A 72,089-nucleotide genomic window follows, 5' to 3' on the forward strand; every position below is an offset into this window, starting at 1 on the left:
AGGACAACTTCCACATTCCAGAGCTATCATAATCTAACAGATTGAAAAGCCAGTTTTGATTTGAACCTCACTATCAAAAAAACCCATCAGTTATTGTAGCAGCATACTACAGCAATAAACACCATGTTGCAGCTGCTTTGCAGCATATTATCCCACAGGAAAGGTTTTCAATCTCACCAACAAATGTGTCTAACTGTGATGAACTTTTTTTTTAAACAGAACATCATCTTTCTTTGAAATACTTACAACAGGAAGAGTGGGGCAGAGTGATGGACAAAGGGACTCACTCACTGAATGACTTCCACTCACCCATCGCTTTTTTGTAGTGAGGGGTCAAATCCTGCTCATGAATTGAATCTTGAAGTACCTCTGTCTGCAGTACTGACAGTAGTGTAGAAATGCACTTGGGGTAGGTCATGTGCAGGGCATAGTAATATGCCATGACGTAGAGAAGTCCCTCATTAAGTCTGTCTATGGTGAAGGTGGTCACAGGTGTTTTTCCGATGGCGATCATACAGTTGTCCTCAGAAACGAGCAGAACCGGAGAAGACAGGGGTCGCTGCTGCATGAAACCATTAGGATCCTCAGAAGTCTAGATGACACAAATAAATCAAGAAGATTAGAAAAAACATTGCAAGTAACATAAAGTTAAGACCTGGACTAGGACATTAGTGAAATCATATTGTACTTTAAAACAAACAGTCACAGTAACCCCTCAGTATTAAGCCCACTGCAAATGCTGAATGCACAGCTAGTTCCAATGATGTTAGTACTACATTAAGTACACTATGGAAAACACTTCCCCTTTGGAGCTTTTGAAATGATAAAAGTTTATCTCAAAGTAACTAAACCTAATATAAAATGTATGCCTGAAAAACTGTAACATATATTATGAAATGTTTCAGTAAGTCTGTAAATCTCACCGCTAGGACATGGAAAAGAGCCTCGCTGCTTGAGCCCAGTTTCTTCGGTGGCAAAGTGCTGGACGGAAAGAGCAGTGGCATGGCTCTGAAGACAGCTGTGATATGCTCCACTGGTTTAATGGAAAAGGGACAATACAAGGTGGTACCATAAATAACTTTAACATAACAAATAATTACGAGACATTATTATTAGGGATAGACTGATTATCGGTGCCGATATTCGGCATTTTGACGCATATCGGCATCGGCCTTTTTTTTAATCCGACGGCCGATAAGAGATCAATTTAAAACTGGGTTATTTTGGCTCTGATGCAGCCGCACCTCTCTGTCTGCTGTCGCTACTCTGTCTCCAGCATTGTCCCACCCACAGCACCATCTGATTGGTTACAAGCTCTGGTTACACGCACAGGTAACAGCCAATCAGCAGTGAAAGCTGTGCATGCACAGTGCTCACGTGAGTTGTAGAGTTTCGCTACAGTCTGCTGAGCGTGTAGAGCCAAGCGGACCGGTGGGCTAACGTTACGCTAATGCTAATCAGCCTTCACCTCAACGTGCTTCCCTGCAACAAAACTGGACTGAATTGAGTTCATTAGGTTTTTACTCTCTCTCTCTCACACACACAGACTTCTACTATCACGGACTATTTCCATATCGATATTATCAGCAACCTTGTTTCGAGTGATTAACACGCACGTCTGGAGGGACTGCGAGCGAGCAGAGCTGCCGCTTATGTTTATATAACGTTAATGGGCTCACAGTCATGTTACTAGTTGAGTGTAGAGGACTGGGATGTTAATTACAATTTCAGGAGAGTCTGCTGCCTTAACTTACCTTCGAAACCGAGCCCCCAGGAACAGCGCCGGTTCCGTTCGGCAAAACTTTTTCTCCTCTCCGCTCGCAGTCCCTCCAGACGTGCTTGTTAATCACTCGAAACAAGGTTGCTGATAATATCGATATGGAAATAGTCCGTGATAGTAACGTAGCCCGCCGGTAGCCCCGCCGGTAGCCCCACCGGTCCGCTTTCTCCTCCTGGCTCTGGACGCTCAGCAGACTGTAGCGAAACTCTACAACTCACGACGTTACTCTGAGGCCCAATACGTTAGCGGCAGCTGTCTGTTCCTATGATAAACACTGATTATTAAAGAGAAGATGCTGCAGGCTATTTAGTGTTTTTAACGGTTTAATCACTTGAAACAAGGATGCTGATAATATTGATAGGGAAATAGTCAGTGATCAAAGTAAGAAGTGTGTGTGTGTGAGTAAAATTCAGTTAGTTTACTGCAGGGAAGCACGTTGAGGGGATGGCTAGAGAATTAAGAAAACTAAAGTTAAAAGTTAATTAATAAAGAAGTGTGTGTGTGTGTGTGTGTGTGTGTGTGTGTGTGTGTGTGTGTGTGCCACATGAGAAGCTGCAGAAACTGACAGCAAAGCACCGTCTGTCTGAGAGAAAACTGTAGGGCAATAATGGCTGTTTAACTACCAAGTTATTTTACTCTACCTTTTTTTTGTGTTGATTGAGATCCCAAGCAGCAGAAAATGACATATTGTTAGATGAAGTGTGTCCTGAAGCTGTCTTTGACAGTTTCTTGTAGAGAGGAGCAGGATATTGCTGTTCAAGACTTAAGACATAATATAACTGCATCAAGGCCAATATTTTCCCTTTTACTGCAAATGAATATCGGCTCCAAATATCGGTTATCGGCCTCCTTGACTACTAATAATCGGTATCGGTATCGGCCCTGAAAAAAACCGGTATCGGTCTATCTCTAATTATTATATAAAATGAACAAGTCAATGTATTGTGACTTCACCTCCATTCAAAGTTTTAGGAGGCTTCATGGCCTTCTTCATAACTCCATAAAACTGGACCTTTGAATAGAAGGTTTTCCATCTGTTCTGCATCTCTGATATGTACTGGGAGTTGGTCGGTTGGATGATTCGCTGCAGCTCATCCAGCACCTGAAAAATAGATTCAGATAAAGAAAAAAAAACTGAAAAAAAGTACATTCTGATGACTTCTTCAAAAAAAAAAAACCCAACAACATTACTTACATGATCCAGTTCTCTGAAACAAGGGTAAGCCTCTAGAATCTTTGTTGCTCTGTCTTGCTCCTTTAAACATCAGAGGTGATGAAGCGTCTTCGAGACTCAAATTCCATGTTCAGCAAATGAGTTACCGCAGCTTTGTTTGGCTTTTTGGACTTGTACATTTCTTGGAGGGTCTTGTAGTGTCTTGCTTGGATTTTCTGGCTGTCCATGATGTCAACTGAACAAGCTGAAGACATTAAAGGAACGTTATGGTGGAAAGGGGACATGAGATTTCCAAACTAACAAGTAAAACTGACAAATTAAATGTAATAAGATACATACATTCTTCATCACTGCTGTTCCGGTTCTGCGCTGGGGTGCTGGTTCTAGGTGACAGATCTACTGGGATGCCCATGGGACTAACAGGTGACCGTTCCAGAATAATGGTGGATGTACTGGAATCTCCATCATAGTCAGTAGTTGCAACGTCTGAACTGACTTCTTGTCGTGGTTTCTTGGAAGGAGGACCTTTGGCCTTCTTTGGACTTCTGACATTTGAGAGTCTCTTCATGAGCTTTTTGGCAACATGCTCCTGCGAGGCATATATAGTTAACATTAAAAAAAATGACAATAGGCTCAAACTTTCTTATATTCTAATTATATCTTTCGGCAATGTCTTGCTCCATTTGAACTTTATGTCACGATTTAGCACTGTATGAACAGAAATCTCAGTATTAACATCATACCAGCAACAAGCAAAAGTGACAAAATCTACTCACCCACTCATTGTTTGATGACCTGTCTTTTATCATTGGATAGTAATCCACCAGTCGCTTTGCCATGTCATTCACCTCATGTTTGGTGGGGTATCTGGAGTCCTCTGTGGCTCTTGCGATGGAGATCATGTTAGTCATAGTGTTTCTTATGAGTCGGCAGAAGAGCTCCTTGGATAGGGTCACATTGTGCTCGGTCCCCAGCCGTTTCTGTTCAAAGTAGGAGCGTCGCACCTGTTCAAGCTCACTGTCTGTGAAGACTATGTATTCTGGGTTTGACATAGTCACAAATTTAGAAGTATTGGCCTCCTCTTTTGAAAGGTCACTGCCTCCAGTGGGGGGTGATTGCTGAATTTCGGGAACAGTATCCACCTAAAACACATTGACACAAACATTTATTGAGTAACTTTGTCATAGTATGTTCTTACTTGTTAGTTCAAGCATTATCATTTTGGGGATTAAAAAAGCACTTTTTTATTTTATATCCACTGTTGAAATGGACTCAAAGCAGAAATGTCTAAACAAATGACATATTTATGTATATGAACCAGATTTAAACTGTGATATTGGAAAAATGTTGTACTGTTAAACAGTTCTGTTGTACTGTGAAAGACAAACCTGACCTTTTCATCTTTATTTACAACAAGCCATATAGCCCGCCGCCTCAAGAAATTTTCAGGACCAGGAAAGAGGTCTTTGATGTCGGGAGAGGGGGAGGGGGTTGCCAAGGTAACAAACACCGAGTCAGTGGCAAGACTTGAACCGGGGTCCTGTGCGCGCAAAAGAGCTCCAACGGCTCCGGCTCCTGCCTGGGCATGTGCACTGCTTAATCAATTAACCCTTAACATTTTACAACCAGGCATTTTTCAGCATTTACAGCCCCTAATATTAACAACATGGACCCAAAGCTTAATTAGACTTAACCTATTTCTAGATGGGAATCATAATGCAACACCAGCCGGTTTTTTGATGTAGATAAGCTGCTAAACTTTAGCCCATTAGCAAATCCACAAATCGTTAAGATAGGTAAACAACGCCAGCACAACATAAAAGTAACCCCTGTAGCATACCTCTGAGTGTGGCAATTGCAACCTCGTCCAGTTTGTCCATCTTTTGACTCTGATATCCATCCACAATCGATGTTTGAGAATAATACATTTCGAGCAGCAGCAGGTGACCTCCGGAATAGCTGCTGTGTAGGCCTAATTCAAATTGCAACAGACTCCAAGCGGAGAAAAAGGGTGGATTGTACCATCTTCCAAGAGGGAGCGGGGGTGGGCACTCAGCCTAAATGAGTTTATTTTGCATTTATACAAATTATATTCATCTAAATAAGTTTATATTACTTTATAATTATTAAAATCGAGGCACACTCATGTGATAATTGATAAATGGCAAGTCGTTTCTGCCGTCATAAGACACTGAATTATGGTGTGAGCAATAACCAGGACGTATCACCAGGTCATGGTTCAGACGGTTCAGACAGAGCAGGGGCAAACGCAGGTCGGACTCCAGCTAGTTAACTCAGGCTAAAAACGGGGGAAATGATTTCTTGAAGGCATTGCTCCATTGGAAATAAAGTGTGTGTTAAAACAGTTAGTTCTTTTAGGTCAACTAGACTTGGATGTTCTCAATACTGCATTAACTGGATTTCCCTACTCTCCACTTGATGTCAAAGACAAACCAAGCCCTATAGCTTACAGCACATTAGCTTCATGTGATAATAAATTGAAGCAATCCTCAGGCCAAATGATTGTTCTACTAAAGATATTGCCATTTCTTATTGATACAGCTAAAGATACTGAATACTACAAAATAATTCTTGAACTCATAGAAATTGTTAAAATTTTGTTTGCTCCTGTCATTGATCTACAGACAATTAGCAAGTTTAAAAGACTAATTGAACAGCATTTAAAACATATGAAAAGTATTTTCCCTGATAACAACATTACCCCAAAAATGCATGATTTGATTCATGCTCCATCGCAGATAAAACTCCTGGGACCAATGGTCCGTCACATGTGCATGAGATTTGAATCAAAACATTGTTTTTTCAAACACTGGGCCTCAAAACAAAATTTTCGAAACGTTTGCAAGTCTTTAATAAGGCATAATCAAATGTATGAATGTTGTCAAAATGTAAGTTATTCTGAACACCCAATTTTTTTTAACGAGTGTGCGTTGGGACCAACTTCAGAAATACGCAACATGTCGTATTTGAAAGAAAAAACAAGGGCTTTCCTTGGAACTGATGACATAGACAATGCAGTGTCTGTTAAATGGATTAATCTAAATGGTAATAAATATATACGGGAGAAGACATTACTTGTAACTGCTGTTAATTCCAATGATTTACCTGAGTTTGGACTTGTGAGCAATATCTATGTAATTAACTCATCATTATATTGTTTTGAGTTGCAGCAGCATACTACTGTTCGCTATGATGGAAATTACATGGCATATACAATAGAGATTCCAAACCAAGGATGTGACATATGTCCCTACAAAATATTATCTGGGAGATGTGCTTGGGCTACACAGAGCCTCATCTGATGGACTGTAAAAGGCGCACTGTTTAATGTGTTTGCCACAAACTGTGCTTCTTGACCGTCAATTTTGTTGTTTCATGATTCTTTCTTCTTCAGATGAACAATCAATTAGCAGTCAGATGCCGATGCTGCAGGATACTGCATGTTCTTTTGTGATTCAGGATGCAATTGAGTCAAGGGTCATATCATTTTGGCCATTTTTTCATTTTGTTTTGTTTATGGGCCATGCAGTTTTCATTCAGCATGGTTATTTGTATTATGTTGTGTGTTGTATAGACCAGTCTGCTGTCATCTTAATATGTTAGATATGAAGCAGCAGGTTCTGCCCTGCAATGAAAATAATAATAATAATAATAAACCTTTAATTGTCCTTGTTTCATGGCATTCTTAAATTGAGAAGTTGTGCAAATGGTCTTACTCTTAAAATAAGGCAAATAATCTTGTCACTGCACTGGGTTTTATTGTAAAACATTTTTATACTCTGTTTCTGGTTCATTCTAGCTCAAAATTAGCTGGTATATCTTAACAAGAAAAAGTAAGGCATACTTTCTTAAAATGAGATAATTTTTCTAATCAAAACATGCTTGACAAGATTAATATTCTTTTTGGGCAAAAAAATAAGACTTATTTTCTTGATACAAGGCTTTTTTTACTTTCTTGAAATTCCTTTTTTGCAGTGCAAGCAGTTGATGTGGTCAGAGACTTGACAGCACTGTGTGAGAGTGGAGGATTTCATCTTACAAAATGGATGAGTAATAGCAGGACTGTTCTAGCCTCCATTCCTGAGTCAGAAAGAGCAAAAGAGGTTAAAGATTTGGACCTTGATCATGATGCATTACCTGACGGAAGAGTCCTCGGAGTGAACTGGTGTACAGAGTCAGATGTTTTCAAGGACAGAATTAATGCAAAGAATACACCATAAACTAGACGTGGCATCCTGTCATTTGTAAGTGCTGTATATGACCCGTTAGGGTTTTTGTCACCTGTCATCCTTCCAGCTAAAATGATCCTGCAGGAGCTGTGTGGCAGGAAAGTCTCCTGGGATTAAGATATCCCTGCTGACCTGGCTCAAAAGTCACAAAAGTGGATTTTGGATCTTGCAAAACTTCATGGTTTCACATTGGACAGATGTCTAAAACCAGCTGGTTTTGGAAAAGTCACATCTGCACAAATGCACCACTTTGCGGACGCAGGTGAGAAAGGTTATGGAGTTGTCACCTACCTTCTCATTAAAAACAAAAAGGGTTCAGTTCACTGTTCATTCATCATTGGGAAGTCCAGAGTGTCTCCATTAAAACAAACAACAATTCCGAGACTGGAATTGACAGCTGCTGCTGTCGCTGTAAAAATGGACAGGCTTATGACAAAAGAGCTGCAAATGCCACTGGAAGAATCCATGTTTTGGTCTGACAGTACCACTGTGTTGAGATATATTGCTAGTGTGAATGTTAGATTTAAAACCTTTGTAGCAAACAGAGTGTCACTTATCACAGACAACACTAAGCCAAGTCAGTGGATGTATGTGAACTCTGAGCTGAATCCAGCCGACCATGCATCCAGAGGCATGAATGCAGACACATTCATAAAGTGTCAGGACTGGACTGGTGGGCCAGATTTTTTGAAGAAAGATGAGAAACACTGGCCAGTTTCACCTGATATCAAAGAGATACAGAAAGATGTTGTTGAAGTTAAAGCTGCAGTGAGTGCGAATGCTACAAATGCATATGAGAATACACTTAACAAGCTCATTTGTCATTATTCAGAATGGCACAGATTAACAAGAGCAGTTTCCTGGATGATGAAGTTGAAACAACTGCTCCACAAACTGAGTGTACATCGCAAATTACTCACATTACAAGCAAGTGGGAGACTGAGTCATGAAAGGAAAACTGAGATTGTTGCAAACCAGATGCAAAAGTTCAAAACAACTATCAGTGGATCTTTGCTCACTACTGAAGATATTGCACTGGGAGAGATTGAAATTGTCAAACTGTATCAAATGCAAGGCTTATGTGATGAACTGATGACTCTTTAGAAAGGTGACAAGCTGAAGAGAAGTCACATCATCAAGCTTGATCCTGTCGTGCAGGATCAAGAAAGATATCAGCAAAACCTGGTGAACAGAGAATGGGCTGTATAGCAGTGATGTTAGGGACTCAGCAGTTGCTAGCTGCTCCAGGGTAGAGCCAGACCTGGTACCTGACCAGCAGCCCCCCTCCTCACCCGCACTGGACACTGGAAATGAAAGCAGCAGGTCTCCTCATGCTACAGGTGACACGCAGACCGTGGATGATGAAAACCCTCCTCTGGAGTGTTTTCTGACTGATCGGGCCAATTTTGCTGAAAACATCCAGGACGCCAACATTAAAAGATATATCCTTAAGATGGGCCCATACAGACCCAAAGGTCCATTTCCCACTGATAACGACAATCGGTGTTTTTCGGAAAGTTATTACACCTCTACCACTAAAGTTGGGATGAAACTTCCCCGCAGCTGGATGTACTATTCCCCCAAATTAGACTGCTGTTACTGTGAGCCTTGCTGTCTTTTTGCCAACCGAAATGCCCCGTATTACAACAATGCATGGGTAAACGGAATAAGAGATTGGAAACATCTTTCTGCCAAAGTTGAGAAGCATGAATCCACGCAAATACATCTTGCTGCATGCATAGTCTACGAGCAGTGGAAACTCAACAACACAATAGACGAAATGGAGAGGAATGTACGTAATGCAGCCTTGTTTTGGAGACAGGTCGTGGAGTGCATTCTAAATGTAACTCTTACTCTGGCTTCATGCAACCTGGCATTCAGGGGGCACAGGGAAGTTCTAGGTCAGGGAAATGCTGGCAACTTTTTGTCAATAATCGAGTTATTAGCTCGCTACGACCCTGTTTTGAAAGAGCTAATCAACCGACCAGAAGGGTCAGCGAAATACCTAAGTCACCAGATTCAAGATGAGATTATTTACATATTATCTCAACGCGTGAAAGCTGACATAATTAACGAAATAAATGAAGCCCCGTTTTAGTCGATTATCATGGACACAACGCAAGATGTGTCAAAGATAGACCAGCTGAGCCAGGTGTACAGTTACGTAACTGTTGTTAAGAATGACATGGATATTGCAACAGATATACAGATCAATGAAGTGTTTCTGGGTTTTGAGGCGACTGTGGGCTCATCAGCATCAGAACTTGAAAACCAAATCCTGGGCTCTATAGAGAAAAACGGAATAGATCTGACAAAATGCCGCGGACAGGGCTATGATGGGGCCATGAATATGAGTGGTGCATATTCAGGAGTACAGGCAAGAATAACAGAGAAGGAGCCCCTTGCCTGTTATGTTCATTGCGCTGCTCATAATCTCAACCTAGCTCTCAACGACTCTGTTAAAAACATCCCTGGAGTGAAGCAGTTCCATGACACTGTAGAGATCCTGTACAACTTTTTTGGTCACAGTATCAAACGATGAGCACTCCTCAGTGAGTTAATGAAGCCAGAGAGCAGAACTGTCACATTAAAACGCCTCTGTCCCACTCGCTGGACATCTCGACATGATGCGCTTTTTGCGTTAAGGCACAGATATGGAGACATTATAAAAGCCCTCGTCAAAATATCCCTGACCAGTGACAAAAAAGATGAGAGTGGTGAAGCAAGTGCGCTCAAGAATGCCATAAGCAAATTTTCTTTCATATTTTTAGTCAACATGCAAACCAAGATTCTTGAATGTATAAACGCTGCCTCACAGTTACTGCAAGCTAAGGACGCGGATATTCTGAAAGCATCTACTCTTCTGCAAAACGCCATCAGTGTTTTGATGGAGTTTAGGAAGCAATTTGATGAGGCTAAGTCTGCCACTCTTGCTCTAGCTACAAAATGGGGAAGTCAAACGCAGTTTGAAGCAACCAGGGCCAGAAAAGTTAGGCGTCACTTTGATGAACTTTCTGAAGACAGTCGCCTCACTGACGCAGAGAGCAACTTTCGGGTGAATGTTTTCAATGCTTGTCTTGATATTATCATCAAGCAACTGCCCCAAAGATTGACCAGCTTAAATAGAACTGTGAATATGTTTGAGGCAATTCACCCCAACACACTGCTGCAAGCAGGAGATGAGGAGTTACACCAAGCTGCCCAGCGGCTTAGTGAGCACTACAGTCGGGACATCGGCCCCAGCTTCCCTGGCCAGCTGCTTTGTTTTAGAACCTCTTTCAGGGACCAGATACCAAAGCAAAAGTCTGTTGCGGATCTTGCAAAAATACTCCTTGTCAACCACTCAGCAGTAACTTCTACATTCAGTGAGGTTTGCACCGCCCTCCTTTTATTTTTGACTCTTCCCGTCACCGTTGCAGCCTCTGAGCGCTCATTCTCCAAGTTAAAACTTATTAAAAACCACTTAAGGAGCACAGTGGGACAGAAGAGACTGAGTGGACTTGCCATGTTGTCCATAGAGAATGAGAGAGCAAAGAAAATGGACATACAGAGCATCGTGGACGAGTTCGAGGAGTGCAAGGCTCGTAATATGCCATTCCAATAGTGGTGAGTAGGCCTATAGTACTTCATATTGAAATTGTGTTTGTACGTGAACATGTGGGCCACTGAGCCAGTTTTACTAAACTTTATAGCTACTGATATAGGCTAGTAGCCTACTGTGCTCTCATTAGTTGAAATACTTAAAGTGGGTGTCAAAATGATGTGGTCGCTATCCGTGGTGTTGAACTGCTTTGAATTTGTGTTGTTTTATTATTAGGGGCCATGTAGCCTAATGTTTTTGTTGTTCTCTTGGTTTGTTATACTTCATGTCCGTTTGATGGACTTCAAAATGACATAGTTGCTCTCCGTGGTGCTGAAGCTTGTAAGCCCCGCTGTTGCGGGCATGTGTATGTTGTAAAATGATGTTATGATGAGCTTTATTATTTGGGTTTAAAGGGCCCGGTCATGTGCCCTGCCCCCGGCCCGGCTCTGATTTGTTCCGCTGGTGCTTACCCCAACTTATGATTATTTACTATATATTACTTTATTGTATTTTATTGTTATTGTACATTGTATTCTTACATTTGATCACTAAATCTATGTGACATTTTTAATTTTAGACCAAAATCCATCATGCCACACAAATACAAACGGAAGACAGACAGGGTTTCTGGTTACTCCTCTTGAGGAGTTGGAAAGAGCAGTGAAAGAGGTGCAACAGAGGAAGACCATACGTCAGGTTGGAAAGGAGATGAACATCTGTAGGATGAAAATAAAAAGATATATGGATAAGAAAAAAAAATAGGAGAAGTAACTAAGCCAGGCTATGAAAGAACAGCAGTCGCCAAACAAGTCTTCAATGAGAACATGGAGAAAGAGCTAGCTGACCATGTCTTCTGATGTCGTAAACTATCTTTAAGTAAACCACCCACACCACAAAACTTGGTGGTACAGCCAGAAGGGAGCAGAAGTTCATATTTCCCTGCAGTATTGACAAGTAGGATGTTAAGTTGTAAGGCTAGTAGGCTGGATCTGTGAAGAGTAAGAGTCAATTAAGTGTTCATGTGATGGTATAGGCCTTATAGAAAAGTGGCCTTTGATGTTGTTAAAACTATAACTAAATGTTAAATAAGTAATTTTGTATTGAATTTGTCTTGCTTTTATATAGAATTATCGTTTGTGAGATTAAAATGATCTGTTTTACTTCAATTATCAATGGCACAATTTACCCCAGTGTAAAGGGGGCAAGTTGTGCCACAAAAACACTTTTTTTTCTAAAGCTATATTTCTCAAACAGTTTATTTAAGATCCAAAGTGACTGTTCCCAGGGATGCACAACATCCTAAACTATATGTACATATTTTAGTTGGAGGCATTACTGTAATCCCCTTGATTTAAAGGCACTTTAAGTAAAAATTGGCACTACTTACCCCACTCTCCCCTACAGGCCATGGAACATGCCAACACCAACTCATTCAAGGATTAGTTGTCTATAAACACACTCTGTGGCATCACAACTGGGCACTATGAAGTTGAGCTGCTAATAGAAGTCACTACTGAAGCTAACAATGCTAACGTGATTAATGCTAATGACGCTAATATAGCTAGCGCGATAGTCGCGGCGCTAATGCTAATGTTGCTAAGCTAGCGGGAAAGCCGCGTAGCTAATTTTTTTTTTTTTTTTTACACACACAAACCGAAATCACACACTAGCATCTCAGTCAACTCACCAAGAATTTTTCTTCGGCTAATGGCAGCAGAATTGTGACCACCACAGGTCTTTTGGATGAGTAATGGATCGGTTATCTGGCTTTTACTAGCACGTAGCTGATGCCTTCACTGTCCAGACACACGTCCGTCTCTTTAGCTGCCCAGGTAGGAAAAGGACGTGAGGACATAATGAAAATTTCTTACCATACATTGGGAAAGTTCAAGTGTTTGACTTTATTGACGTTACCCACGTCTATCAAAGTCAAATCTCAAGCTATATTATCACATTCCCAAAGTCTCAAATATGTATATATATATATATATAGAGAGAAATAAATGGATATATATGTTTTCTGTTCATAGTGTCAACAATAACCAGAGGTTATATTGTTTATCCATCAGTAGACCCTATCTTCTCATATTGGTCACCCATTTGGCTTTAACAGGATTTTAGTAACCGGGGGTTACACACATCACACAGTAGAAATACACAGTACATACTAGAAATACACAGTAGAAGTACACAGAAAACAGTAGAAATACACTGTAGAAATACACAGCACAGAATAGAAATACACAGTAGGCTACATAGTAGAAATACACATTAGAACTACACCTCACACAGTAGAAATACACAGCACACAGTAGAAATACATTGTAGAAATACACATCACAGAGTAGAAATACAGAAATATACAGCACACAGTATAAATACGAATCACACAGGAGAAATACACATCAAAGTAGAAATACACAGTAGAAATACACAGTACATAGTACAATACACTGTAGAAACACACATCACACAGGAGAAATACATTAGAAATACACATCACACAGTAGAAATAGACTTAGAAATACAGAGCACACATTAGAAATACACATCTCACTGTAGAAATACACAGTACATAGTAGAAAAACACTGTAGAGATACACAAAGCAGAGTAGAAATACACATCGCACATTAGAAATACACAGTACAGTACATATACACTTGAAATATAGAGCACACAGTAGAAATACACATCACACAGCAGAAATACACAGTAGAAATACACATCACACAGCAGAAATACACAGTTGAAATGAACAGTAGAAAACAGCACACAGTCGAAATACACAGTAGAAATACAAAGCACACAGTAGAAATACACAGTAGAAATGAACAGCACACAGTGGAAAAACACATTAGAAATACACAGTAAATATACAAAGTAGAAATGAACACAAAGTAGAAATACACAGTAGAAACACAACACATCGTAGAAATACACAGTAGAAACACACGGCACACTGTAGAAACACACAGTAGAAATACACAGCACACAGTAGAAGTACAAATTAGAAACACGCAGCACACCGTAGAAATACACAGTAGAAATACACAGCACACAGCAGAAATACACATCAGAAATAGACATTAGAAATACACAACACACAGTAGAAATACACAGTTGAAATGAACAGTAGAAACGCACAGCACACAGTTGAAATACACAGCAAAAATACAGTGGAAAACAAACAACACAAAGTAGAAATACACAACACACAGTAGAAATACACAGCAGAAATACACATCAGAAACACAGTAGAAATACACATTAGAAATACACAGCACACAGCAGAAATACACAGCAGAAACATACGTCAGAAACACAGTAAAAATACACATTAGAAATACACAACACACAGTAGAAATACACAGTAGAAATAAACAGAACACAGTAGATATACACAACACACAGTAGAAACGTACAGCACACAGTCAAAATACACAGTAGAAATAAACAGGACACAGTAGAAACACACAGTTGAAATACACAGTAGAAATACACAGTACACAGCAAAATCGTGTGTTAATTCAACTCACACAGTGTTAAATTTAACATTTTGAAATAAAGGAATAGCTGAATGTGGCTATCCTCTCTTGACTGTTGCCGGTTTGGGGAAACGAACCCACCATAGATGATCGTTCAGAATCATGAGGAGTCAGTAGTTCAGGTTTAATTAAAGTTCTTTATTGATGCTTGTGATTGAAAGCATAATAGGTGTGTGGTTTCTATAAAGGATATAAACAAATAATGATTACCAAAAATTCAGGCTGGAAACTTCGACAGAAACTTCATAATTGTAAAAATATATTTCTCACTATAAACAAAGTGCTCGTTAGAAAACCACCGTGCAGGACCGGTTTTTGCTATGGGCAATGTGGGCGGCGCCCTCAAAAAAAAAAAGACAAAACAAAACTCGCCAGTTTTCTAGACTACCGCTCATTTCCATGTCAAGTTAGTGGAGTGGGCGTTGGGGCGCCCTCATTGTCACATCAACTTGCTGCTGAGAGTCACACAGGTTGTGTGTGTCAGCAGAGGCGAGGGGGAGGGGGGCGGGGGATAGACTGATGATCCCAGGCCACATAACACAAACTGCTTCCAAATAAATTGTATTTCATTCCTAAAATTAATATAGACCCATATACCTACATGTAATTAATTGGGTTATGTGAAAAATGTAAAAATAATAATAATAATTAAAAAAATCTGTGCATGCATCTACGTGAATTTGTTTACATCACGTGACTCCGGTTGTTTGACGGGCGAACAGACGGTGTTGGCAAAAGGTAATGATGTCGAGTCTTCATCTTCATCATGGATCAGAGTAAAAGACTAAAGAAGCCATCAGGTACCCAGTTCAGAAAAAGAAGAAAAGAAGAAGAGAAACGGGCAAAAGATAAAGGTATGCAGATTTCTATGAGTGACGTGAGTGACAGTAGCCTATAGGCTATTTATTAGCCTCTTGCTAATATGTTGCTACTTAGCCACAGAAGGTTTTTAGTTTTGCTGAACTAGCAACTATTAGAATTGAGGCATCATGTCATGCAACTAATTTCACCCATAGGCAAACTAGGCTAGTTTGTGTTTGCAACACAAGTGCAAATTCACACAGACGTCCTGACTGTGGAGTTTTTAATGCTATACGCTATATGCTAACTTAAATAACTTCTAATATACATTGACATGACATTTTGTAAGCTACATGTGATATAGCTTTTTGAATAATTTGTAGTGTGTTATGCTTAGTTAATAGGATGTTAACAAATGTTAATAAAATGTGCATTATGGTCATTTTAATTGGGTAACTGATGCATGTGTGATGTAAGTGTGATCTAACTTACATATTGTATCTTAATTGTAAATTCAGGGGCACTTCTGAAATATTTTGGAGCTGGAGCACCCACTGGCCAAAATGAGGAGTCAGATACTTCCACAGCAGCCACAGACATGGTCCTGGAGTCTGATGAGGAGCCATCTACCTCCTCAGCCACATGTAATGTTCCTTGCAGGACTCCTCAGGTGTGTGTGTGTGTGTGTGCATGAGTGTGTGTGTGGGGGGGTGTATGTGTGTGTTTTTGCATAATCTTTTACTTTTGTAAACGCTATAAATGCTGTGAATAATGAATAATGTATACTAATGACAATACAATATTTTTTTTAGCTTTCTTCAGGGATTTTTCAAGCATGGTTATTAGATCCTGTGATGAAGGATTTGTGCAATTACATTGGTGTTTATATACTGTATTTAAAAAATAAATAATACAAATAATATTTTTTTTTTGGGGGGGGGGGGGGGGGGGGGGGGGGGGGGCAAGGGATTGTTCGCCCAGGGCGTAAATCTAGCAAGGACTGCCCCTGCCACCGTGAATGCATCATAAGTGACAGTCAAACATAAATCATCAAACCCGTAGAGCACCCAGTGAACCAACATCCCAACATATGTGATCAAACAAACCCAACACCAGCTCCCATAATGTGTACAAACCTATAGCAAATATCACATCAAGAACACCAATTCATGACATTACTCACATAGATAAGTACGCACACCGTGCTGAGGGACAAAAGGACTGGCTGTGTGGGAAAGTGACTATGACTATATAGGGGATGACAGGTGTGCTAATTAGGTGCACTGCAGGTTTCACTGGCCCATCCCCCGGAATGTACCATTGCTGTGGGGGAGTGTGATTATCTTTTGTACACACTTTTTCCGAGTTTATATAATTCTCACGGATTCTGAGTCAAAATTACACTTTGAACAGTGTTAATATTTTAACTCTATTAGTGTTAAATATTTGACACCCTTGGTGTTGTTTTATGACATCACATAAGTGCACTTTCAACTAGAAATTGTGTTATTCCCTTTCACTGTGAGTGTTAACTTTTAACATGCAGTGTTATTTGATGGCACATTAAAGTGTATTTTTATCCCCTAAAATCGTGTTATTTCCTTTCACTAGTGTGTTAATTAACATTCATTGTTTTGTTTTACGATACATTAAAAGTGTAATTGTGTGTTTACTAGCCTAACATACACCAAATCTGAAAATTCTTGTAGTCACCTGCAAGGCTACAGAAAGTTAACATACAAAACACACACTCTTTACTGTTACATCATTAGTTCAAATGTGTTGACCAGCAACAGTGATCAAGTAATAAAATCATTCAAACAAACATTTTATCTTTATCTCTTTATTTTTATTCAAAAAATTACTTACTTTCCAGCACCATAGGAATTAGCACAATAATAAGATCAGGCGCAACTTAAGCATTTACAAAGAAAATAATGGCACAATATATGGATCTCATCTCCACCATAAGCACTCTGTAAGTCGAAGGGCTTATAAATCACAAGACTGTCTGCTTTAACAACATCTTTGTCATTACTTTCAAATACTTTGTAAGCATGAAAATGTTCATTGAAATGGTCAACCACAAGCTTGTTCACAAGAAAGCAGATAACTGTGTCAACAACATTATTTTTTCTATTCTGCAAAACACAGGCATTTCATGTTCAATCTCACTGCAAATTATTAAAGGGGAATTGCCGTTTTTTACAACCTGGACCTTATTTCTAGCATAAAATACGATCATTTACTCACTCAGATAACTTTGGTGTCATTTGGAGTCGTTCGGACGAAATTAGATCCAGTGGAGCACCGCGTATATCCATATAATGTGAGTGACTCAGAGGGGAACGGCAATTCCCCTTTAATCCTGCCCTGTACTCTGTCCCACTGATTGTAACCCAGTTAGTTGCATGGATGTCTTGCGATACAGACTCAACATACAATGCTTGAGCCAACACATCACTATAGTCCTCATTGTCCACATTAATAGATTTCATAGGTCCATACTTAATACATTTTGAATGTGATGTCTCCCAATGACATGCAATAGACATTTGATGTTTTTTTGCAAGAGATTTGGTGATGTTTTTGAAGTTTTTAAGAGCGTTTTTGAAAATCCTGTGTTTTGCCTCAAATCTCATTCTCCACATATGTATTAGTGGTCCAATTTTTCGGATACAAGATGGATAGTGTATCATCAAGTGATGTTTCAGGATCAGGTTTCTATCGGGATACAGCTCTTTGAACAACTCATGATGTTCCATTATCAAATGCTTAAGAAGTACAGTCATGCCAAGTGTAACAGATGGAGAAAATATAATGTTAATTATCTGCAGTAAAAGCAGCAGCAAAAACCAGTTTCGGTTTCCTTCTGGCACAATGTCATCAAAAAGCAGAGCAATGTTTCTTACGAGACAAAGAGTCTAAATGGAATTGAGCCCTATATTATTGCCACTACTGTCCAAGTTAATCCTTGTAGGTCGATTTTTGCGCTCCACATACCCATAGTCAAAGGCATAAATTCTAGACAACAGATCAGGTTTCGATAAAACATTTTCCAAGAGATATTCCAACAGTAACTTCAGCTCATATTGAGCCACCCCTTCAAGAATGTCATGCATAATGTCCAAAGAAAAATTATGACATATAACATGAAAGAACTGTAGGCTGTTAAGAGTCGAGTTCTTTTTTAAACCAAACACAGATAACTTCTGTGGGTCTGACAGCAACTCATTGCAGTGCATTTCAAAAAGTTCCTTTCCACGCAAGATTATCTTGGGGTCATCCTCATTGTAAACATTCTGGGCATCATCTTTTTCTATCAAACATAAACGACAAAAATAACGTCCACTGAAAGATTCTGTAAATCCCAGAATTGCGTGCATCCTAGAACAACTGGATTTGTAAAGAATTCTGGTGTTTAGAGAACAATGGATGTGTCTTAGAATAACTTCCATCACAAAAGTCTTCGTATCTGTCAGGTCTTGATTTACAAGTTTCCCCAAGCAGTTTACAAATATCAGCATTTCAGCACATTAATTTTATCATTTCTAAAATTGGTATGTAAACAAATGTATTGTTCACTGGGACTTGATCATAAGTACCTGTTTGTTTATTTTGCCTTCTATCAAATCGAATTCCTAGAATTTTTTCTACTGGCTCCACAACACCCCATTTCTTGTTGAAATAATTCAATCTTTTACTTTCAGTATTGAAGTTAACAAATGGGTTTTCAAAAGTCTCCAGAACTTTTTCCAATGTAGCTCTTACAGAATTATCTTTAGGCACAGCAGACAGTACTTGCTGCTTAACCTGAGTGTGCAGTCCACTAGCAAGTTCTTCCAAATCACCAACAACTGATGAAACAACACTATTTGCTATGCCACTTCCTTGTAGTTTAGCAATAATTGAAGCACAAATATTTTCTGTATTTTCTTTGTTCCTTTGACCTGATCCATTGTCCTCAAAACACTTGGACTCTGGGTTCTGCATGGCACTTGTTCCAGCAACTTCTGAGGTATCTTGGGGCATGTGGAAATTAGTTTGAAATGACTCTGGCCTTGCTGCATCTCCACTTTGACGAGAATCCTTCTCATGAGAACAAATTAAATGTTTTTTTGAAATCTGAATATGTTGAAAACTGACGCCTACAATGATCTTGTGCACAAACTAACTTAAACCTGGTGCTAGGATAAAAACTGTGATCAAGTCTTAGATGAGAGATCAAGGACTGACAGGGAACATGCACAGCTTGACAAATGAAACACTTAAACATTTAAGTACTTTAGTTGAAGACTTTAGCACGAAACTCACAAACTCTGGGAGACTCATTTGTTGTTATTACATCAATATTGAAAACTGTTGTTTGCACGAAGGTGAAGAGCTGGCCCAGGTACTCATTCGTACAACAGGTTGAACACGTAGTGGGAATTAAACAGTTCGTCAAATGCACCCAACGAGCTAGTGGCTTGGCAGGGGTTGAGCTGTTTGTCCACAACAATGTAGAAAGTGTCAATCCTGTTCCTGGTTCGACCAACAGCAAGGATGTATGGTTGTCTACCATCTCTCCTCCGAAGGTGTTCATCCAAGCTGCAGCATGACTAAAAACAGAACGGTAACATCAACACATTACACTATCAAGTTTTCAACTGCTCACTTGGGTCTGTACACCAGAAAAGTTGAGTTGTTGACCATGCCATGACAAACTCTGTGTGTGTGTGTCTATGGAGAGAATTTTGTTCCTTTATTATTCAATCAAATAGAATAGATTTGAAACCAAAAAAGAGATTTGAGAGCAAAAGAGAGTAAGTGGCAATCAAATTTTTTTTTTTTTGAGATCGAAACAGAACAGGTTGCAATTGAAAAAAAAATATGAGAGAGCATATTTCTTCAACTTCAATCAAAACTAGTGTTTGTAAGTAAAAACATACGACCATTTTGCTTATAAATCAGTCCTATTTGCTTTCAAGTTAAAAACCTTTGCTTGCAAATCAGTCCTCTTTGCTTGCGAGCTATAAAGTTTTGTTTGCAAATCAGTCCTCTTCCCTTGCAAGTTCTAAAGTTTTGCTTGCGAATTCAACTGCACTTGATGGCGGGGCCTACGCTGGTAGATGAGAGAAGAGTTTCTATTGGTTGGTTTGACCTGGCTCCAGCGCCAGCTATGCCTTCCGCATCACCCCCACTTCTCCCTTGTGCTGTGCTGCTTGGAAGTAAGTTGATAGCCTGTTGCTCTTGAAACGTTTCCCATAAGTAATGAATTGCGCTATATATTGTTGGCTACAGCCTGCCGTACGTTCACAACAACAACAACACAAGTAATGAATTATAACGCCCTGCTGCTGCAAGCACAGTGATTAGCAGCAACATGGTTGTCTCTGCTAGTCACGGCCTGAGCAGAGTAACCTAATCAGTGAGTGAATTACAGGGAGGCGTATACAACATAGGGCTGTGATTTAAACATTTAGTGTTGCATGGTACTCGCGGTGCCAAAACGTCACGGTTCCTACACAACAGTACTACCGTGGATTACTAAACTACCGCTGAACGCGGTGCCAGTTTCCACTGTGTAGCGGGCTGCCGCTACTCCTCCCGGCTCCCATTCTCACTACAGCTGTTCTAATTTTAACAAACACACGTGGCGAATAATTTAACAAATTCACGCACATATTTCTAACCAGCCAGCATTACTGGTCTATACAGGAGCAGCTGCGTGTCATAAATGACACTGAATGATGCTTTTGACCTCCGAGATGTAGAATGTGTAGGCTATAGAAGAGAAACGCAAATTTCATCACCACTGATCTGTATAATCAGACCAAAAGACATGTCCTGTGATTTTAAGCCTCCTTTCATAATTAATAGAGGCCGTTATAATGTAGGCCTAATATATTTATTTATGTTATGTTATGATACAAAAAATACAGATATTATGACCCCTCAATGATCATGCTTTACTTTATTTTCATGACAGAATGGATAACCAAACTGCAAGATCACAAGTCCAGGTAGGCTATGCATGCACATATGTATTGTCATTGTGGTGGGAATAGCTGTATTGTACAGCTTTTGCAGGACCGGAATTAACTGTTAAGACCTTATATATCGATTTCGAGTATCTGCATTTGGTGTGCACCCAGGAGTTGCAATTCATTCGAGCTGGGGCAGCTTATCTTGACGTCCCTGAGTCTGTGTTGGACCATGTACAACAGCTGTCTGAAGTTGTCAGGAATCATCTATCACACAGTATGGTAGGGCTGAATGATTTATCGTTTTCTGATCGAAATTGCGATTTCAGACAACGCGATCATGTGATCGCCAAAGCTGCGGTTTTTGCAGCGCTCCTGACTGACCCAGGATCTGTTGTGTCAACTATTTTACACATACATGCCATCTCTTTACCATCCTGCCAAGCTCATCGATCAGAAGCGGCATGCTACTCGTGGACAGGTCACGCTAACCAATCAGTATTAACCTGCTCCTTAACATGTTCTGAAATGGCTCCAGCTGGACCAGAAGCGGAGTTAGGGGATTTAATCCCCAAGAAAAACAGCACGTTGGTCATTTGGGAGTATTTCGGGTTTGAGGCTGCAGACGTGCACCAGGTACTGTGCAAAACCTGTCACGCTAAAGTTGCAACATCCAGCGGAAACACAACCAATTTATACTGGCACTTGAAAAATCACCACAGGCATTTGCATGACGAGTGCATGATGAAAAAGTCCGGTGAAAAGTCCGGTGAAAATGATACTCAGGCCCACTGTAGCAAACAGACTACAATTACAGCATCTTTTGCCAACTTGGGAACTTGGGGCAGGATCAAGAAATAAGACTCAATAGTGACACGACGGCCGTTGCGGCCGTTAGGGTAACTGCAGCCATCAGCCGTGCATGCTTCTTGTTAATAAATACATTTGGGGGACTTCCGGTCGGTAGGGCAGATGGAGTAGACGTGTAGGCGAGAGCTCCCGTGAATGCTGAACTTTTCAAACAACCCAGCCCTCAAACTTAATTGTTAGGAAGAATTATTTTCTGTCTTTTTTAATCTCCCGTCCTGTTTTGCCCGGAAAAAACAAGTTTTCTCTCTGAAATGGCTTCGAAAAGCGGAAAATCGAACAAAAAAGAAGCTAACGCTAGCTTAACGCTGGAAGCCATCACTGCGCTGCTCGAACAGCATCGTGACTCTCTAGCCACCGAGTTCAAGACAACATTCAGCCAGCTCGACTCGAAGCTCGACCAAACGCGGCTCGCAGTAGAGGACCACGGCCAGCGTGTCTCGTCCTTTGAACTCGCTGCAGAGGACATCAGTCAAAGAGTTTCGGACCTTGAGAACATCTGCTCGACTCTGAGAGACGACAATGCTAAGCTCAAGGCTAAAGTCTCCGACCTGGAGAGCCGAAACAGACGTCAAAACGTGCGCATTTTGGGCCTGCCGGAGTCTACCGAAAGCGGACGTCCCACCGACTTTTTTTCGAAGCTGCTGCGTGAGGTATTTGGGAGCGAGTTACTGCCATCTCCACCAGAAATCGACAGAGCTCATCGCTCTCTGGCATCGAAACCGGCCTCCGGACAGCGACCGCGACCAGTCCTCCTCCGCTTACACCGCTACCAGACGAAGGATCTCCTCATCAGAGAGGCTCGGCGACGGAAGCTCGAGTATTGCGGCCAGCCAATTCGGATCGTAGAGGACTACAGCCCTGAAGTTGTCACCCAGCGAGCGGAGTATAGAGACGTAATGACTGAACTTTATAAACTGGGTCTGTAGCCTGCTCTGCTCTTTCCCGCCCGGCTCCGTCTGACGGTGCCCAGTGGAGCCAGAGAGTGGATCAGCTCTGCGGACGAGGCGCGCGAATACATCAGGAGTCTCCCCAAATCCTCGAAAACTTCGTAACGGGACTGTTTAACGACTAACCCAGCAGAGGAAAGGTGGCTCCACTTTGGGTCCTGCCTTTCTGCATGGCTAGTTACAAGATGGACGGCGTGATTTGTTTATACTGGTGAATATGTTCAGTCCAGTGGTTCATACGTGAGTATTTTAACGCTGTTCCTTTTGACAGCTTCCACAGGCTATTACTAATATTACAAGCAAATCTCACGGTGTTTGGTCACTTTGCATAAATAATGTATCTAAAACTGAATTTACTTATTCTCTCTGTTCTCATATGAGGCCCGGTCCTGCTATGAGTGTTATTAATATAGAGTCTAGTTCTGCATTACGACCCTTAAAAACACTATGACAATGTGCTTTTCCACCTGTCTCCGTTTGGAGACAATTTTAACTCTAAGTCACCTGCAACTAGACGCTTTATGTTATCTGTAATCATATCTTAGAGCTCACATTCGTTTATTTTTTATTCTTTCTATTTTGTTTGTAAAGACCTCCAAGATTAGGTCTACACATGTTTCTTTTTTTTTTAGGAGGTGCTGACTCCCTTTTTGTGTATGACACGGGAGCAATAGTTAGATGTGTGTGAGACAGGAAGAGGTGTTGTTGAATGATGTTTGTTTTGAAGAGCTTGCTGCTTTTTTTTCTAGCAGCCGTCTTGGTTGGGGAGGGTGGGTTGGGGTTAGATGTCACTGCCAGTAATTTTGTAATAATCTTTTCGAATCCAGCACAATGCTTTAGTCACACCTTATCTCTTAATATTTTGCTTAGGTCACTGCGCTCATGTTCTAACTTTATTTATCAAGCGCTATGAACAGACATCTAGGTCTACTGAGTTGGAATGTTAAGGGTCTGAACCATCCTGTAAAAAGAAGAAAGGTCTTCTCACATTTGAAACAACTTAAAGCAGAAATAGCTTTCCTACAAGAAACCCATATTCGCAGTTCAGATAACGTCCATCTGTTGTCACGATGGTTGGGGCAGGGATTTCACTCCTCTTTCCAAGCCAAAGCCCGGGGAGTTTCAATTCTCATCAGTCAAGATATTCCCTTTGTGCAACATAATGTGATCTCTGATAGGTTCGGTCGGTATGTGATTGTCTCAGGTAAACTATGTAACACGCTTGTAGTATTCGTAAACATTTATGCTCCCAATGTGGATGACGTAGGTTTTTTTAAACGACTGTTTTCATTGCTCCCAGATCTTAATACATACTCTCTTATCCTCGGAGGTGATTTTAACTGTTGGTTAGACCCGGTTTTGGACCGATCTTCTACTAACCCCAGCGCAGCGAGTAGGTCAGCCCGCTCTATTCAAGATTTTCTCTCTAACTATGGTGCTTGTGATATATGGCGTTCTTTGCATCCATATGACAGAGAATACTCTTTTTTTTCACACGTCCATCACACGTACTCAAGGATCGATTATTTCTTTATCGATAACGAACTTATTCCACTGGTTCATTCGTGCGCTTATCAAAGTATTGTCATCTCGGATCACGCCCCTATTGTTCTGACGATGTCTTTCCCTGGCCTCCCTCAGAGGAACAGACAGTGGCGATTCAATTCAACTTTGCTGTCGGATGATAATTTCGTCAAATTCATGCAGGAGGAAATAGCCTTTTTTCTTACTACAAATATGTCTCCAGACATTTCTTGTTTAATTGTGTGGGATGCTCTTAAGGCCTACCTTCGGGGGCAGATTATAGCCTACACCGCACAAGTGAAGCGAAAATCTCACCAAGAACAATCAGACCTTGTCCACCAAATCAGAGAGATTGACAAACAATACGCCCAGACTAAGTGTCCAGATTTGTATAAAAAACGGTTGGAACTTAAGACCAGATTTGATCTGCTCACCGCCTACTCAATTGAACAATCACTTTTAAAGAGTAAAACCATGTTTTACATATATGGAGACAAATCTGACAAATTATTAGCCAATCAACTCAAAGGTCATAAAGCAAAACAAAATATTTCTAAGATCCAGTTACCAAATGGCCTTATAACTGCAGATCACCTACAGATTAATGAAGCATTCAGGGACTTTTACACCCAACTTTATACCTCAGATTGTCAGAGTGATTCTAATGCAATTTCTGACTTTCTAAGTGGTCTTAACATCCCTAGTCTTTCATCAGATATAACGAAGAGATTGGAAGAACCTATATCCCAGACAGAAATAGCTTCAGCCATCTCTACAATGCAGTCAGGCAAGTGCCCAGGCCCCGATGGCTTCCCGGCAGAATTTTTTAAGAAATTCACTCTGCTGCTTTCCCCACTGTTATGCTCAGTCCTCTCTGAATCTTGCAGGCAAGGTTCACTTCCTCCATCATTTACTGAGGCCTGTATTACCCTTATTGCAAAGAAGGGTAAAGATCCGACTGAATGTGCCTCCTACAGGCCTATTTCCCTCCTTAACACAGATGCTAAAATTGTAGCCAAGGTCCTAGCCCATAGATTGGAGACTGCCCTCCCTACAATCATATCTAAAGACCAAACTGGCTTTGTTAAAGGCAGGCAATCCTTTTTCAATATTAGACGACTGCTTGACATTATCTACTCTCCTTCTGAAGATATCCCAGAATGCGTTGTCTCTCTCGATGCAGAGAAGGCATTCGACCGGGTTGAGTGGGGGTACTTATTTGCTGTGCTGGACAAATTTGGCTTTGGCCCAAAATTTACTTCATGGGTTAAGTTACTTTATTCACACCCCACAGCCACAATTCGCACGAACTCACAGCGGTCAAGACCGTTCAATTTGCATCGCGGAACCCGCCAGGGATGCCCCCTGAGTCCCATGCTTTTCGATATGGCCATTGAGCCGCTTGCTACAGCACTCCGTACTTGCAAGGACATATCTGGCATCTGGAGAGGTAGCACGGAGCATAGAGTTTCGCTATATGCTGACGATCTTTTGCTTTTTATTTCTTATCCGACCGCCTCACTACCTCCCGCTCTTTCGCTGCTCAGTCAGTTTGGTAAATTTTCAGGCTATAAGTTAAACCTCAACAAAAGCGAGCTATTTCCTATCAACAACAACGCACAAGCTTTAGACCTTGCCAATTTGCCTTTTAAAATTGAGAATAAGAAGTTTTCCTATCTAGGTATCTCAGTTACAAGAAAGCACAAAGATCTATTCCAAGAGAACTTTACCATGTTATTGAATCAAACTAAACAAATATTAGCACAGTGGTCACCCTTGTCATTATCTCTTGTCGGACGTATTAACTCTCAAAATGACCATTTTACCAAAATTTCTGTACCTCTTCCAGGCCCTACCTCTCTTTATCCCTGGATCCTTTTTTCAACTTCTTGATTCAGTTATTTCTTCATATTTATGGCAAGGTAAACGACCACGTTTGAACAAGAACCACCTGCAGAAAACCAAGGCTACTGGTGGTCTTGCTCTCCCAAATTTTCGCTTCTATTATTGGGCTGCTAACTTGCGCTGTCTTGCGTTTTGGTCTTTTTATTACAGCCAACCTGACTGCCCCGACTGGGTAGAGATGGAACTACAGTCGGATGATAATATGTCAATTCTTGCACTTCTCGGATCCCCACTCCCACTTCCCTCACTCAGATTCATTAAAAATCTGGTGGTTAAACATTCTTTAAAAATTTGGGCACAATTTAGGAAATATTTTGGATTTCACAGCTTCTCTCTTCTGAGCCCCATCGCATCAAACCATCTTTTTAAACCGTCCTGCCAGGATTCTGTTTTCTGTGAATGGCACAGGAAGGGTATCATGCGCTTTAAAGACTTGTTCATAGGCAACAGCCTGGCATCTTTTGAGCAGCTAAGTGAAAAATTCAGTCTTCCTAAGTCAAATTTTTTCAGATATCTTCAAGCAAGGCATTTTGTTCTTTCTCATTTACCTGGCTCTTTAATATCAACAGATTTGACCACTGTTGATAGAGTCCTCTCTGTCAATCCACTTAAAAAAAGGTTAATTTCAGCTCTGTATAACATGGTGTTGGATCTTGGGCGTGCCTCCACAGATAGGCTTAGAACAGCATGGGAGGAAGACTTGGGTCTCTCTCTATCAGAAGACACTTGGACTTCAATACTTAAACTGGTTAACTCGACCTCCCTCTGTGCACGTCACAGTTTAATTCAGTTCAAAGTGGTGCACAGGGCTCATATCTCAAAAGCAAAACTAGCCTCTATGTACCCTGATATTAGCCCACATTGTATCAAATGTGGTTTTGCTGAAGCTTCACTCATCCACATGTACTGGTCCTGTTCGAGCCTTACCAACTACTGGAGGGAAATTTTCCATACACTCTCCCGGGTGTTAGGCATCAGATTGGAACCAAGCCCGTTGATTGCTCTTTTTGGGCTCATGGAGGCGGAGGTCGAGTTGTCCATAGAAAAACGACGTACTATATCCTTTGTCTCCCTGCTAGCTAGACGACTGATCTTGCTCAGGTGGAGGGACACCTCCTCCCCCACTCACGCACAATGGCTAGAAGAAATCATGTCCTGCCTAAAATTGGAGAAGGTTAGATACTCGCTTAAGCAATCAAGTGGGAGATTTCAGAAAGCATGGGGTCCTTTTCTTAATGCATTCCAGACCTTGTGAAAACTTGGCCATTAGGTGCAGCTTAACAATACTATGTACTCTTTGCTTATACTTATTTTTAGCGCAGGCTCTAGATGTGGCAATGTGCTCATATTATTGTAGTGTATTGGCAGTGACTGTGAAGGGATTATTTTTCATTTGAAGATTTTATTTGATATATTCTTTCTTTTCTGTATAACGTTGCATTTGGGGTTTCTTTTTTCTGTTTTGTTTTTTTTTTGTTTGGTTGTTACCTTGTGTTTTTTTTTTTTCCTGAAGTTATATTGCCCAATTCATGTCTGTCTGGACACATTGGTGTTGATTGTTGTACTCATGTTTACCTCCTGTCTCTGTAATGTCCACTCAGCATTGCACTTATATATATTGAAAATCCTTCAATAAACAGATTTTGATTTAAAAAATAAATACATTTGGAAGCAATTTTTAACTTTAGTTTTCATCCTTGCATTAGAGTAATAGCATTTAATGTTTTAATGTTACTGTACATTGTGAATATTGCACTGAAGCTTGATTTGAAGGAAATCGTGAATCAAATCGAAATTGCAATATCTGCCAGAAAAATCGCAATTAGATCTTTTCCTAAAATTGTTCAGCCCTACAGTACGGCCCCTCCACTGTTTGATGATGTGGCTGTTGTTGAATGAAGTGGGAGTGTGGGGCGACCCCGCCTCAACATAGACAGACAAACGCTGCTGAATCTTCTTGGTACAGAGTTACCACTGACATCTCTTGCGAATCTCCATGGGAGTTCAAGATCTACCCTTTACAGACGAATGCATAACCTCTCTGTCAGAGAAGGGTATTCAGACATCCCTGATCATATTCTAGATTTAAAGGTTAGGTCAGTGAAAGCAAGATTGCCCCATGCTGGCTACAGGCTAGTCAAAGGATCCCTTAGATCAGTGGGTTACCGGATCCCATGGAGAAGAGTAAAAAGTTCTTTGCAGCGTGTGAATGGTGCAGGAGTAGTAGCTCGAATGGTCCAGCTGTCTTGCATTGCAAGACGGACGTACTCCATTCCTGCTCCTCTGTCACTTGTCCACATCGACACAAATCACAAGTTAATCCGGTGTGTTTTTGCCTACTGAACTTCTTCTAATCAACTGTGAATTGATGTCACTCACTTGTAATATCAGTGATGACTAATGTAGAGGCTAAACCTAGTGCTTAAAGCCACTGAGGGGCTGCATAGAGGGCTGAACTTAGGTTGACGCGCTTGCCGAACACTGCGAGACACAGACGACTTCGGAATCGGTTAATTTGCGATCATGGTTTATTTTTCCTCACCAAAACATCTTCTAGTGTGAACAAAGTCCATGCACCATTACCGATGCGACTCGCCTGCCGCAGAATGACAGAGCGGTCGAAAACTGTGTGCTCTTCCCCTTTGCAGCACCTGACCCCTGATCCCGGAACAATAACTCCCACCTATGTAGACTCCCCTTTCGTGGTGCGCTGAGGACACCTACTGGCCCCATACAGACACGCAGTCACACGGAAATGGCTCATACAACTAACAATCAACTTTTTGGTAGGTACAACATTGTGATTTATGGAGCAATTGATGGCTTCTCGAGGAAGGTAATCTTTTTTCACAACCTTGTTCACCATTTTTTGTTTTGAACCACTACACACACTTTGTTACAGATATTTTATCTGGACACAGCAGGAAACAACAAAGCAGAGACAGCTTTGCAATTCTTCATGGATGGAGTTCAGAAATGTGGATGGCCATCAAGGTAAGTGCAGTTGTTCAGAAGAAATGTGACAAGATTTTGTTGTCAACACACAATGTTAGCAGTAGTAAACTGAAAAATAATAATCCATGTTCCAAACAGCTGGAGTGACTGACTGATCACTATTCCTCATCAGTTCAATGTCATTTTACTCAATGTCTAATTTAAGTCTATTTTTGAGGTACTTGTAGTTCTCGAGTGCATTTCCATTTTATGTTAATTTGTAGTTCCACTCCACCACATTACATATATGTAATACATAATATGTAATACTTTCTGTCCCACTACATTTGATGGTTAAATATGAAACCTTTCTGTCTCATGTATTCAGGGTTACATTTCTGATGTCTGAGTTGTTAACAGCTCCGCAAATGATTTTTCATTCTAAACTTCTTTCATGGTTTCATGTCAATAAATGTTTAAATAATCAAATATTTCACCTAAAGTCAAAGGTTAGAAAAAAAAGTAATTCCTCTCCCATTAATCATCTCACCACCCCTCAAATTTCTCTGCTAGCCTTTTGGCGTGGCATGGGACTTAGGTTGTAAACAACTGGACTAAAATTAGTGCATATAAAGTGTAAACAATTTCCACCTCCAGTAGCTAAAACCTTAACATGCTGTTCCAACACTAATGCTTCACTATTAAAAATCTAAATATGTCATATATAATAATGTATCAGTCAGAGGGATCAAAACACTACTTTTACCACAATACAGTGAGCTGATAATAATTATGGACTTTAACTGTAGCATTTTTCTACAGAGAACTTCTACTTGAAATTCAGTATTTTTACACTGTTGTATTGGGAGTTTGGCTTAACAACATTATTTTTTTCTATTCTGCAAAACACAGGCATTTCATGTTCAATCTCACTGCAAATTATTAAAGGGGAATTGTCGTTTTTTACAACCTGGACCTTATTTCAAGCATAAAATACGATCATTTACTCACCCAGATAACTTTGGTGTCATTTGGAGTCGTTCGGACGAAATTAGATCCAGTGGAGCGCCGTGTATATCCATATAATGCGAGTGATCGGGGCACCGAAGCGCAGCCTCTATATAACGCATTATCTGCTGCGAAACTAGATCATTTCACCAATATTTTGTTATGATACGCTAGCGATATTCCCCTCCGAGTCCGGGGTTGCCTGTTATCAACATCCGGGGTCTGTAGGTTGACCTACTAACCTGGCTAAACTGGCTTTTCAATTCAAGCTTCGGGGACCAAACTACACCAGCTGCTTTTACACAACTGACTGCACTCCATGTTCTTGCTCTGTCCTACATTTTTTCTTTTTGTACATATATGATGCATCTAGTCTGGCATGGTGTCCCACAATGTGCATGGGATCTTCTCAACCTATCATAATTAGTTGTTCTAGCTTAGTATCCAAAGCTAGATGTTTTACTCTTTATAGTAATCTGTGCTATCCCAATGTGTTGTTTCCACCACAAATCCAGCAACCAGAACACCCACCAACATTGTGAGAGTATGATGTGGATTGTAACAGAAGTCAGTCAGGATAACTCAAATTTCATTGTGGCCATTTGTGCGTTTCTTTCTTCCTACACTGTTTTAGCTGATCCACTGAATAGTTACAAATATATCCTGATGTTATTCTTTGTAGCTTGTTATATTGAAAATTAAATAGTAGCACTGCCAAAGCTCTGCCAAAAGGCAAAACAATAAACACATTTCCATTCCTGTTAAATTGACGCAATAAAAGCCTCCTGTTTATTTGTCAGCTGAAATATTTTAATATGAAAGAGAAGCAGCCAAGTAACTTTGATTTCTCATCCACATAAAAACAAATACAGATTTGAGTGGATACATCATCCACATTAACAAAAACATATTTCAGTAGAGGTAGACTTTAATGCTAAAATGGAACAACTTTTAGTATCCATGACATTGGTCACAGTACAGTATTAATTCAATTAACTACAGTAACATCAATATTAACGTTAACTTACACATTAACTTGAATTAACTTATTTATTCTTCACAAATAAATTCTCAACAGTTTTAACAAACCACATCACACTCTGTCAAATCCTGCACCATTTGATTGCAGTTTGCAGTAGTGTTTTGAAGGACTCAGTCTTTGATGTGGGCGTGTGATAGTGTCAGTGCAAGCACTGACAGTTGGAAAGCAAATACTATGAGTCGGCATGTCATTCATACATTCATGATTAAACTTCACAGTGATACTGAATTTCTGCCGCTCCGCTAAAAGCAGATGTCTGTGGGCTTGACCCGTCATCCACTGCATGACTGAGGATACAGTCAGGGTATCTTCTGTATGATCAGGGTGTGCATCTTGAAAAGACAAAAAGCTTAAGTTGTAAGAAATCTGTTCAGTCATTTTATATGCCAACAATTTGGTGAATTGCTCAGTGTTTTTCAGCAGCCTGGGTTGGTTTGCTGTAAATGCTCATGTATTTTTTTGTTAACAGCAGGCCTGGAGGAAAATTAGTGTGGTACTTGTGATTTTTCTTTATTCTAAACTGCACTACTAGTTAAAAAGGTAAACATCTGTGAGCTATCTTCTCAGCAAAAAACAGTTTGGCTAAGTAAATAAGTACAAAAGTATGGGATGTTTAGAGGGTAAATCTTTCAAGAGTTCAGAAATGTAAGTGGGAGCTTGTCCATGAATGGCCTGATATGTGATAACCAATATTTTAAAATGAATCCTGAAATAAACTGGAAGCCAGTGCAGAGAAAACAAGATGGGGGTGATATGGCATTCTATTACTTACTTTAAATTGAAGGTTGTACATACCTTCAAGTTCAAGAAGGAAGTCCTGAAAGTACTCCAAGATTTTCCGTTCTTTCACATGCTTACTTGAACCACTTGAGCTGAAGTTCAGGGCCAGATGGGAAAGGATGTAATGTGAGTCCACCTAGATTAAAAAAAAAAAAAAAGGTAATCTGAGATTCCCTGATAATTACCCGCTTAAGAAGCAAGGGGTAAGCTAAGGAAATACCATGTAGTACAACTTGTAAAAACCTCGAAGCTATACTGTACAATAGCATACCAAATCATTGTCTCCAGCGATGAAGAGGCTGCGACACACTTCTGGCCTTGTCTGTATCACTTTGATGAGGTTATACACTTTCAGGCCCTCACGTAGTTGTTGGAGTATGGGCATGCGTTTTGTCGTCACATGAAGTCAAATTGTCCTGAATACAGAAAAATTAACTTCACACTATTGCCTAGGTGTAGCACTGAAATGGTGGGAAGGTGCGAATACAGCAATGTAAAAACACTATTACAAGAAAAGATCCTGCATGAAAACTCCTACTACAGTAAAAGTAAATAAGTATTATCAGCTTTTTGTAGTTAAAGAATATAAAGTACAATATTAAACTATCATAAAAATGGAAATACTTAGGTGAAGTACAAGTACCTTCAAATTGTACTGAAGTGCAGTACTTGATGAAAGGTAAATTTTAGTTACGTTCCACCACTGACGTTATGGCAGCAAGCTCAAGAATAACGCCATGAAAAAGGCTTTGCTACTATATGCAGGCAATACCATTTCCTTGTATTCCTATATTAACACGAAACAAACTTTCAACATTTTAACAGGAGCAGAGTGCCTCAAGATCATTTGGCTTTACTCAAATGGTCAAAAAGATTTCACATTCAAGCCAAAGAGCACCTTGGAAAAGACTTTTGGAAAGCGCTTGCCATTATTCTCACATTTATTGAGGGGAAAACAAACTACACATGGCAATCTGGGGTCACACTGCAATGTGTTACAAAAACGGTAGTATTTACCTCAGTATGCTGTCTTTGTGCTCCATGTCTATTTTCCCTGTGTAGCCACAGTCCACGATGTCTTGGATGTGGGCTGTCATGTCATCTGCTTCTTCAATCTTAAATAATCACACCCAAAACATTAAATTATACATTTATTCTTTTCAGTATTAAGTAGTATGTGTGAAGCACTTTAAGACAATATTAAATAGGTACAATGTCTGAAAAAAAAAGTCAACTTACCGCTTGTATCAGTGGTGAGTGAGTGGTATCATAGACATCAGCAGCAGAAAGATTGCCAGAAACAAGGAAGTCATAACACCATTTTTGCAAGTACCGTGGTGCTGGTCCTCCTTGTGCTATGCTCACTGCAAAAATTTCCCCTGCAGCCCTACAAACAAGAACAGGATGGTTTAAACAACGTAAGTACAAGGGGAAGTCTCAGTTCTGTTTCACAATCAGAATCATATGTGTGTATATATATATATATATATATATATATATATATATATGCACCTGAAGAGCTCATCATCCAGGTCATTGAGCGAGTATTCAGCGAGCATCTTTCCCTTTTCACCATCACCTTCAAAAAGTCTTTTTTGTATCCCAGCCACCATTGCTATAATCCAGAACAAAGCAAGTCAAATCTTGGAGATACACTAATAATAAATGTAATTTATTAATCACTGGCGATTAATAAAACACTCGTTAATGTGTTCCTACATCTGAAACAAAACACTCTGCGTTTCCCATCTCAGGCTGAATCAACTCAGAGTTGGTTTTGTCAAGCCTGTTTGTAGAAGGCACCTCAGTTCAGAAGTCAAAGAAAACAAAACAACAGAATCAACAAGACCACAAAGAAAAGATACACAAGCCACAAGTAATGATTCTTCATTTGATTTTTACCCTGTGACAAAATTACTCATGAATGTCCAGTACTTACCAGACAGAAATTCTTTTCTTAGGGCCCCTGTATCGAGCCCCGGCTCACCCAGGAATGTAACTTTCAAGGGATTAACTGGACTGCCATTTTTTTGACGTTTCCACATCTTAAGACCTCTTTCCACCACATTCTCCTGAGACACACATAAATCAAAGGTCTTGTCGGTGTCCACCTGAGATCTGACCCACATGATGACATCCTCCTCACTGTAAGAATATATCAAATCTCGATATAAGACAGATATTGGGACATATGTTTTTAAGCACATATAAAAGCATTATATTAAAAAAAATAAAAATAAAATAAATAATAATAATAATAATAATAATAATAATACCATGAGATAAGATCCAAATCAGCCTGAAGTGTGTCTCCTTTACAGGCTCTGTCCTCAGGACTATAACAATAAAGGCAATCATTATTGGTCTTCACAGATAATATGCTGTCAAAATTAGTGTACAAACCAGACATCTGGCCTTCTAAGTCTCAAAAAATAATAAATGCAACATTTCACATGACACATACAAACTTATAAATGAATCTACAGAGTAGGAAAAAAATGTCAGACGACCAAAAACAATGACCTGCATCCACAAAAACTTGCATGAACCTCTTGCAAATAGGGCATTGGACCTCATCTTCCTGCATGCAGGCATATGAATTAACAACCTGAGCAAAAAGCTACAGGCAAACTCTTATCATCAAAACAGTAAAACAGTGACAGTAGTACAGTAAAAAAAAAGTGCTCTACTTGTTGATGGCTGTGGTCTTCACAGGTTGATGAGGCAGATCCAGATGTAGATTGGTCAACAAAGATCAAATCTTCATCCTAGATGTAAAACAAAACAGATGCAATAACAGCTCTTTAATATTATGTCAGAGCTAAACTAGGGGTGTTAAAAAGTTACAAGATAAGCTATATTTGGTTCACAGCTTAAAGATGGCTCAAACAGTCAATATACACACATATTAAACTTGTACTAACTTTGATAATTAACAGTAAGACATTTCACCTGTGTTTCAGGGCTACAATGCACTACACAATCATTGTGTTGCAATCCTTGCAGCTAGCCTTTGGCATGAGGGCAAACTCAGGAGCACTAGCAGGGAGAGGTGTAAGGTCAAGTTCGTCCTGAAGAGGAACAATAAACAGGACAAACTTCCCTCCCCCTGAAGCACTTCTTAATACGGCCCCAGTGTAGCCCTCAGCCTCTAAAGGAAAAACTGAAAGTTTCCTCCTTCCATTTCCACCTATTAAAATGACAAACAATGTAAGGACATAAACCATGATGTATTCATGTTTTTCTGCAGTATTAACACAGCAAACATAAAAGAAGTTGCATTTTAAGTACAGTAATTATGTACCTGCTGCTTTAGAAAGGAGCCACCTGTCCTGGAGCTGTGTCATCCTGGGGAATGTCTTCACCACCAAATATTTTTTGAGGTATATGAAAGGCATTGCACAGAACCCTTGATGGCACAGGCAATTAGGCAATGTACTTGCTTCAACATACATAATACCTCAACATGTGATATGTCAGAATCTACTGACACAGTCCTCTTCCCCAGGCCAGCTTACATAAAAGTTAACTCCTCCCTGGGGTTTGGAGTTACTTCCACATTAGATCCAAGTAAAAAAAAGAAAACATCGAACGGCTTCCATATCTTCACAGCCTTGGCTGTAGGCATTTGACCTCTGGGGAGTGCTCTTTTCTTGCCTCGGAAGAATCCAGGGAAAGACCTGTGTGATTGTAAAAAAATAATGTTATTAGTTCCAACTTAAAGTAAGCCGACTGTCAAGCCACATGCACCACATCCAAGTACCAGAGAAAATAATACAGATAAACAAATTAAACCACACAACCTAAATCAGCAGCTCCATCATTGCGCTACCATCATGGCAAAGCCAGAGTAATGTAATTTATTTTACCTGAATAATCCCATACCATTAATGGTGAAATTGCAGGTACAGTATAATGTCTACAGTAGAAACAATGTAGAAAAAGTAGTAAAAATGTACAGTGTTAAAAGCCTAACTTGGTCATGTTCTCTCCACATGAAGAGAAGAGACTGATCCTGATAAAATACATGTAACGTGAAAATGTGTATTTACATGACACATTTAGGTGGTCGATTTACATGGGTGCAAAACTGTCTACCTGGCCATTTCAGTCTGGACTGAGAGTCGCTGACTCTGTCCCTGTCCCTGTCCATGTCCCTGACTTTCATTCGGCATCGCCCTTGAAATCAGAGACAGGAGGTGTCTGGCCGTCTCTGTGGCTTCACGTGCATCATACTGGAAAGGGATTTCACATGTATGGACATTGGTAAAAGGACATCAGTACATTACAGTACAATGCATTACTGTCACTTAGGCTGTACAGAAACAAATTAAGCAATGACTTACCCTAGCTTGTGACTGCTGTTGGTTTTCCATTCTGGCATTAAAAGAAAAACGGACATATTATTTTGACAGTATTTATGTAACATTGCATAACAATAAAAGTCATGGTCAATAAAAAACAACAGCGAATGAAGATCAATGTAGTGTTCCCAATGAATCTGTAGATCCATTCCATAATATTACAGACACATAAATCTGAGTTTGGTAATGTGTGTGAATTTGTTAAATTATTCGCCACGTGTGTTTGTTGACATTAGAACAGCTGTAGTGAGAACGGGAGCCGGGAGGAGTAGCGGCAGCCCGCTACACAGTGGAAACTGGCACCGCATTCAGCGGTAGTTCAGTAATCCACGGTAGTACTGTTGTGTAGGAACCGTGACGTTTTGGCACCGCAAGTACCATGCAACACTAAATGTTTAAATCACAGCCCTACGTTGTATACGCCTCCCTGTAATTCACTCACTCATTAGGCTACTCTGCTCAGGCCGTGACTAGCAGAGACAACCATGTTGCTGCTAATCAGTGTGCTTGCAGCAGCAGGGCATTATAATTCATTACTTGTGTTGTTGTTGTTGTGAACGTACGGCAGGCTGTAGCCAACGATATATAGCGCAATTCATTACTTATGGGAAACGTTTCAAGAGCAACAGGCTATCAACTTACTTCCAAGCAGCACAGCACAAGGGAGAAGTGGGTGTAATGCGGAAGGCGTAGCTGGCGCTGGAGCCAGGTCAAACCAACCAATAGAAACTCTTCTCTCATCCACCAGCGTAGGCCCCGCCCATCAAGTGCAGTTGAATTCGCAAGCAAAACTTTAGAACTTGCAAGCAAAGAGGACTGATTTATAAGCAAAATGGTCGTATGTTTTTACTTACAAACATTAGTTTTGATTGAAGTTGAAGAAATATGCTCTCTCATATTTTTTTTTCAATTGCAACCTGTTCTGTTTCGATCTCAAAAAAATTTTTTTGATTGCCACTTACTCTCTTTTGCTCTCAAATCTCTTTTTTGGTTTCAAATCTATTCTATTTGATTGAATAATAAAGGAGCAAAATTCTCTCCATGTGTCTGTCTGTGTGTGTGTGTGTGTGTGTCCCAAAGAAGTCCTCGCTGTTGAGGAATTGTAGCCAACATGAAGACGTTCAGTTTAGTCCTTTTGTTTGACTATGCCTTTCCAAGTCATTTCAAATTGAGTTAATACATATAAAATACTAGCTAATTGGATAAAAAAAAAGACATGCATACCTTGTGAAAGTGCAACATTTTGTCCACTGCATCACTGGGGCTTATCTTGGTCCTCTTCTGTCCAGCTGTGGGTGGCAGGAGATGGAGAAGGAGCAGCAGAGAAGCCATGTCACTGTCCCAGGCTATCAGGAGGATAATGAGGTGAAACAAGCCATTAATATCAAGTTGGAATGCACAAAGTAACCAGCACTTGCTGTTAGGAATAAAAATCCATCATGGCGATTAGCTTACTGGTGTCATTGTTCTCTGTCAGTTTCTCAGCAGTTTTTAGAAGTCGGCACACCTCAATTGACTGAGTAAGGTGTCTGGCCTCATTGATAACCTTGGGCCTGAAAGTTGTGTCCCACTTCTCAAGCATCTTGGAGGCTGTTTCAGCTCCAAACAGCAGAAGGAAGTCTTGATTCAGCTGTTGATCACATAAGCATATAACAGGGTTTCTGCAGGTTTGAACAAGTCAAATTTAAGACTTTTTAAGACCTTTTTGACCCAAGTTTCGTGAGTTTAGACTTATAATATCGTCTAAAGTGTGAACGCTGTCAGCCCGCCCCTTAGTCCCGCCTGCCACTCAGGACAACAAAACTGAGACATCGCTCTCTCTCGTTCTTCTCTTCTTTTAATTTTTCAACTCTTTACTCTACTTTGCGACACGCTCCAAGGCAGCAATCTCCGCAGAATTGACCACGTGTTGATTTTTCTCATTTTTATAATTGAATTAAATTTAATTGATCTTGTATTGAGTAACAACGGAAGATCTGCCCGGCCAGCGTTTCATCCTCTCGTTATTTTATTCAAGAAAGTTGAATTAGTTTACGAATCAGATGCTTAAGAGTCACCACTCAAAGCAAGAAGAACATCTTTATTAAAGACCACCATCGTTGGTAAAGACTTGCAGTAGCCTTCTGCTTCAACAACACTCCGGAGGAGTCCGTAGCTCGACTGCAGGACCGAAAGTTGACCGAAAGTTGACCGAAAGTTGTGGACGTCCCAACTCTCCAGACAAAGTAGGCTAAGCACCTTGCACACTGCTGGATTCACACACATGAAAGAGTTGGTGTCTTTTTGGCTTCTGATTCATATCTTTTAGCTTAAGAGGAATTCGGTTAGGGTCTCGTTAGTATTAAAATTACTCTCGTAATATTTGAGTGCTTCCCCGACCCCGATTTCACCATCTGCCCACGTCCATATAATTCCATTACTTTAATCATCACAGTCTCCACATTTTCTGTTATCATTGTTGTTTGTTTAAATCACCATTTCATTTATTTACCCTGATTTATCTAGTTAATAAACATATTTAACCGTATGTCGTTGTCTGTGCAGGTTTGTTTTTAATGTGGAGAACCGATGGAAACTGTGTCCAGTCAGATTTGATTAATTCCCTCTGGATTATTCAAATAGACAAAACATCGGAGGTGGTGCCCCATTTATGAGTGCTTTATTAATCGCCAGTGATTAATAAATTACATTTATTATTAGTGAATCTCCTACATGCTCATATAAACAGGTCAAGACCATATTCTTAAAATGCAAAAACATACAATTGAAAAATGCCCCACTTGCTATGTTAATTCAATGCAATGTATTTTGAAAATTCATGATAATCTTTCTTAATATAATGTTTACAATCTAACAATTCACTTAACACTTACCCATGGCTCTCAGTCATATGGCTAGCCAATATGTTGACAAGCTGTCTCCGGGTGCGGTGAGTGAGTGTCTTTTCTGCCTCGTACTCGTCGATGACATCCTCACCCCCAGGTTTGCAAAGCAAGGCATTTTTTACCATCTATTTGTGTAAAAGAAAATAAAGTTTTCAGTGTACAAATCAGTCTTTCAGGATAAAATCATTTTAACAATATACCACAAGATTAAGAGTAAAAGTTAAAATCACTGATTCAGGAGGGTTTCTCACACACAAAAATGGATCAGCAATTTCAGCAAAAAAATCTAACTTGTTTAACTGATTATGGAAGTGCGATATGATTTGTGATGAAACAATGTTGTTTCTTATCTGCCTTAGATTACTAAGTACAGAGCTATTAGCCGAACCCAATCATTCTAAATGTCACAAATACTCTGATATGAAACTCATTTAGTTTGACACTATATGATGGTCAACAATGTAAATTACATCTGCTGCCCTTGACTACCTCTTTTGCAGCCTCTGACTCAGAAACCTCTGTATGTACGTCTGCCTATGGGAATCCCATATTCTATTCAACTGGAGTGGTCATTGTCACTTGAAGAAAGTGATGTCTTTGTATCCATGAGGGAGGATGGTGTTGAATGATCTAAAGGAAAGAAGTCTAAAAGAAATAAAACGTAACTGTGACATGCCTGAAATGTAGCATTTGGTGGTTCCCCAGACACTGGTTAAAAATCACACCTGATCCCACATTTTCAAACTGTTTTTGCAATTAGATACAGATCTTTCTTTTAAATATATTTTTCTATAATCTACTTTGTTATAGTAGTCAAGGCAGAGACATGAGATCTCAACTGATATTTGTGAAGCAGAAAAACCCTGAACATTGATTACAACTGATTTTATAAATGAGACATACCTTCCTCTGAAATGCCGTCTTGTGTTGTTGGACTTGGACCAGGATCGATCTGTATCTCAAGAATGATGTCTTCCTCCAGTGTCTGAGCTGGGTAGTTAATAGATTTCATGTGATCAGAATCAGGTTACAAAAAATAACTACACACTTTTTCAAATATTAGATGGAGCAAAGAATACAGTTAGATTATAAAGGATTACACTTAATTTTAAAACACAGCTATTGTCAAGAAATTAATAGTATAATCATAGACTTATGCCAGCAGTTTTTTTCGTACCCCATTGATTTGGCCAATTTTAAATGGCGATTATGTTCTAATGGATATCAAAGTAAATTACTACTCACTTTTCACTGATGGTGACTTAACCAATATCTGATTTTTTAACGATTTATGGATAACAGAAAAATGTACCTACCTGCATCAGGAATTCTGTCACTTACTGTCAGGCATAAATCCGGACTGGTCTCTATCAGTTCAGAAAAGATGTCTTCCTCAACTACTTTGTTGGTTTCATCAAAAGCATCAAGTTCAGTAGCATCAGGAAGCCCAAACTTGTATTTGATGCAACGAACAGCACTCAAGCAGAAAAAACTGAGTCTCTTCTATGAATTGTAACGTTTTTTAACGTCCAGAAGGGAGCAGGCGGCGAGATGTCCGCTGCATAATTTCTGCATCCTGCTAGTGATGTTACGTTCACGAACAATCCGATTCTTTTGAACGGCTCTTTGGTATGAACGAGAGGAACTGATTTATTTGAGAGCCGTTTATTTAACCTTTTATCTTGAATAGCCACTTGAATAGCCATTCGTGGCTATTAATTATCTTTGCATTGACTATGTAAAAAATAAATAAAGGGCTATTGGAAAGGAACGGAGCCATAAGATCTCCCTTCAAAGAGCCGTAAATCCCATCACTTCTGCCTGTTGCATGCGTCTTGCCTTGCCTGGTTCAAACGGTATATTTTCAGTGAGTGTGAACACGTATATCATGGACAATGTGTAGTTGTGTGTTTGTGTGAATGAGTATAAATGGGTGATGTCCGTGCCTGATTAAACAGAAATTGTCTGAAATGGGCCACAATTTCAGTACGACGACGACACCACCACCCCTCCCCCACATTGATGCGCAGATTTAAATTTGACAAAACACTCACCATCATTTGACTAAAAAACGCTAATTCATCCACCAGTAGTCACCTTAGTACATTTAAACACATTTATTTTAGCTAAACACTTGATATTTGGCCGGATAAATAAGTTGCCACTCAATAACTTTGTTTTAAGCAACCACTTGTTGCCAGCAAAAGTGAACGTAATTAACAGCTTGTCTCAACCAGGTCAATGACAATTCAGTCACTTCACACCCCATGATATGTTAACACGACTTCATACAGCGATTACCATCCCGTAGAAGTAAATATAGTCGTTTCTTACCTTATTTAAGCCGTATAATCCACACAGGTTCTTTGCCGTCTTCTCCTATTACCAACCGACGTGAGTGGAAAAAGGCATCCAAACCGGATGTTGTGATCAACTCCGCCAGGAGTGAATGTAACTCAGTCACAGGTGTTAACGTTTAACTCGCTTGATTGACAACGCTCGCAGACCGAGTGCAAATTATACAATGACAATTGGGGGGGTCAACACTTTCTCCAGGGTGTAAAGGGAACCCAGTGCAGCGCAGGCGCGTGCTTCAGTTAACAGAAGTCTTACAATCTTTACAGTATCTTGCTTGTTCAACTAAATGTCTGCAGTCTGTAGATGATGATAAACCAAATTTTACACCATTTTACAGTTCATGGGGCACATAATGTACCACACAAACAACTTTTGCAGACAGCAGTCACCAACAAAGTATTGTAGATCCAAACTGCCAGCAACTGCAAGTGGCCAACACTTTAATATAAGTCCTAGCTTATTAGTTGAGAACAATAGGGTGTGGTAGTCGTGCATTTTATCAGTTTCTAAAATTAGTGTTTGCCTGAATATCTGATATGATGGCAATACATCTTTGTAGTCTCCTTTCCAACTCACCTTGTTACTACTTGGTCCTGCCTTCTCACTCTCTTCCTGTCCTCCTGTCCTCTTTCTGCTTGCTTACTGTCCCCCCTCTGCCTGCTCACTCACTCTGTCTCCTTAATACAACAGCACATACATGTAACATTCACCATTATTCATGCTATAATGCTCAGTATTAAGCCTACATAACAACGACAGAAAATACAGGCTGCATTATTAAGTCCTAAGTTTCAACTTACTCTTTTTTTTTTGGCACCAAAATAGTGCCTGATATCTCTTCCTTTCCTCTTGCTCATGTTGGCTCTGTAAATGAAATCTGAGTTCAATAAAGTAGTCATACATTTGAACTAATACAACTACTACAATGAATCAGCTTTCAGTACACATGGATTTTAATTGTTCAACAACCCAAATAGATTAAACTCCTGTATACCTGAGTGAAAACTACTGCAAGGGGTTGCCTATTTTAAAAGCTAATATCAAAAAGGCAAAAGCCTATCTAAAACACCACTCAAAAGACTATTAAAATGAAACAATATTATACAATAGTTTAATATAATATGATGTGCTACGCTAATACACAAATAAATACACAAATAACACTACAAATACGCAAACATCCGTATTATATTTCTCCTGTCAATTCAAATTAATGTTTCCAAAAGGGGGCAACTGTCAAACCTGGCAACGCAGCACGCTTTAAGCATTGTTTACAACTTGACCGCAATGCACGCCTGCAGGTTACTACAGCTCCGCTAACCAGAGTGACATGGGCTGTTTTCGAAACCGCATACTACCGTACTGCCATAGTAGAAATTCACAGTAGAAATACACATCACAGTAGAAACACCCTGTAGGAATACAGAGCACATAATAGAAATACATATCACAAAGTAGAAATACAAAGCACAGTAGAAATACACAGTAGAAATACACATCACACAGTAGAAATACACATTACAGTAGAAATACGCAATAGAAATACACAGTACATAGTAGAAATACACTAGGTAAATACACATCACACAGTAGAAAGACACTGTAGAAATTCACATCACACAGTAGAAATACACTGTAGAAATACACAGCAAACAGTGGAAATACACAGTAGAAATACACAGCACACAGTAGAAATACACAGCAGAAATACACTGTAGAAATACACTGTAGAAATACACAGCACACAATAGAAATACACAGTAGAAACACAGCACACAGTCGAACTACACAGTAGAAATACACAGCACACCGTAGATATAAAAAGTAGAAACACACAAGACACAGTAGAAATACACAGTAAAAACACAGCCCACTGTAGAAACACACAGCACACAGTAGAAATACACAGCACACAGTGGAAATACACCATAGAAGTACACAGCACCCAGTAGAAATACACAGTAGAAATAACCAGCACACAGTAGAAATACACAGTAGTAATCCACAACACACACTAGAAATACACAACACACAGTAGAAATACACAGCACACAGTAGAAATACACAGTAGAATTAAAACTGCAAGCAGTGATGAACGGGCCCTCCACCCATGTATCCAATCCAATCCAATCCAACTTTATTTGTTAAGCACTTTAACACAACCAAAGTTGACCAAAGTGCTGTACAGAAGAATAAAATTACATGTAAAATATAAAAATAAATTAAAAGACAACAAAACATAAGTAAAAAATAATAAATAATAAAAATAATAAAAGCCACGCAATACAAAGCAATAAAAACAAGGAGATAAAATCGACGTCTTACTAGGTGTCAAAGGCCAAGGAGAAGAGATGGGTTTTAAGAAATGATTTAAAAACAGACAGAGAAGAGGCCTGTTTAACGGGCTGGGGCAGATCGTTCCATAGTTTAGGAGCCGACACAGCAAAGGCACGGTCCCCTCTGAGCTTCCGCTTAGTGTTAGGCACACTGAGGAGCAGCTGATCAGCTGACCTGAGAGAGCGGGCGGGGGTATAAGGGTGTAGAAGCTCAGAGAGGTAGGGCGGGGCAAGACCATTCAGGGATTTAAAAGCAAATAAAAGAATTTTAAAATGGATCCTAAATTGAATGGGCAGCCAGTGGAGTGAGGCTAAAATGGGGGAAATGTGCTCGTGTTTACGTGTGCCAGTTAAAAGACGTGCAGCTGCATTTTGCACCAACTGGAGACGGGCGATGGAGGACCCACCAACCCCGACATACAGTGCATTGCAGTAATCCAGCCGAGTGGTAACAAAGGCGTGGATTACCGTCTCAAAGTGCTGCCTTGTCAGAATTGGCTTTATTTTGGCCAGCTGCCTCAAATGGAAAAAGCTAGATTTTACAACAGCCTTGATCTGACTGTTGAGCTTAAGCTCAGGGTCCACTTTAACCCCTAGATTTGTGATGCTAGGCTTGATATACTGGGCCAAAGAACCCAGGTCTAAAGGGGGGGGGTCCCAGTGGTGCCACCGAAAACCATCACTTCAGTCTTTTTGTCATTGAATTTTAAAAAGTTCATTGCCATCCAGGCCTTTATGTCGTCTAGACACTTAAGTAACACCCTGGCATCGAAATCATCTTTCTTTTTAAGAGGCACATAAATCTGACTGTCGTCCGCATAACAATGAAATGAAATGCCGTGCTTCCTAAGTATGGAACCAAGCGGGAGCAAATAGAGAGAGAAGAGGAGAGGGCCAAGAACTGAACCCTGTGGGACTCCACACAAGAGAGGAGCAGAGGAGGATACAGAGTCACCAAGGCTGACACAGAACGTTCGATCAGTCAAGTATGACCTGAACCACTCCAGTGCTATGCCCTTGATGCCCACCCACTGCTCCAATCGTGAGATCAATATGTCATGGTCCACTGTGTAAAATGCAGCAGTTAAATCTAAAAGCACAAGGATAACACAGTCACCAGAGTCAGTAGCTAAAAATATATCATTAAAAACTCTTAAGAGAGCTGATTCAGTGCTGTGCAGGGTTTTAAAACCAGATTGGAAAACCTCTAGAATATTATGCTCTTCTAGGAAGGCCATTAATTGACAGTGCACAATCTTCTCCAGGGTTTTTGAGAGAAAAGGCAGTTTGGAGATAGGCCTGAAATTAGCAAGAACGGCAGAATCTAGACCAGGTTTTTTAATCAGAGGTTGTACTACTGCATGTTTAAAATGATCAGGGACCACACCTGAGGACAGACTGCTATTAATGACTGCAATAACAGATGGCCCAACAGTGGGAAAAACCTCTTTAAATAGTCGAGGAGGGACAGCATCATTTGGAGAACCTGAGAGCTTCAAGTGACCAACAATCTCCTGTAAAAAGGACAAAGTCACAGGCTCAAACTGGTCAAAGACAGCAGAGCAGGGGACAGAGATTGAGGGGTCATAAGCCGAAGGTGAGATAATGGCCCTAATAGAGGTAACCTTATCAATAAAAAAGTGAAGGAAATTTTCACACACAGCAGGGGAGGCCTCTATACAGACAGTCTGCGGGGCATTAAGAACTGAATCAATAGTGTTAAACAAAACACGAGGCTTGTGACAGTTTGACAGGATAATATCAGAGAAATGTTTTCTTTTGGCATCTTTCACAGTTTCCTGATAATGACGCCAGCAGTCCCGTAATATTTGAAAAGACACCTGTAGTTTGTCCTTCTTCCACTTGCGCTCAGCTCTACGGCACTCACGTCTGACAGCATGAGTCGTGTCATTTAGCCAGGGCTCAGATTTAGTTTTAGGCTGCCTGTTTTTTAATGGAGCCACAGTGTCTAAAACAGTTTGGCAGGTGGAGTGAAACCAAGAGCTAAGCTCCTCCGTGTTGCACACAGACTCAGGAATGATGGAGTTCTGGTTGAAAGCGGCCGAGAACTGAACAGCAGTGGAAGGGTTAATAATGCGACAGCTCCGAGCAGCAGCGCAAGGTTTAAATGTATCACAGGCAAGAACAGCCTCAAATAATACAGGCATATGGTCAGAAAACACTGCGTCACATATCTCTAGGTTAAGAATGGGCAAACCATATGATAAGACAAGATCAAGTGTGTGTCCGCGTTCTTGTGTGGGACCAGACACAGATTGCACAAGGTTAAAAGAATCAATGAGGTTTAAAAAGTCCTTTGCCATAGGCTTATCAGGACAACACACATGAACATTAAAATCCCCAACAATAAGAACACGGTCATATTTAGGCATGATTTCAGCCAGGAAATCAGAAAAGTCATTTAAAAAGTCCTTATTGTACTTGGGAGGCCGATAAACCACAGCACACAACACTGTGTGAGAGCGACCCAGCTCAAATAGGCTCAGTTCAAAACTGGTGAAAGAGGATGATAGCAATAGCTGCTTACATTTATAATGACTCTTATAAACAGTCGCTATTCCTCCTCCTCGACCCGACGTCCGCGGGGAGTTAAAATAGCAGCAATCAGGAGGTAGAAGTTCGGTGAAAGCGCCGGACTCACCAACATTCAGCCATGTCTCAGTCACACAGAGGAAATCCAATCCTTGGGAAGTGAAGAAATCCTTCAAGACAAAAGTTTTGTTCGCTAGCGATCTAGCATTTACCAGGCCAATCCTGGCAGGAACCGGCGGGTCCGCGGCGTTGGCTGTCCGGGGGGCCCGACACAGAGACCGCAAGTTGCGGTGATTCATCCCACGACAGCGGGGACGGGGAAAGCAGGGTCCGCGGGGCTGGAACACCTCTTCAGGGCCGATGACAGGTACTAGCCAGGCGTCGACAGGATCCAGCGAGCGCCGAGGAATAACGAGGCCAGGCACGGCTCCAACCTCAGACCAAAAAGGCGTAGAAAAGTACGTGAGACGGGCCTTCAGCTTCACCAGCCGGCCGCTGCATTTTCCCCGGCGGCGGGGGCACTTACGCCGAGGAGGTGGAGCCGGGACGCGGAAAAGGTGAGCCGGGACCCTCGCCAGGAGTGGAGGCAAAGTTTCACGTCCACAATCATCCAATTTTACTACATCTTCGGCAAAAAGTCGAAGATCCATCAGTGTTAGGCGATCATACACCAGTAGAGAGTCGACATCCAGAGCAAGAAGTAAAACGAACAGCATAAACACACACAGCATTGGCAGTGACAGACGGCAGGCCACACACACTGGCGCCATCTTCCTTACGTCAAAATGTTTTGTTGAATAACCACCTATGTATGTCGAGCCGTGGCGCCATCAGACCAGATGTGTGCTTGCCCGTTGCCTGTGGAAAGGTTCCTACCTAAATATGATACGTGTGACCCAAAACGCAACAGTGCCACCTGGGGGACCATTTGTGTCCAACACACACCATACTTGGAGATGCCTCTTACAATGGCCAAGCAACGAAATTGACCGCACCACCACGCCCACCAGGTATATCAGAGGTGAAAGCTTTTGATAACTTTTCATCTACAAGGTCTGAGGATGATACTGAGTGACTGTGAAGTCTGTGCCGTTAAATCTGTAGGACAAGTTAAATAAAGTACGAGGCATAGAAATGGGTGAAAATGGCATCGAAATTTCTACTTTGAACCAAAATCACTGAATTCCTGTTGGACTGAGGGTATGGGTCCAAGAGGGTTTTATGTGCGTCTGGTCATGATACATTATGCGTACTCACTTTCGTTAATGTATGTGCATGTAGGAGGTGGGGCTTCAAGTTTGAAATATTCCAGGGGGCGCAATGGAGCCATCTTTTCACTTAACGTAGTATTAATGCATAGACGTATTCAGGGCAAACCCCTCTACATGTGTGAGCAATTTGGTGTAGATGGGAAATTGTATGTCGAAGTTATACGGACTTCCTGCTTTATGGCGAAGGATCAACTTTGAATGAGATCTGGTTATGATACATATGTATACCGAATTGCGAAACGTGAAATGCAACAGTGCCACCTATCAGACAATTTGTGTCCAACACAAACCTCTTAGAATGGGCAAGCATCGAAATTGACTGCACTGTCACGCCCACCAGATATATCGGAGGCGAAAGCTTTTGATAACTTTTCATCTTCAAGGTCTGAGGATGATACTTAGTGAATGAGAAGGCTGTAGTGTTAAAGGAATAGTTCACTCTAAAACAAAATTTAGTCATTATCGACTCACCCACATGCTGATGAGAAGTCCAGTATAGTTTCTCATTCCTCAAAGTGCAGCTGGAGACCCGCAGGGGTACCCTCTGCAGCAATAATCCATATAACGAGTGTAAGTGGCGTCCGAGACAAAAAGGTCCATAAAACTACACAAAAACTTTGTAATATATTTATATAAAGTGTCCTGAAGTGGCGACATCCAAAGTTTACTTGAAACGACGTCATTTAGTAAATTTTTCTAGCCTAAACAGTCACTATGCTATATCAGCGACACACAAACACAAGAGGGATCTGCCTGCACTAGTGATTTGAAACTTTGAAACTCACAGGAGGATGTAAATACCGGTGTGTATCTATCGCGAGTCTTGTTGATCTTGTCCGGCGCGGCTTCCATAGTGCAATCATCTGTGAGGGAGACGGATGGCGGAATCGCCTGAGTCGGCAGCTAATAAAAGATCGTTAAAAACCTTTAAAAGTACAGACTCAGTGTTGTGCAGGGATTTAAAACCAGACTGGAACACTTCAATAATGCCATGTATGTCTAAATAAGATTGCAATTTCATGAGTACAACTTTTTCCAAAATTTTTGAAAGAAACAGGAGTTTGGAAATTGGTCGGAGGTTGGAGAGGACCGAGGTGTCCAAATTGGATTTTTTGATCAGAGGTTGTACTATTGCATGTTTAAAATTTGCTGGCACAACACCTGCAGATAGACTGCTATTTATAATCATTTGGATGTTTGGTCCTATAGTCTCACCAGTGTCTTTTACAAAACAAGGGGGGACAACATCTGTGGGACAGCTGAGGGTTTCATATGACCAATGGTTTCCTTTAGAAGAGACAGAGACACATGCTAAAACTGGTTAAAAATGCAGAGCAAGTGATAGTGATGGATGGGTCATAAGAAGGGGGTGAGATGTGTGCTCTAATAGTTGCAATCTTTTCAACAAAAAAGTGAAGACATTTTTCACAGGTCTCAGAGGAACCATAAAGACAAACAGATTGGGGAGTATTAAGAATATTGTTAATAGTACTAAAAAGAACATGAGGTTTGTGACAGTTCCTTAAAATAATAACAGAAAAATATTTTGTCTTCTAAGCTTTGACAGTTCTCTGATATCTGCACCAATCAGCTGTTTTTTAAGATGTCAAAAGATACCTGCAGCTCGTCTTTTTTCCACTTGCTTTCAGCTCTCCTGCACTCTCGTCTAACAGCCAGAGTAGTGTCATTCAGCATATGGTTTAGCTTTGGGTTAGGAGCGCATGACTTTAAATGGAGCGACAGTATCCAGGATGTTTTGGCAGGTGGAATAGAATAGTGAGGTTAACTCGTCAGTATTAAAACAAAGGGGGGCTGAGTGAGTCTCAACATGCTCAAAAGCAGCAGTGAACTGTTTAGCAGTGGAAGGGTTAAACATATGTCGTGGCTGAGCAGGAGCAAACGGTTTAGCGATATAACAGGGGAGAGAGATCTCAAATAAAACAGGCCTGTGATCAGAGAAAACTGCATCACAAACCTCAATGTTAAAAACAGGTAGACCACATGATAACACAAGATCTTGTGTGTCCACGCTCTTGTGTCGGACCTATCACACTTTACAAGATTGAAAGAGTCAATAAGATTTAGAAAGACTTTAACCAGCGTCCTGGTAGGACAGCAGACGTGAATGTTAAAATCTCTGACGATGAGAATGTGAAAACATATTTTGGCATCATTCCAGCCAAGAAGTCAGAAAAGTCCTTGATAAAGTCCTTGTTATATTTAGGTGGTCGGTATATCACAGCACAGAGTACTGATCGATCCAACTCGAACATATTTAACTCAAAACTGGCGTAAAAGTCTGACGACAGTTGTCTGCAGTTAAAACTTTCCGTCAAAACAGTCGCTACTCCTCCTCCTCATCCAGTAGTTATCGGGGAGTTAAAATCTGTACAAACCGGAGGTAAAACTTCAGAGAATGAGCTTGACTCACCGACACTCAGCCAGGTTTCAGTCACACACAGAAAATCCAATCCACTGGACGTGAAGGAATCATTCAGAATGAATGTCTTATTTGCTATCGATCTAGCATTTACCAGGGCTAACCTGGTTGGGTGCCTGACCCAGCTGCTGAAGGCTTCGGGGATTCACCCTAGCTCTGCGGAGGCGAGGTGAGCAAGGGTGGGAGATCTGGATCTCCTCAACCGAGCCCACAACAGGTGCCAACCAGGTGTACACAGGATCAAGAGAGCACCAGGATGATGGATAAGCTGTCATCGCTGCTGGTGAAGGAGTCCCACCCCCTGTAGGTCACTATCACAGCACTGGGCAGCTCCTTCAGCGATAGACTGATACACCCCAAGTGTGTGAAGGAGAGGTATCGCAGGACCTTCCTTCCTGCTGCTGTCAGACTCTACAATCAGCACTGCTCCCAGTAGACCTCACATGTGCACTATGCCATAAAAACTCTACACATAACCCATTTCTATTTTTTTGCACTAACTGGACAATTCTCATACCCATATTTATTATTTATTAACAACAATACACTGCCACACTGTTTACAATTACACTGTTCATATTGTACAATATTAAGTAAATACAATGTATATGAGTCTATTTCAATTTCTTACCTTTTTATTATTAATTAATCACAAAGCTTTTTATTATATTTTATTTTATATATACCTATATTGTTTATTTTTTAACTATTATTATTGTTTATTGTAATATTACTGTCCTTAGGTGCATTGAGTATACAACCAGATCTCTCTCCTTTAATCCCCAGCATGATCTTACCCTCTCTGATTTAAACTTACATGAGCACATATATTCCATATTTCTTAAACACTCAGACTGACGGACTTGCCAAGGCACTCAAATTATCATTGGAAAACTTACTCAACATTTGTATATTTGAATTGTCATCATGGAAGAGAAAGGACAAATCCTTTCTCTTCCATGATGACAATTCAAATATACAAATACAAATATATGTACCTGCCTTCCTGCCTAATTTTGCCATTGCATATCAGGTGGTTTGCTGGGTCTAGGGTATTCATCCATCGTCACATCTGTGAGTGTGCTTACAGGAGAACTGCATTCGCACTCGGCTATGAGGGGATAGTATATTCCCCTCATAGCCGAGGTGCTCATCAGGAATAGCCAAACATCGGCTTGTCCCTAGGTCCACACGTAGCAGTTCCACTAGAGAGTATATTTTCCATGTGGCCGAGGTGCTCATCGGGAATGGTCACACAGCGGATGGTTCCAAGGCCTACACATAGCAGATCATCAAATCAATGGCTCCAGGCTCAGAATCGTTTCAGTTTGGGGTGATTCAAGATGTTTTGCTCATCACTCCCCAATATCTCTATTTAAATATATCTGTGGGGAGTAATGAGGTAGGAGCCTAGACGCCAAACTCTTACTATGCTTTGCTGCTCTAATGAACATTTCAAAACGTGAGTTGCCTGACTGAAATTGAGCAACACCTGTGAGCTAGACAACCCGAGCTGCACTGATATACACATGACATGCCCCACTCTCCACACTCATTTACCAAACTCACCCTGGCAATTTGGCGGCCTATTTAAACTGCAAAAATATCCCATCTCTCTTTCTGCCTGCCAATGCCACCACTGCCCTGCGTCAGTATTGCTGCATGTTCTTTGAGCCCCACGACCACCCCAGCATCCATCCGTAGGCTCTGACTAGGAGAAACATCTCTATGTAAACATATCTGCAGGGAGTGATGAGGTCGGAGCGCAGACACCAAACTATATTTTGCTGCTCTAATAAACATTTCAAACATGAGTTGCCTGACTGAAATACATTTGCTATTTGTGACTCTGTGCTGCTTCTTAAAGTCTTTGATAGACAGTTTTGGTACCCTTGTGCCTATACTGAGACCAAACCAAAAGCGCTGACCAACTGTATGTGACATGATGAATAAACTGTCAAGAAAACGTTCAAGTCCATAACAGCCTCACACAGGCTAGCTGGCTAGCTGTTTTCCCCCCACCTCCAATCTTTAAGTGGAGCTAGACGAACCATGGCCTGACTTCCGCTCTGTACGTGACACACACTTGAAGAGGACATCAAATGTAGTGGTGTAACTCAAACACCCTGCCAGATAAGAAAAACTACATTAAGAATGCAAACACTGCTAGTTGTGTTTACAGTGATATACTGGGGAGGTAAATCATATTTTTCCAGGATGGAGGGTCATGCGTCACGGTGCCCCTCGTGCACAGTAAGGCTTGGAGCCAGGATGAAGAAGACAGTTGGATCATGTGGAATACATACTTTCTTTATATCAACATGGATCAACCAAATGCTGTTTATTTCACAGATTAGTGTCTCCGCGCATTTTCCCAACAAATGACTGCGTTTGCTGTAACATTACTGTACGACGCTTGCGTGAGGCAACATTATTCTGCGGGAATGATCCTGACTCCGTATTACCCGTACCCGTATAAGTATTATAGCATTATAGCAGTATTACACCTTTCCCTGATGATGTTGAGCTGATAAAATCAGGTACGCATTAAGTTCATGGTTTATTTGCTGAGTGCTTTACTGGTGTGTGTAAATTGGTCTGCTAAAGAAGCGCCAGTAGTGAGTAAAAAATTAACTGTAGTCTCTACAGTTATGAGATGGAGTCCTCTCCTCTCTGTTCCTTTGTTTTACCCGCTATTACTCGCAGGTGTGTTAATTGACCAAGATCTGAAGCATCCATAGCGCAAAATGATATAATGTTGAAAAAAACACAGCCCTCTATACACTCTCCTCTCTCCCCGTCCTCCTCTCCTCCTCCTCAGCAGCAGTGGTCAGATTTTAACAGCGATGCACCAGTGCTGTTTGTATGTAGGGAAACACTGCCTGTCACTGCAGTAGCCAGGCTCCCCTCTGAACTGAGGGTATATGAATTTCATTCATGCTAATTTAATTCACAGAATATCTGATCCTTTCCACCAGGGTTCATTCTACTTCTTAACAGGAAATGCCTCTGCTGGATTCCTGCTGCTCAGATTGTTGGGGGTGCTAACCTATGATCTAAGGTAGGTCGAGCAGTTGGAGAACTATCCAAAATGTGTAATTCCAATGATCTCAGGAGGCACTGAGTGTCACGGTTCAGAAACTGAGACTCAAGTGCAAGACAACGAGACACACGGATGGGATGAGTTCAAAGACAAAAGTAATTTATTAAAGGCTGCACCAATACAAAAACTAGAACCAAGGAAAGAGTGCCACTTCACCCAAGGGGCTGGCGGGGACTAATTCAAACCCGCACAAACCAAAAGAAAAGATAAACAAACTCGGTACAAACTAACGCTAAAACGGGAAATCAGGAGGCAGCTAATGAACTAACAAAAAGCGCTGTCTACAAATAATCAGACAGGAATGGGAATTTACAACTACCAGACCGGACGAGAGAGAGAGAGCTGGGCTGCGTCTGGCTGCGGGGCTGGAGGGGGGAAGGCAGGCGGAGATGATGCGGAGCAGCCAGGTGGAGATGTGGCAGACAGGTGCGGCTTTCCAGGGGGGAGCAGGAGTGGGAATCCGGAGAGCTGGGTGAAGCTTCGGCGGAGGAGACAGGAGACAGGCGGGTCCAGGAGTGCAGGCGAGGAAGGGAAACTGGAAACAGAGACAGAGGCAGGGGGTCAAAAATTGTTTCACAGGGAAAACAGGCTAGAGCAGAGCAACATCAATGAACTAATAGTATATTGAGTTACGGTCCGGCGTCGGGTTGTGGAAAGCGTCTGGTCTTTATGGTGGCAGGTGAATGAATGAGATCGCTCCCCTCCCCGCCACACGGATCAATCCGCTGATTGCAGAGTGGCTGCACCTGTCCGCTCTGCACCCGCATCACGCTCCAGCCTGCCAGAGAGAGAGAGAGAGGAAGAAGAGAGAAAAAGGGAGAGAGGGAAAGAAAAAAGAGAGTGGCTGCCACTATCTGGCCCTCGGAGTGGAGGGCGTGACAACTGAGCACATAAACAGAGAAGATGAGGCTTTCCTCAACAACCTCACAAAGCAGTAACTTAATCCATTGGCCTAAAGTTTCCTTCACCAAATCACTGCTGTGGACGGATAACACAAGCTCTAAAACAGATCCTACCATGCATTATTGTTGCAACCTGTTATTACATCCATCTTAGCGCATGCAAATAACTAGATCAACAACTGGACAGTGTTGGGGTAATGTGCTACAAAAGTAACACACGACAATAATCCATTACTTTAAGCAGTAACAAAGTAATATATTAGATTGTAACTGGCTAATATGAATAAGATTGCTAATAATGGAGGTTGTGTTGTTTCCCCAATAAATACACTGCACTCTTCCGCTGTTGCAGTCCCTCATGACCTGCCGCTGCTGCTCTTCTTGGATTATACTCCTCCTCTGGAGCCTTTCTTTGCTGCCAGAATGTTTCTGGGCGAGAGAGAGCAGACATGCTGATTGTCCAAAGGCAGGCTGCCCCTCAATGAACAGTCCGGTGGCAAACCCTGGCTTGCAGAAACCAAGTCACTCAAGCTGGGTTTCCCTGCAGACACTATACCTGCCCGCTCTCTCTAACACAGAGACACAGATGTGAGTCGAAGGGGTCAGTGTGTTTAAAGGGGAAAGTCAGCTGTCAATCTATTCACCACTGCCAGCAATGCAGAAAGACCAGCGCAGATGTACACCGATCAGGCATAACATTATGACCACCCATATTGTGAAGGTTCCCCTTGTGAAGCCAAAACAGCTCTGACCTGTCAAGACATGGACTTAAGACCTCTGAGGATGTCCCGTGGTGTCTGGCACCAGGGCGTTTTATAGTGGATCCTCTGGGTCCTGTATGTTGGGGGATGGGGCCTCCATGGATCAGACCTGCTCCAGCACGTCTTAACATCTGTTAAGACATGCTGGAGCACCCAAGGTGTTGACCGGGCCTCCAAATTCCCCAGATCCCATCTGATCGAGCATCTGCTCGATCAGATGGGATCTGGGCCCTTTATTGTGTTCCTCGAGTTATTCCTGAGCAGTGTTTGCGGTGTGTCAGGGTACATTGTCCTGCTGGGGGGTCACTGCCATCGGGTAGTGTTGTTGTGATGAGGGGGTGTACTTGGTCCACAACAGTGTTTGGGTGGGTGGTGTGTGTCAAGTGGCATTCACATGAATGCCAGCACCCAAGGTTTCCTAGTAGAACATCGCATTGTGATGAGATGATCACTGTTCACGTCACCTGTCTGTGGTTTTAATGTTGTGGCTGATCGGTGTATATCATGTAAATGCTCACTACTGTGTAGGCCACTTGCATAGGTTATGGTGTTGGCTCTGTGTAGAGCCTACGTGCAACCATAAATCAACCTTTATTAAAACACCAGAAGCCACGCTTGGTGAATGACATAAAAGTCCCAGATTTCACTGTAGTCCACTCCATTTTAGCGACAGCTTATTTTTTTTTTTTTGTTTAAATACAAAATTATAAAACATTGTCAGGAAAGATCATAAACATACCAAACACTCAAGTTTAAAATGTCCATTTCTTCATTGATTCGCTCATCTACCAAAATACATTTGCATTGTGTATATTTAACAGTTTACAGCAAATATTGGTATGTTCAATTAATTTCGATTAATTAATCACAAAGCTTGTAATTAAATAGATAATTTGTTTTAATTGCTTGAGAGCCCTAGTTTTTTATACAACCACCTGCGAGAAAACCACAAGCCCAACCCATCAACACCAGACAACCACTGAACATACAGACAGAACATATGGACCGTTTAATTCGTCTTTTAAATTATTTATTAGTGTGAATGCTGACACAGCATTCACACTATTGTTCTTCTGGAATTTTTTGTAGGAACACATGTCCATCGCCTCTGCATTACACTGAGGCCCTGTTTTTCTTGTTAACTCTTTTCATCTGGATGAAGACTATTCACAGGAAGAAGGCGCCCTAAAGTCTGCCATCTTATCTCCTGGCAGAGAGGACAGTGTTTTTCTTCAACCATAAAGACTTCAGATGAGGACACTCTTAATTTACAACCTAAACTCCTATGAATAAACTTTCTCTCCCCTCCAAACAGATAAATTCTTCCCTCACAGGTCAGTCTGAGTGAGCATGGAGTCACCTTCTCTCAGTTCATCAGGAGTGACGAACTAACTGGTCATCAGAAGGTGTCAATACAGAGTCTTTATATGTGCAAATTAAGTAACACGTCTGATGGCTCTTTCTCCATCTGTCTCTCTCTTTCTCTCTACCTATGTCTCTCTCTTTCCCTCTAATTTCTAATTCACACATTAGAATGAAAGGACACTGGAAACCTTTTTCCTCACTTGTTATTGTGATACTCCCATGTCTGTTATTTACGACACATCTGGTCTCACTATCTGTGGGACATTCCACCCAAATGGTCTCTGTGTTCCTCCAGATTTCAGACCATTTCTAATTAACCATTAAGTCAGGATCTCACCCTCTTAATTCCAACAAATTAAGAGTCAGTAAGAGAAGTTCATAAAACTGATCTTTCTCCCGTTTCTCTGTGATGAAATTTGACTGAAATCAAGTTTAATGTTTAAATGTGTCTTGTGTTTGGTGGAACCACAGTACCCTCCAGTGGCGAGTCCTGGTACGAATGGATTAGACTGTCGGGAGATCTTTTGTCTAATACGTTTTTCTTGATTACCAGTAAAAGTCTCTAATATGTTTTTGTTTACGAGTATTAAGCTAGAACTAGAAGAAATGCGTATAAGTGATCAATTCTATCAGTTCTACAGTATCTTTAAGAGTGTTTTTATGTTTTGATCCAGTGTTAATTTCTTTTAAGTGTTCAGTGATTTTAATCAGGTCATATTATTTCATTGTTAGACAAAGTCCATTCATTTTGCCATGGTAAAGTTCTGAGAAAGGCGAAGCACGATCTCGAAACATTAAATCAATAGTTTAAATTTAATTAGGTTTCGTGAGTGTAAGCTTATGATATGGTCTACAGCGTAAACATCGTAAGCCCGCCCCTTGGAGGCCCGCCTGCCATTTTGGACTACAAAACCAAGAGATCGCTCTCTCTTGCTCTCTTCTTTTTTGAAACGCCTCTTCTTTTTAAACACTTCCTTTTTAAACACTTCTTTTTAAGCTCTTCTTTTAAAATTTTTCAACCTTTACCTTCTCTATTTTTGCGACACGCTCTTAGGCAGAAATCTCCGCACAATTGACCACGTGTGATTTTACCTCAATTTTATAATTTCGAGGAGGACGCACTGACCTTAAGTGCTTTCGTTTTTGTTAAGTATCACTATTTTACTCAGTAGAAGTTAATTTAACTTAATTCGTCTTATATTGAGTAATAACTGAGGACTCGCCCGGCCAGCATTATTCTCTAGTTATTTTCGTCAAGAAAGTTGAATTAGTTCAATCAAAAGTTCAGAGTCACCACTCCATGCAAGAAGAAGACCTTTATTACAACCAACACCGTTAATAAAGACGTGCAGTAATTGCCTGCATCAACAAACCGTGTGAGCGGTTTGCAACGAAAGATAGACTTTGTGCCAAGCCGAGACCGGCCTGCCATCCCGCTGGGCAGCGGACCGGGACCTTCCTGCTGAGTACTGGACGGACCGCGCTCTTCCTCCGACACCTGGACGAGAGAACCACCCACTGGGAGATCGGACGAGCCGCGACTTCCCTCCGGCTCTTGGACCAGCACTGCAAGCCCGCAGTCAAGCAATCAACTCCGGCGAAAGGTTCAAAGTGGTGGACGTCCCAACTCTCCAGGCAAAATAGGCTAAGCACCTTGCACACTGCTGGATTCACACGCATGTTTATTGAGTTGGTGTCTCTTTACTTTTCATTCATAGTAATCTTTATTAATAAGAAATCCGGTTAGGGTCTCGTTAGTGTCAAAAATTACTCCCGTAATCTTTGAATGCTTCCCAGACTTGCGACTTTACCATCCGCTCATGTCCATATAGTCCCATTACCTTGATCATTTAGTCTCCACATTTTCTGTTATTGTTGTTTGCTTAAATCACCCTTTCATTTATTCACCCTGATTTATTTAGTAAATAAACATATTTAACCGTATGTCGTTGTCTGTGCAGGTTTGTTTTAATGTGGAGAACCGATGGAAACTGTGTAGAAATCACTGCTTCATTTGTGAGATTGAATAAATTGATCTGAAATTGATTAGAATTGATACAAGTTAACCTTGTTTAGTCGAATTTGAGTAATTACCTCCAGATTATTCAAATAGATAAAACATCGGAGGTGGTGCCCCATTAACGAGTGTTTTATTAATCGCCAATGATTAATGAATTACATTTATTGGTAGTGTATCTCCTACATTTTAGTGGGCTGTGCTATGCAAAGCCCACTATGGACACCTCTATAGCAAAGCTATAGGTGTAAGTTTTTCGGCTCACTTCTCCTCCTACAAATTTTGAGCTACAGAAACCATTCAACTATCAAAATGTTCAGCTCGTTAAGGACATTACTACTTGTATTTTTCTTTTTTCTATCTTTTATACTTTTGGAAATATTCAGCTTTTTCTGCAATTTTTTTCCCATTCATCCTTATGGTTATTATTTCAAATGTCATTCTGCTACTACTTCAGCATACGTTCAGCTATAGAAACCGTTCAACTATCAAAATGTTCAGCTTTTTAAGCCCTTCCAGCCTTGTACTTTTCAGCTTTTTAGCTTTTCAACTTTTTCAAATATTCAGCTTTTTCAAAAAAAAATTTAATATGGAAGCAAATGGGAAAATCTTCAAATCCTCCTCAAAACTCATCCACTTTGAACCTCTTCTGGTCCCTCATACTTTGAGCTACAGACACCATTCCAACTTTAAAAAGAGTCACAAGACCTTGAACTATTGGTCATGTATTCAGCATTTTAAAGTCTTTTACGGTTTTGAAATAATCACAGTTTTAGTTTTAAGGATTTTTAGCTCATCTTCTGGTTTTATAATGGGTGTGTATTGCGTGAGCTAGAGTGCGGAACATCATCGCTAGAGTGGAGAGCAGCTGGAAAAACTTGAGAAAAAACTCTCTTCAGCTTGACTTGGGTCCCACAGCTTTTACTTCACATAGACAGTATATACATGGAAATGTAGGAAATCTTGTTGGCTTTCAGGTGATGGTCTTATTTCAGATGTAGGACTTAAACTTTTGGCTGTAGAGGCCCTCGAGCGACAAGCACTCCAGCAACTCCCCCATAAGCCTCAGTGTTAACTTTGAGCCTAAATTTCTGGAGTGGAGCAGACGGTACCGGTTTTGTCTCTCGTTCTGGCTCCCTCATTTTTCACTCTACAGAAATAAAAAACACATCACATGGTTCAGCAATGTCTCCTGTTACTCACTGTATACTTTGGCCATAACCATTACACATTTTTCTAGACCTGCAGGTGTTTGGGAGGTGTTTTCCCATTCATCCTTATGGGGGAAAATTTTCAAATTTAATTCTGCTACTACTTCAGCATACATTCAGCTATAGAAACCGTTCAACTATCAAAATGTTCAGCTTTTTAAGCTCTTTCAGCCTATTACTTTTCAGCTTTTTCAAATATTCAGCTTTCTGCCTTTTCAACTTTTTCAAATATTCAGCTTCATGATCAGCTAGAGAAACTGTTCAACAATCAAAATATTCAGCTTTATGTTCAGCTTGAGAAACTATTCAACTATCAAAATGTTCAGCTTTTTAAGCTCTTTCAGCCTATTACTTTTCAGCTTTTCAACCTTTTCAGCTTTTTCAAATATTCAGCTTTCTGCCTTTTCAAATATTCAGCTTTATGTTCAGCTAGAGAAACCGTTCAACTATCAAAATGTTCAGCTTTTTAAGCTCTTTCAACCTTGTACTTTTCAGCTTTTCAACCTTTTCATCTTTTTCAAATATTCAGCTTCCTGCCTTTTCAGCTTTTTCAAGTATTCAGCTTCATGTTCAGCTAGAGAAACCCTTCAGCTATTAAAATCTTCAGCTTTTTCAGCACATTCAGCCTATTACTTTTCAGCCTTTCTGCCTTTTCAGCTTTTGAAAAAAATCAGCTTTTTCTGCAAATTCTTGACCATTCGTTCTTATAGTTTCGTGCATTTCAGGCAAGTGTTTTCCAGTACATTCAGCAGATTTCCGAAATCACTTCAGCCGTCAGCATTCACACTGTATTTTCACAGGAAATGCAATTTTTCTAGTTTATTTACTTATTTATTTTCAAAATGTCACCTACCAAGTTACTTTTTTGGCTAGGTCATCCATATTGTAGTTGTATAGGATTAAATAATCTTTATCGTTTTTAATTGATGCACAAGGTTTTGCAAATTATATTTTAAAAAAAAAATTGCAAACAAAGTAATGATTTTTGCTCTCAAGTTACTCAATGTGTGTCCTGGAACAGACTGCAACTTTAAACTATATTTTACATATTTTAAAATATTTTAACAATTTTATGGTTGTCAAAAACAGCACATTGTTGTTAAGCAGGACAACAGAAAAAATCCAGAGTGTATCAATGTACAATCATCTGATAAGAAAACTACATTCAACTGAGAGCATCATTGTGTCCAAAGCCAGACAACTTTCATTGATTGCTTGCACTTAATGTTCTGTTCTTTCAGATTTTATTCTGATTATTTGTCTCAATGCTATGGGGCGCTGATTGTAAAGTTGCGCATGCTAAAATAAACAGCAACTTTTCGCCACATTTAAACCGCGTTTAAAAAACGTGAATTTTTTAATGTTACGTTTGACCAGATTTACAGCAATATTTGCAAACTTTACTGTGATATTTACTTCTCTTGTCAATGTTAAATGTTAAATATTAAATCTAAATGTTAAATGTTAAATATTAAATCTAAATGTTAAATTTAAATTGAAATGTTAAATGTTAAATCGAAATGCTAGATGTTAAATCTAAATCTAAATGTTAAATCTAAATCTAAATATTTAATGTTAAATCGAAATGCTAGATGTTAAATCGAAATGTTAAATGTTAAACGAAATGCTAGATGTTAAATCTAAATCTAAATGTTAAATCTAAATCTAAATATTTAATGTTAAATCGAAATGCTAGATGTTAAATCTAAATGTTAAATCTGAATCTAAATGTTAAATCTAAATCTAAATGTTAAATCTAACTGCTAAAATGTTAAATCTAAATGTCACAGGTGAAACTAAATATTTAGCTAATATGCAAATTCACACTGCCTGTAACTGTAAGTACCAAAATAAAAGCTCATTGACGTGAACGAGAGCTATCCGCGGTCTTCTTCGGGTAGTCAGAGGGAGTGATTGCGCTGCACTGTTAGTCAGCAATGCGCCTGCAACGACAGCGACAGTTACAACAACAGCTACAGCATCCACCACAGAGCCACCATAGCACTCGGTAAGTTTGTTTACTAACTTGCAAAGTAATGTTAGCATAAAACTAGCTATCGTTAGCACAGTAGAGGTAATCTTTGCTAGGTTATGTAGCTAGTGTTCAACATTATTTGTTTGGTTGTCCGATGTCCAGCAGTCTCCACACACTGAAGAAAATGTACTATTTTTTATTTTGCTAATGCTATCCTTCTGAACATAAATGTCTCCTCAGGCTTCCACCAGCAATGCACCTGGACCATAGACACCCGCTGCCTCCACTGCTCGGTAACCTAACCGTACCATGAATTTTTTGTAATGTATGGGTATCTGTGTTTGTGTGTTTCATTTCATGTTACCCTTCCATCAGTTCCCCAAAGTCATGCTACATGCTCATGTTTTGTAAGAAAAAACAAGGCCTGCAAACACTATACAAGGGATGTTATGTGCTTGCCTTTGTCTTCAGCATCAACGTTTAGCATACCCAGAGGACAATCTTATTGTGAAGATCTCCTTCACATCTGACCGGTCTGAAGTACAACTTAAAGAAGAAATAACAGTCATTTTCCGAAGAACATCTGCATTGCCCATGGGCCAGTCATCCCTTTTGAGTACATCAGGGGATGCAAAAGACTAATGAAACCAAATGTCTTTGGCAATGTCAAAAGCAATTTTCTGTGGGGTGGTAAAGTGGTTGGCTCAATTAGTTCAACCGCCTGTCTCTATATAATGGCAGGAATACACAAACCTGCACAGGTAAACATTTTATATTACAATACACAGATTCATTAATTGGCCACATTGAGTGTATAACCATACTTTTTTTTTCCCCAGGAGGAACCTGAGGAACTCTCTGATAGTGACTTTGAAAGTCCAGTCTACCAGAGAAGGAGAGGTGGGTCTGATATTTTTTTCCTAGACAGCATGGTGATTAGAATACTTAAAATAGTTGTACTGTAATATATTGTAGGCTTGGTCACCAATTATTTTCTTACTGCAGTGACTTTGAATATCAGTTTATATGTTTTTTTTAACTTTATCATCTGTCCTATTTCTGCTCATCCCAAAATGCAGATGTAAACTGTGTTTGGATTGAATCTTCATTGATCTACGCACAAGCCACAAGTTGCAGGTGGCGCTTGGCAGCCAAGTTCAGTTGTTTGAACTGCTTTCTGATTCTGTCACTTTGGACACAAATGAGAGGCAGTACTTCCACCTACCTCATCTCATTCAGTCTTGCTTCACCCTAAATCCTTTAAGACAGTCTTTAAATTGTCTAAAGTAAGTGTACTTAAAAGATGGAACTCGGGTGAAGTTGCCGTATGTTGTCCAGGAGAAGGTCAGTGAACGTGACTATGTGGTCGCGACCCCGGACCGCAGACAGCAGAATAGGCTTTGTCATATCAACATGTTGATGGCGCTGTCCAGTGCTGATCTGACAGAGTCTGCAGATTCGGATTGTGATGTTGTTACCTTGTCCAGCGCTGTTGTTCTTGGGCGTTTAAAGAACTCTGACATGTTGGCTAATCTTAACGGTTGTGTTTCGCATCCGTCCCCATCTCAGCTTGAGGATGTGGTCCGTTTGATTGATTCGCATGCGTTGTTGTTTTCTGATGTGCCTTCCCAGACCCATGTGTTGCAGCATGATGTCGATGTAGGAGATTCTTCTTCAATTAAACAACATGCTTACAGGGTTAATCCAGTTAAACACATACGCTTGCAGGACCAGGTGGACTACATGTTGGGGCATGGCATTGCAGAGCCTAGCTGTAGTCCACGGAGTTCCCCCTGCCTGTTGACTATAAAATCTGACGGCCCTGACAGGTTCTGTACAGATTTTAGAAGAGAGTCACTACGCCAGATTGTTTTCCTCTTCCCCGAGTTGAGGATTGTGTAGATCATGTTTGCGGTGCTAAGTATGTGACGAAAGCTGGACCTGTTAAAGGGATACTGGCAGGTGCCACTGACTCCTCGGGTGAAAGAAATTTCAGCTTTTGTGACTCCGGACGCTTTCCTCCAGTACACAGTGATGACGTTCGGCATGCGCAACGTGCCAGCAACTTTCCAACGGCTGGTGAACATTGTGCTCTCAGGTCTTTCTGGTTGTGAGGCGTATTTAGACGACATCGTTGTATACTTGGGGGCCTGGGATGAGCACATTCAGCAGCTCTTTTCTGTGTTTGGGCGTTTGCGTGATGCTAATTTGACTTTGAACCTTGCTAAGTGCGAGTTTGGCCAGGCTACGATCACTTATTTGGGCAAAGTGGTTGGTCGGGGCCAGGTTAGGCCTGTGCACTCAAAAGTAGAGGCCATTCTCTCCTTTCCTGTTCCTAGTTCACGGCGGGAATTGCGCCGTTTTCTAGGGATGGCCGGCTACTACCGTAGTTTCTGCAGGAATTTTTCTGCAGTTGCGGCTCCCCTCACTGATCTGTTGAGCCCGAAGGGGTGTTTCCATTGGTCTGAGGGCTGCAGCGTGCTTTCAAGTGCATTAAAGGTTTGATGACGAATGCTCCGGTCCTGTCTGCCCCCATGTTTGATCGTCCGTTTAAACTGTCTGTTGATGCAAGTGGTGCTGGTGCAGGGGCTGTTTTGCTCCAGGAGGGTTTGGATGGGGTTGAGCATCCCGTCTCGTACTTCTCCAAAAAGTTCAATAGGCACCAATGGGCGTATTCTACTATTGAGAAGGAGGCGTTGGCCCTAGTCCTGGCTCTGAAGCACTTTGAAGTTTATGTCGGTTCTGCAAGTTTTCCAACTGTTGTGTACACGGACCACAATCCTTTGTTTTTTGTGAATCAGATGTGAAACTTGAACCAGAGGCTGATGTGCTGGGCCCTTTTCTTGCAGTCGTTCAACGTGGAGATCAGGCATGTTAAGGGGCGGGACAATGTCCTGGCTGACACGTTGTTGCGCTGTTAGGCTTGTGAATGTGTTTTTTTTCTTTTTTTGTTTCCTCACGTTCATGTCCCTGGTATTCACAAGCTCAGGGTGGGGGTGTTACGTGTGGCCAGTATCAGCACACTATGCGTGTGTGTCCTCTGTCTCGGCCCTGCTCTGCCTTCCTGAGCTCAGGTGCTGGCAATCATCTGAGCAGGGTAAAAGGAGGCAGCAGCGGGGCGGCTCTCTCTCGCTCTCTCTCATTACAGGTGTGGTGCCGGAGGAGGGAGGTGGCGCTGGCCGCGCAGTCTCTTGCTGTTTTCCTTTGTTCCTGAGTTGAGTTTGGCTTCAGTTCACCGGCCTGTTAAGAGTGCCAGGGCTTTGTTGTTTTAACTTGGGTTTGAGTTCCTGGTAGTCCTGTTTTCGTACCCTTCTTGTTTTCCCTCCATAGGTTAGTTGTTTTGGTTAGGCAGCTTTAGTCAGGAGGAGCCTCCGGATACGACAGTCGTGGCTGGCTGGTCTGGGGTCTCTTCCCTCCTTTGTTCAGTTTGGCCAGGAACTCCTGCCCTTTTCTTTTGTTTGGTTATTTTCTTCTCGGGATGGGCTACGGCCATTTTGCTGAGTTGAATAGATAAACAAATTCTAATTGACTGTGCTGAGTCGGCGTCCTTCCTATATGTTACTGGCCTCTTTGTGTTCGAGTCTTTGTTTTTTTTTTTTTACTTCGGGGCCGTAACAGCTCTAAATTTGATCTTTCAGGCACACCAAATGGATGCGCACCAAGATTTAACATCCAACACTTGCAAAATGGAGTGTATCGAACCATTGGATGATGTGTAATAGTAATAATAATAATATTATTATTATTATTATTATTATTATTATTATTATTATTATTAAGTAATAGTACAAGGGGGTGAACCACCTGTGTTTCTGTCCCCACATGTACACTGTAAGACCAAGCAGTAAAAGTCTGTCAAAGAGAATGAGTATTGTTAATGCAAAAATTTTAAAAAGTTAATTCACCATTGATGTTATGAGTTATTAGTGCATATTTTTAGTTTTAAGTGTACAGTGCTCAAACACTATAATTCATTTTTGTCATTGCACTCAAATAATTTCACAGCAGTCTCCTACAGGTGATCAGCTGGAGGAGATGGCGGCTTAGGTCGAATACGCTCAACCCAGCATTGCTATTTTTATTGATTTTTACCGTTGTGACAACTATTACTTTTTTCATTTGAGTGCACTGCTGACTGTAAATACACCATGACGGATTCGAGCAAGAAATTTGAGCCAGGCCTTGCTGTAAAGACGAGAGGGAAGTCCGACATGGAGGCTATTGCGGAAGCTGTACTTGAAAGACAACGTGGCTACCTGGAGACACGCTTTGACAAACTTCAGCAGATGGGAGAAGACACGGAGGCAAAATTAGGAGCCATTCAAGCTGATTTATTTTCACTAAACGACAGTATCGGCTCCGTCAATGTGGAACTCTGCAAAATACGGACGGATGTTGAAAGTAACCGTGGGAAGCTAACCAGCCACGAGGCGGCGTTGGAGACCATGCAACTTAAGCTAGCAGACTTGGAGGACCGGAGCAGGCGCTGCAACGTCCGCGCCATCGGGCTACCAGAAGGGATCGAAGGGTCCAACGCGGTCCAGTTCCTCACGAAATCGCTGCCGAAGTGGTTTCCCACCCTGGGCAATCTAGAAGGCGAAATCATGCGTGCTCACCGAGTGTACAGTGATAACAGCAGAAAGAAATCCGGGCCCCGTACCCTAATCTTTAACACGCTCAGATACACAACACGCCAACTCATCCTTCGTGCCGCAAAGAAGTCCCCGCTCGTAATGAATGGACGGCCGGTTCGCTTCTCACCTGACTACAGCGGCTACACTGTCAAAAGGCGACAAGCTTTTACCCAAGCCATGAACATGGCCCGAGCCAAAGGAGTGGAGTTTTTTCTACTCTACCTCGCCACACTGAAAGTCAAAGCGGCCGGCAAAACGGAGGCTTTCCAGTCCGCGGAGGAGGCCGAGGATTTCATCGGCTCCCTCCTGGCGTCGCGAGTCCCACCTGCGGCTGGGAATGACGACTCGGTGCCTGGACGACTAGACGAAGCTGCGGGCTAACCACAACGGAACTGAATCATCCTATATGGTGCCTGGATTAAAGCGCTGACCATCACTCGGAGCTTCTGCCGCAGTATGGTTTGTTAATCAGAGTGTGTGACAGGTTTCCATTTTTTCTTTTCTTTTTATGATCAGCGAGATGTGACACCTCTAGCCTGGCCTGCATCAGCAGTTAATTTATAATCCTTTTGGTCCGTTATCATTTTTATATTTTGATGCTTAAGCAACCAGGCTCGTGTCTTCCTTCTCCAAGAACAGCACTGAGCACACCCCCACTTTATTTCTGTGTTTTGTTTCGGACACAGACTTTGTTTGCTGTTCATATGCTTGGTTAGTCATGGTCACTGCCAGCAGGAATGATGAGGACAATCGTAAGCTAACCTCTGCACTTGGTCACCTCTAACTTTGTTTACTATGGACTCAGTTCATCTTATTGCTCAGGTGTCGCTGCCTTTTTTTTTTTTTTTTTTATGTTGCGTCCGGCCTCTCTGTTCCATGCTCTCTAATTTAAGGTGCGTGTAAGTGTGTCGGGGCATGAAAGTAACACTAACATAAGACACTACCTGGAATCCTGTTGCTATTGTTTTCTTTTCTTTCCTGTTTGTTTCCAGCATAAAGTAAGAAAAAGTAAATCAGCTATCTCTGCTGGAGGCAGCTCATTCTGGCCTGATATCAACGGTTCTGTTTATTAACTGCTGGGTTCGAGGTTGAAGTTTGAACCTTTGCGGCCCCATATCCATACTAGATCACGGATAAACATATGAGGGTTTTATTATTTTTTGGCTTATTTATTTTGAGCCTTAATGTTCATGGGGTTTTATATATCATGTTGTTTTTTGGGCACCATCAAGGGGTATTTTGGGGTAATTTGATGTCTTTGCTATTATCATATTTTGGGAAACAGGAGTTGAACTTGAAACTGCTAATTAAGGATGAGGTACACACATGGTCGATTACTTTGAGTTCAGCATGCAGTAATGGGTGATTTATCTGTTTTGGTTTGGAATTGCGATGGGTTAAATACGCCACACAAGAGGACCAGCGTCCTTACTCTTTTGCGCCGGCGGAAAATTGACCTGGCTCTCCTACAGGAGACGCACTTGTTAAGCAGAGACTCTGGTCGGATGGCCAACAGATTTTACCATACAATTGCTTCCTCTTCAGCTGAGGCAAAAAGTAAAGGAGTAGCTATTGTTTGTAAACGTAATCTAAAAATTAAGGTGTTAGATGTATGGGCGGACACAGCAGGAAGGATAGCAGTGGCCAAGGTGGAATTGTATGGGAGGAAGGTAGCTGTTGTCTCTGCTTACGCTCCAAACAAATTTGACAAGACATTTTATGACATACTTACACAGAAGATGTTAGAACTATCTGAATATTCTCTCATCGTGGGGGCAGATATGAATGCGGTGTGGCATACAGACGATCGATCTAGCTTGAGCGCCTCCAAAGATCAACAGCTAGCAACTGCAGCTTTACAGTCATGGGCTAAGACCCTTGGTCTAATAGATGTATGGCGTTCCTTTAACCCAACCATGAAAGATTACTCCTTTTTTTCAGCCAGACATAAATCATTTTCACGGATAGACTTTCTTTTCACTTCACCACAATTTTTTCAAAAAATTAATGATGCTGCCTTGCTACCTATTGCTTTATCAGACCATAAAGGAGTATTTTGCGGTGCAACCTTGGGCTGCTTATCCAAACGTGCTGCTAGGTGGCGCTTTAATACCACTTTGTTAAAAAATGATGATTATAAATCTCAGTTTCTGTCCCATCTAAAGGAATTTCGGACTTTAATGTAGACTCAGTCAGTGACCCCAGGATTTTATGGGATGCAGTCAAAGGGTTCATACGAAGCAACGCCATCCGTTTTGCCTCAAATATGCGTAAGGATAGACCAGCTAAATTGCAGGCCTTGCAAGCTGACTTGGCTAGAAAAGAACTGACCTTACAAAATAACTATTCCCAACAGGTTGAACTACAACGGGAAATAATTAAAAAAGAGATTAATAATATTTTAAAACAGCAATCAGAATTCCTGATACATAGGACTAGACAGCGTTACTATTTTCAGGGGTCTAGACCCAGCCATCTTCTCGCCTCCAAAATAAGGAACAACGAGTACTTTGCTGACATTCCTTCTATCAGGTCAACAACAGGCCAAATTCTGACTGATCCTAAGCAGGTGAATGAGACCTTTCGCACATATTATTCTAATTTATACCAGTCGGAGATACAGTTGGATAGAGATAAGTGTCAGAACTTCCTTGGCCAATTAGATCTACCACAATTGGCAGTGGCTGACTCAGCGCATCTAGACGCACCCATTTCACTGGAAGAACTTAAAGCAGCAGCTCTCGACATGCAAAGAAACAAATCTCCAGGGTTTGATGGAATACCTCCAGAGGTATATGTGGAATTCTGGGATGTGCTGAGTCCGTTACTTCTAGACATGATAATGACATCTATAGACAAAGGAAGTTTTTCAAGAGATGTCAATATAGCTCTAATATCCTTGCTCATAAAGAAAGACAAGGACCCGGTAGACTGCAGTAGTTATAGACCTCTCAGTTTATTAAATGCAGATCTTAAAATATATGCAAAGGTGCTGGCCAGACGCATTCAGAATCACATGCCGACATTAGTTAGTTGTGATCAGACTGGATTCATAAAGTCTAGGCTAGCTGCAGACAATGTCAGACGACTTCTCCATATAGTCGATGCAGCAGTGGACAAAACAGTACCAGCTGTAGTGCTATCCCTTGACGCTATGAAAGCCTTCGATAGGCTGGAATGGTCATTTTTGTGGGCGGTTTTGGGAAAAATGGGTTTCGGAAATAACTTTATTCATATGATAAAAGGTCCTGTATTCAAATCCCTCAGCTCTGGTACTCACAGGCCAACTCTCCTCTGCGCTGTTCCCTGTCACCAGATCATCCCGACAGGGCTGTCCCCTATCGCCAGCACTTTTTGCTCTCTCTTGAGCCACTTGCTCAGATGATTCGTCAGTCCCCCATTGTGCATACTATTTCAGTTCATGATTCTAATCACCACCTGTCATTGTATGCTGATGACGTGTTGGTCTTTATGGAAAAGCCTCTGCAATCTATACCTAACTTACTGTCCATTTGTGAAGAATTTAGCTGTCTCTCAGGTTTTAAGATCAACTGGACCAAATCTGCGTTACTCCCCCTTAATGATTCAGCTAAAGGGTTGCAATTTCCAGCTGGCATCCCAGTTGTCCAGGATTTTAAGTACCTCGGAATACAAATCTTCCCGTCCTTGAACCGTATTGTTACGCACAACTACTCAAAAACATTTAATAAAGTTAAGGCAGACCTGGATAGGTGGATTAGTCTCCCTAACTCTCTTAGAGCACGTGTCTCTATAGTCAAAATGAACATTTTACCAAGGATTAATTTTATCAGCTCAATGATTCCCCTCTCTCCTCCTGTCAATTATTGGAACAAACTACATTCTAGTGTGTCTCGATTTATCTGGAACAGAAAGCGCCCGCACCTTAAACTGTCCATCACACAAAGAGGTGTGGCCAGTGGTGGCTTATCTGTACCAAACTTTAAGTTTTATTTCTGGTCATTTGTACTTAGACCATTACTTGTGTGGCATGACTCTGATGCCTTGGTTTCCTGGCGCAGGCTAGAAGAAAACTGTGTGAGACCCTGGAACTTGCAGGATGTTCTTTTTGCTAACATATCCAATAAACAATGCAGATTACGTTTTGGCCCAATAGTTTCACAGCTCATCCAGACATGGCGTGCGGCTGAGCTTCAGTGTAAGATCTCCTGCAAGTGGCATACACTTACACCGATTTTTAACAACCACGGCCTACTGATCGGAGGGAGACCTATTTCCTGTGCTGCCTGGAGTAACAGTAATATTCGCTCTTTAGACAAAGTATATAGTGACATTGGGCTGCGCACCTTTCAAGATATTAGAGACAGGTATAATTTGCCAGCAAACTCGTTCTTTTTTTATCTGCAACTTAGATCATCTTTACAGGCACATGGTGCTCCGGCACAACAACCGCTACCCATTCACCCACTACACAAATTACATGCCACTTGAATTAAAAAGAGAGGTGTAGTATCTGCACTTTATCATTTTTTCCTGAAGGCCTCCTATAATGAACTACCACTTGACAGAATATGGAGGTATGACTGCCCCAATTTGAACTCTGATTTTGATTGGTCTCAGGTCTGGGCAAATATTAGAGAGGCTTCCCGCAACCCAGACCACCAGCAGATCCACTTTAACTATGTACACAGAACATATTTAACCCCTCGCAAACTCCACTGTATGAAGTTGATAACTGATCCTTTGTGTAGCCTATGTTCTATGAAGGCCTCTGGCACTTTTTTGCATATGATGTGGAATTGCCCTCCAGTTTCACAGTTCTGGTCCAAGGTGGCAGCCAAGCTTTCTGATTTAGTATCAGTGACCATACCAGTGACTATACCTGTCCTTTTGCTAATTGATTTGTCAGAGGTTAATATTACTAAAATCAAAAAGCGCACTGTACTGGCTGGCTTGACAGCTGCCAAGAAGTTGATAGCCTTAAGATGGAAACCTCCCCACTCTCTCACCATCAGACACTGGGCACTTACTTTCCTAGATGTAATTTATCTAGAATTATCAACTGCTAGAATTAATGGCGCTAATGAGGCTACCATAAACAACTGGCGTGCAGCAGCTGACTCACTGAAAGAACTTATAAGATAAGCTCTTCCCTTACTTGATATCTTGTTGTGAGACTCTATCCTCCTTGTTTCTCCTGATTGGGTTTGTGTGTGGGGGTTGGGGTGGGGCGGGTGGGGGGTGGTGCCTCCTTTTCTTTTCTTTTTTTCTTTTTTTTATGTACTTTTGGTTTGATTTTGCTTGCACCTATGAAGTGCAAGGTTAACACCAATCTCTATTATTTTTCAATTTAGTTTTTACAGTCAATTTTGTACTGTTTTCCATTAATGTCAATTAATGATTCATGTTCTTTGGCTGTAACTTGTATTCTTGTTAAATAAACATTTGATCACAAAAAAAAAAAAAAATTTCACAGCAGTCGCTTCACCTGTGTGACGTCACGTACGTGCATCTTCTCCAAGCTTGTCCAGAGTGTCCACCATATTGACTGCTGGTGTTAGTGGAGAAATTGAGACAGACGTTTGCAGCTTGTCAATAACTTGGATGTATTTAAAGAAAAGCAGTTGTTTTCACTGGAAAATATGCAGTGGGACTGGTCGTGAAGATATTTGAAGTGAAACGCGCTGTGGCATGCAGCAACTTTCTCAGCCGTCTCAGCTAACTTTCTCCTCCGTGCTGATTGCACTTACCACCATTATATTGATGTTGGCTTTGACTGTTCTACTCTGGTAAGATAACGTTTTTGGCTCCATAATTAATGCTGC

General features: G+C 41.0%; 2 protein-coding genes and 1 pseudogene across 2 annotated transcripts in view; all 3 read right to left on the reverse strand.

Moving 5' to 3' along the window:
- LOC141002450 (uncharacterized) overlaps positions 1-4,417 on the reverse strand; it is a 4,479-nt gene extending 62 nt beyond the window's left edge. Inside the window, exons 1-7 of the mRNA XM_073473786.1 lie at positions 4,348-4,417; positions 3,731-4,096; positions 3,294-3,543; positions 2,976-3,198; positions 2,735-2,882; positions 924-1,033; positions 1-592 (exon numbers count right to left, since the gene is read on the reverse strand). The exon at positions 1-592 is cut by the window's left edge and continues 62 nt beyond it. Of these exons, the coding sequence (XP_073329887.1) occupies positions 3,038-3,198; positions 3,294-3,543; positions 3,731-4,006 (687 nt within the window). The 5' untranslated portion in view covers positions 4,007-4,096; positions 4,348-4,417 and the 3' untranslated portion in view covers positions 1-592; positions 924-1,033; positions 2,735-2,882; positions 2,976-3,037. The remainder of the gene's footprint in view (positions 593-923; positions 1,034-2,734; positions 2,883-2,975; positions 3,199-3,293; positions 3,544-3,730; positions 4,097-4,347) is intronic.
- Positions 4,418-19,419: 15,002 nt separating this feature from the next.
- LOC141002529 (uncharacterized) lies at positions 19,420-39,484 on the reverse strand (annotated as a pseudogene).
- Positions 31,325-37,287, reverse strand: LOC141002424 (G2/M phase-specific E3 ubiquitin-protein ligase-like). Its single transcript, XM_073473755.1, has 14 exons — positions 37,117-37,287; positions 36,457-36,487; positions 35,629-35,790; positions 35,415-35,519; positions 35,063-35,300; positions 34,801-34,878; positions 34,387-34,446; positions 34,050-34,255; positions 33,623-33,725; positions 33,350-33,497; positions 33,128-33,225; positions 32,382-32,526; positions 32,126-32,246; positions 31,325-31,662 (listed from the first exon to the last, which is right to left on the reverse strand). The coding sequence occupies exons 8-12, from the start codon at positions 34,237-34,239 to the stop codon at positions 32,517-32,519; spliced, it is 549 nt and encodes a 182-aa protein (XP_073329856.1). The 5' UTR covers positions 34,240-34,255; positions 34,387-34,446; positions 34,801-34,878; positions 35,063-35,300; positions 35,415-35,519; positions 35,629-35,790; positions 36,457-36,487; positions 37,117-37,287; the 3' UTR covers positions 31,325-31,662; positions 32,126-32,246; positions 32,382-32,516.
- Positions 39,485-72,089: the final 32,605 nt, after the last annotated feature.

The sequence above is a fragment of the Pagrus major genome, chromosome 9, assembly GCF_040436345.1.
Source record: "Pagrus major chromosome 9, Pma_NU_1.0".
Lineage (NCBI taxonomy): Eukaryota > Metazoa > Chordata > Actinopteri > Spariformes > Sparidae > Pagrus > Pagrus major.

Excerpts from the sequence above, each read along its gene's own strand:
- LOC141002424 (XM_073473755.1), bottom strand. The coding sequence starts at position 34,239 with ATGTGGGTCAGATCTCAGGTGGACACCGACAAGACCTTTGATTTATGT. Across the intron at positions 33,726-34,049 it reads AAGAAAAGAATTTCTGTCTG|CAATGGTGGCTGGGATACAA; the intron begins GTAAGTACTGGA and ends TCTGGATTATAG. Across the intron at positions 33,498-33,622 it reads CTGGATGATGAGCTCTTCAG|GGCTGCAGGGGAAATTTTTG; the intron begins GTGCATATATAT and ends TCTTGTTTGTAG.